The 71,884-nt window shown below is 44.1% G+C and overlaps 1 protein-coding gene, 2 long non-coding RNA genes, 1 other non-coding gene and 1 pseudogene across 5 annotated transcripts in view; 3 read left to right on the top strand and 2 right to left on the bottom strand.

Moving 5' to 3' along the window:
- Positions 1 to 4,751, bottom strand: part of TOMM7 (translocase of outer mitochondrial membrane 7) — a 9,958-nt gene extending 5,207 nt beyond the window's left edge. The window contains exon 1 of one of the 2 annotated variants that reach the window (XM_055272469.2): positions 4,542 to 4,751. In XM_055272469.2, the coding sequence (XP_055128444.1) occupies positions 4,542 to 4,644 (103 nt within the window). In that variant the 5' untranslated portion in view covers positions 4,645 to 4,751. The remainder of the gene's footprint in view (positions 1 to 4,541) is intronic. The other variant, XM_055272466.2, reaches the window with a different exon arrangement.
- Positions 4,752 to 37,532: 32,781 nt separating this feature from the next.
- LOC129479409 (uncharacterized) lies at positions 37,533 to 46,354 on the top strand. Its single transcript, XR_008656673.2, has 4 exons — positions 37,533 to 37,614; positions 39,855 to 39,889; positions 40,308 to 40,351; positions 44,218 to 46,354. It is a non-coding gene; the product is annotated as an uncharacterized lncRNA (long non-coding RNA).
- On the top strand, positions 39,946 to 40,019 carry LOC129479975 (small nucleolar RNA SNORD93). The gene has a single exon (XR_008656892.1). It is a non-coding gene; the product is annotated as a small nucleolar RNA SNORD93 (small nucleolar RNA).
- Positions 44,233 to 53,985, bottom strand: LOC134736206 (uncharacterized). Its single transcript, XR_010120063.1, has 3 exons — positions 53,969 to 53,985; positions 50,302 to 50,392; positions 44,233 to 44,335 (listed from the first exon to the last, which is right to left on the bottom strand). It is a non-coding gene; the product is annotated as an uncharacterized lncRNA (long non-coding RNA).
- A 2,500-nt stretch (positions 53,986 to 56,485) lies between these two features.
- On the top strand, positions 56,486 to 66,805 carry LOC134736245 (large ribosomal subunit protein uL11-like; annotated as a pseudogene).
- The last annotated feature ends 5,079 nt before the right edge of the window (positions 66,806 to 71,884 follow it).

Genomic DNA, 71,884 nt, shown 5'->3' with positions numbered 1-71,884 from the left:
AATGATATCTAGACCAACCAGCACTATCTAAATTTACCTACGCTACAGAAGTCTCTAATCTTCATTAGAGTATGAAATTATGTCCAGGACTAATCAGTAGGAAGAACAAGCTATCTTATTCCTTTCTTTTGGAGACAGAGTCTCACTCTGTCACCCAGGCTGGAGTGCTGTGGCATGATCTCGGCTCACTGCAACCCCTGTCACCTCTGCCTCCCAGGCTCAAGCTATTCGCCTGTCTCAGCCTCCTGAGTAGCTAGGATTACACGCACGTGCTGCCACGCCCAGCTAAATTTTTTTGTATTTTTAGTAGAGACAGGGTCTCACCATGTTGGCCAGGCTGGTCTCAAACTCCTGACCTCAAATGATCCACCTGCCTCGACTTTCCAAAGTGTTGAGATTACAGGTGTGAACCACCATGCCCAGACGAAAACAAACAACTTTTTCAGTGAGCCACTGCACACGGCCATTATTCCTATTTATATACACAATTGGCACAGTTGCCCTTAGCATGTTCTATCTTTCATTATTAGTCATTTACCCAGAAATTAGATACCACAACTCCCAAATTATACTGGATGAAAGACTATGAAGAGCAAAATGATTTTTGGAAAAACTCACAACTATACTTTTTAATTTTTTTAGAGACAAGATTTCACTATACAGTTCAAGGTTGGTCTTGAACTCCTGGGCTCAAGTGATCAGCCTCCTCAGCCTCCCAAAGTGCTGGGATTACAGGCGTGAACCACCATGCCTGGAGGAAAAACTACTGAACTTTTTAAAAAACACAACTGAGGATATTTTATCCCCCATAAACTTCTTTTTATAAAACAAAGACCAATGATAGAAAAAGGATGGGTGGAGGGCGGGGGGGCAGGGGATGGATCATCCAATACTTATTATTTAACAACTTAATTAAATCAACTCGTTACAAGTATGGTTAAGTATCTTTTACCATTTAAAATATATTTATAAATTAACCTGATGACATGTATGTTCACTTGCTGAAGCAACTGACTAAGTTAGAGAGGTTTCAAGAACTATGAAGGGTCTGCAATTTTATCTTATTTAAAAGATAACAAAAAATAGTATGTGTAATAGGGAATAAAAGTTAATATGTAAAAAAAATCTTGTGACTTAGACCACTAAAATAAATAAAAGATAACGAACTGGCCTGCCAATTTCACAGATGTTGGTATAAATACTATTCTTTTTTTTTTTTTTTGAGATGGAGTCTCGCTCTGTCACCAGGCTGGAGTGTAGTGGTATGATCTCAGCTCACTGCAACCTTCGCCTGCTCCTGGGTTCAAGCGATTCTCCTGCCTCAGCCTCCTGAGTAGCTGGGATTACAGGCTTGCGCCACTACACCCAGCTAATTTTTGTATTTTTAGTAGAGACAGAGTTTCTCCATGTTGGTCAGCCTGGTCTCGAACTCCTGACCTCCAGTGATCCGCCTGCCCCAGCCTCCTGCACATGTGGTGGATTGCACTGCAGATTAACTGGAGTTTAGGGAACAAGAGTCTTTTATAACGGCCTGTAAGCACGTCTCCCTTTGCTCTGGCTGGAGGTACTATTTTCCGAGGCTGTTTGTTCTACAAACACCCTCAAAAGATAATATGGAACAAAGGGTCATCAGAGCCTCTGCTTATAAGATGTGCAGAAATGCAAGAGACCATGGAGAATTATCTTCCAACAAGTGGCTCATTAAAACTCTTTTGTTAGTAAATGTCCAGACAGATTCTCTATTATCGTGTCACTGCTTGTCATATTTTATAGTACTATACTCCCTGAAGCACTGAAAGTTATGATTGAACCTAAATTACATACAAAGTTAAATCTGCAGTTGCTGGTTTTAGTGAGAGTTGAGGTAGAGGAAGTAAAAGAACAACCTGGAGCCAGGTGTGGTGGCCCATTCCTATAATCCCAGCACTTTGGGAGGGCAAGATCGGAAGATCACTTGAAGCCAGAAGTTCAAGACCACCAGCCTGCGTAACACAGCAAGACCCTGTCTCTATTTCAACGTGGGAACTGGTTTAGACATAAAATTAAATGTACAGCATAAAGGAAAAGACAATGATAGACAAGTACTGGAAAGACAACCTTAACACCAATCTCATATAACTTGAATTGAATGTTGGGGTGAAAATCATCATAACGGTAGTCCTAGGAAGAGAATATAGCCAGTGTGCATAAAAAGAAAAATAAACTCTAGTATGGAAAAGGAATGCATTATCCACTCTTAGACGAAGGCCCCTGGCATGCAGATTGCAGCAATCAGCTACAGCTTTCTAGCAATAGAAACCGAATCTCAAAACAGGGAGGAGGAGGGAACAGTAGATGAAAAGACTTACAGAGAAGCAAAAAACCACAGGGACACAAAAAGCAAGAGCACGCTAAAATAGGACCTCGCATAGGCAGTGAAAGAAGAAGGTGGCTCAAAGAAGGGGAAGAATCAAGCTTCCACACCTCTCGTAGCTAAAAGGGGAGCTAGTCCTAGTGTTTGACCAGCCAGAGTAGGCCCTTCTAACAGTTAAGTGAAAGAAGTGAGTGGGGGGGCGAGGTGCTGCAAGAATAGTGGGGACAACACCAACTGTCATATTTACTCTAATCCTTGGTACCCACACAAAGTCACTAAAATCTAGAAAAGTAATGTTTTTTTAAAAAATTGCGCCGAGAATAAGGGAGAAAAACGTCTTTTTAAGTTCTATAATCCCAGGTTATCAGTTGGCTTGCAACTCATGGAGAAATAGAAACCACAGCTGCTTAGTACAGAGTGTACTTTATCTTATACAATGCATGACACCTAAATTAAACAGGAAGCAGCACCTTGTTAAAACCATAGCATTTTAAAATGTGAAACTGAGTTTTAGAATTGTCAAACTATATGCTCAAACTGACACAGCTAGGATGAAAAATCTGCTCTTTCCCTTTCACCGAACTGCCTAAGTGGGGCAGTAAAATTAAAAAGAAAAAACTTGGCCGGGCGCGGTGGCTCACGCCTGTAATCCCAGCACTTTGGGAGGCCGAGGCGGGCGGATCAAGAGGTTAGGAGATCGTGACCATCCTGGCTAACACAGTGAAACCCCGTCTCTAGTAAAAATACAAAAAATTAGCCGGACATGGTGGCGGGCACTGTAGTCCCAGCTACTTGGGAGGCTGAGGCAGGAGAATGGCGTGAACCCGGGAGGCGGAGCTTGCAGTGAGCTAAGATCACACCATTGCACTCCAGCCTGGGCGACAGAGCCAGACTCCGTCTCAAAAAAAAAAAAAAAAAAAAAGAAAAAGAAGAAGAAAAAACTACAGCCTGGCCGCAGTGATTCACACTTGTAATCCCAGCACTTTGTGAGGCCGCGCGCGGGGCGGGGGCCGGCGGGAGGGGAGGTAGCTAACTTGAGGCCAGGAGTTTGAGGCCAGCCTGGCCAACATAGCAAAACCCCGTCTCTACTAAAAATATAAACATTAGCCGCGAGCGGTGGCTGCAAGTCTGTAATCACAGCTACTCGGGAGGCTAAGGGGGAAAGATCGCTTGATCCCGAGGCAGATTGCGGTGGGCAGAGATCGCGCCACTACACTCCAGCCTGGGCACATAGCGAGACTATGTCTCAAAAGAGAAAAAAGGAAAAAAAAAAAAGAAGAGAAGACAGAAAAGAAAAAACTACAGAATAGGTCCCAGTCTGCAACCCTAACTGAAAAATATTAATAAATCCTTGTAGTAAGTGACCGAGCCTGTTGGCACGAGCCTGTAGTCCCAGCTACTTGGGAGACTGAGATGGAAGGATCGCTATAGCACAGGAGTCGGAGGTTGCAATGAGCCGGGATAGGGCCACTGCACTCCAGTCTGGGTGACAGAGCGAGACTCTGTCTCAAAAACAAAAACCAAAAAAAACCCCAAATCCTTTAAGCACCCTATAGTGGTTAAGACTATGGGCTCTGATGCCCCACTGCCTGAGCCCATAACTCCCTCAGTCAGCATAGCTGGTGCGACCTTGGCAAAAAAGTTTCTCTACGGCTGTTTCCTCACCTGTAAAATGGGGGCAGTAATAAAAATCATCCAAACCCTTCACTGTACAGGTAAGAAAGCAGAGGCATCCAACGACTATTATTATAATCATGCTTTCAATGGCAGTGGTACTTTCACGAGATGTCTCGATTCCCTGAACAGGACTCTTTCCACTTAGGACCACATGGAGCGGTGACGAAAACACCCCGAGAACCACCTAGTGCTAAAGAGTGGATTAGTCACTTTCACATCCACTGGGGTCATACAACCCTCCCAACAACCCCGAGAAGTATGACCTCCACTTTAAGGATGCAAAAATAGAAAAGGAGGGATTGTAAGACTGCTTAAAGACCATGCAACTATAAAGCGATAGAACGAGATCTCGAACTCAGGTTAGATCTGCCCCCCTTGACCAGACAGCCTCAGGGGCCGTGCATGGCGGTGTTCCCTGTTTTTCTCTCCCTCCCCCGATGGCCAAAAATGGGGCTGCTGTCTCCGCCACCCGCTTCCCTCCAGTCACTTTCCCGGTTCTTCTCCCACTGACCCAGATAAATCACAAGAGGGATAAAGCCCCAGCGAATGGCAAACTGGCCCCCCTTGAAGAGCTGCTGTAGTCTCTGCTTGGCCTCTTTGCTCAGCTTCACCATGGCGACGGCCGTGTGGCGCAGAGAGGACCCCTTACAGCAACCACCGCGTCGGGAATCCGAAAGGGAAAGGAGGTGCGCAGGCGCCACACACGGCCTTTACGGCAGGAGTCGTGAGCGTCGCCAGCAGAGGTCGTAATTCATCGCCTTTAACCTTCCCTGCTCTTCCGCCTCGCCGCCAGTAGTAGGCGCGTGCGTGGTTGCGATCATGGCTGGCTGTAACTTCGCGTTTCTGTTACCCACTTTTAAAGCGCATCTTCAGGTGTTCCTTCCTTCTCATAGAAGGAACATTAATTAAATTCAGAGGGACTGGGTTTTAGTCCCAACTCTTATTCTTACTGGCTGTGTAACCGTGGACAAGTATTTAACTTCTCAGAATCAGGTTGTTTGTTCAAACCTGAGGTTGAAATGCAAAAAGGTTACGAAGTGACACTCAGTGGGGCCCGAATCCATGTTTTCTTTGATCCCAATCTTTTAAAAAAAATTTTTTTAATTACTTGCCAACATTTTAGAATTGGGGAAATCTCACATGAAATTCTGGACTTTTGAAGCTGAGAAATTCCATTGCAACAATCAAGGAGACTAAATAGGAAATGACACTTCTGTTTGGCCATCTTGCCCTCATTGGTTTAGAATGGCAGTGGTTCTCAACCCTGGCTGCACGTTAGAATCACTTTAGGAGAGGTAAAACCATACTCATGCTGGAGACCTACTCCTAGAAATTCTGATGAGTTTGGGGCTGGGAACTGGCCATTGATCTGCCTTTGAAGTTCCCCAAGTGATTCCCAACCTCTGATGTAATAAATTTCTGGCTGCTGTCGTATTTGAGGTTTGACCCCCCAGGTCTAAGACTTAATTGATTTTTAAGGCTGTAAGACATTTCTAAGGCTTTGACTTTTTCATGCCTCATTCTGAAGGTATGTAGTCGTTTTCTGTGCCCAGTGGCTGTGCCCCTGAAAATTTCCCCTTGCTGACCTCTGTGGCTTGCGCCTGTAATTCTGGCTATTTGGGAGGCTGAGGCGGGAGGACTGCTTGAGTTTGATGCTGCAGTGAGCTGTGATTGGGCCACTTGCTGTAAGCTCCCAAAGGGTTCACTTTGCCGCTGCCTGGACAGAGCCGATTGATCAATACAGGGGAATTACAATAAAGTGTAATTCACGCAGAGCTGGCTGTGCAGGAGACCAGAGTTTTATTATTACTCAAATCAGTATCCCATAGCGTTCAGGGATCAGAGTTTTTAAGGACGATTTGGTGCGTGGGGAGACAGCCAGTAAGTCGGAAGTGCTGATTGGTTGGGTCAGAGATGAAATCACAGGGAGTGGAAGCTGTCTTGCACTGCGTCAGTTCCTGGGTTGGGGCCACAAGATCAGATGAGCCAGTTTGCCTATCGGGGTGGTGCCAGCTGATCCATTTTGCAGGCTCTGCAAAGTATCTCAAGCACTGATGTTAGGCTTTACAATAGTGTTATTCCCAGGAGCAATTTGGGAAGGGTCAGAATCTTAGTTCCTGGGTTGGGACCACAAGATCAGATGAGCCAGTTTACCGATCTGGGTGGTGCCAGCTGATCCATTTTGCAGGGTCTGCAAAATATCTCAAACACTGATGTTAGGCTTTACAATAGTGTTGTTATCCCCAGGAGCAATTTGGGGAGGGTCGGAATCTTGTAGCCTACAGCTGCATGCCTCCTAAACCGTAATGTCTAGTCTTTTGGCTAATCTGTTGGCTTGTATACCAAACCTGCACATGCACTCCCTGAAACTAAAGTGAAAGTTGGAAAGAGAAAAAAAAAAAGAAATAGTTTCTGTTTTGGTGGAGCTCAGATAACAACAGCAATGGACAATATAATGACTGAAAGCACAAACCAACTGTGTGATCTTTGATCAATTATTTAATATCTCTGAATCTCAGTTTCCTTATCTGTAAAATGAAGCCAATTATATATATTTAAATCCTTACAAAAATTAGTAAAATAAGCTATAATGCAATGCAATCTTACAAATTTCTGTAAGGATTAAAAGAATATTTTTTAGGCAAGAAGGGGATTTGTTTTGGGAAATGGCTGTTGTCATCTTCGTTTTAAGCTATAAACTAAAAGTTCCTTCCAAAGTTAGTTCAGCCTATGCCCGGGAGTGAACAAGGACAGCTTGGAGGTTAGAAGCAAGATGGAGCTGGTGATGTCAGATGTCTTTCGCCATCTCAGTTATAATTTTACAGTGGCTGTTTCATCACTACAATCCAGCCTGGGCAACAGAGTGAGACCACATCTTTAAATACAAGAAAAAAAATTCACCTCATATTATGGTATTCTTCTGCTAGGCTCATCATCATGAATAATAACAACCTGTGTCTACTATGCTGTCACTGTGTTAAGTGCTGAAAAATAGTTCTTTTTTTTTTGAGATGGAGTCGCCCAGGCTGGAGTGCAGTGGCGTGCTCTCAGTTCACTGCAAGCTCTGCCTGCCGGGTTCACGCCATTCTCCTGCCTCAGCCTCCCAAATAGCTGGGACTACAGGCGCCCACCACCACGCCCAGCTAATTTTTTGTACTTTTTTTTTTTTTAAGTAGAGATGGGGGTTTCACCATGTTAGCCAGGATGGTCTCGATTTCCTGACCTCGTGATCTGCCTGCCTTGGCCTCCCAAAGTTCTGGGATTACAGGTGTTAGCTACCGCGCCCAGCTGAAAAATAGTTCTTTTAATCCTTACAGGAATTTGTAAGATTGCACTACATTATAGCTTATTTTACTAATTCTTGTAAGGATATATATGGCTTCATTTTACAGATAAGGAAACTGAGATTCAGAGATATTAAATAATTGATAAAAGATCACACAGTTGATTGCTCTTAGTCATTATATTATCCCTTGCTGTTATCCGAGCTCCTCCAAAACAGAAGCTATTTCTTTTTTTTTTTTTCTTTCCAACTTTTACTTTAGTTTCAGGGAGTGCATGTGCAGGTTTGGTATATGGGTAAATTGCATGTTGCGGGGGTTTGGTTGCACAGTTTATTTTCTCACCCAGGCAATAAGCATAGTACCTGATAGGTAGTTTTTGGATCCTCACCCTCTTCCCTCCCTCAAGTAGGCCCCCATGTATATTGCTGCCTTCTTAGTGTCCATGTATTCAATGCAGAAACTGTTTCTTTCTCATCTTTTTATTTAAATACCTGATACATAGTAAGAATGCAGTGAATGTGGCACTTATCCTGCCAGTTGGGCTAAAAATACCAGTCATTTGCCTTCCTCAAACATTCATTGAGCCTTATTATATGCTAGGCACTAGAGATAATAAGATTTTTTTTTAAGCTGCCTTAAGAATATCATGGTTGAATGGAGAAACACGAGGAAACAGATGATTCCAATGCAATGTGAATATATATACTAAGTCCCACAATAAAGTTATGCTCAAAATTTGACTGAAAGGCAGAAGAAAGACAACTAACACTGCCTAGGGGAGTCAGGGAACTTTTGAAGAACCCCATGCAGTTAAACTAGAAAGAGGAGTAAATTTGAAAACCATTAAGAAGGTGAAATCAGCAGGACTTTTTGGCCAAATGAATATGAAGCACAACATTGAAAGAAGTAGTCAAGGATGACTGTCAAGTTTTGAGCTTGTGTAACATGCTGGATTAATCTTACTCCTTGACCTCCACAAAGTCTAAATTATATAGATTTGATCCAGGACAGGTGAACCCTAAGGTAAGTCTTAGCCTGTGGGTTCTTGGCTTTACCCAGAGAAGAATTCAAGGCCAAGCTGGTGGTAAAATAAAACAGCTTTATTAAAGAGGTGTTACAGCTCCATGACTGCTCCTGCAGAAATAGCAGCTCAGGGCAGTTTTTCAGTCATATTTATACTTACATTTAATTACATGTAGATTAAGGGAGAGTTTATTCAGTAATTTCTAGGGAAGGGGTAGTAACGTTTGGGTTGTCAGGTCACTGCCATAGAAAGGGGTGATAGCTCCCCAGTGTTACCATGGCAATAGTAAACTGACATGGCACATGGCACACATGGCACATGACACACTGGGAGATGTGACTTATGGAAAACTGCTTCCACCCTGTCCCTGTTTTAGCTAGCCCTCAATTTTGTCCAGTGTCCAAGCCCTGCCTCTGGAGCTCAGTCCTGCCTCCCACCTCACAATAGAGATTCACCTCTACAGTAATTCCCACACATAGAGTTGGACATGGAGACAACATTACAATGGCCAAAGGTATGTTATATTCCTCGGGTACATTTCTTGTTGAAGGAAAACAGATTGAGAACCTCTCTTCTATTCTTGATGTGCCCTCCTAGTTCAGGTCCTCATAGCCTAAACTATAATAGCTGGAAGCTATCTGGTCTGCCAGTCTCTAGTCTCCACTTTTGCTATATACTCTATACACTATAGTTAAGATCAGGCTTCTAAATTGTTGCTTTGCTCATGTCACTCCCCTTTTCAAACACCTCCAGTGAGTTACCAAGGGCTACCTCCCTAAATCTGTTCATCTTCTGAAAATAAGCGTACTTCTCAGAATATTATTGTGAGAAATAAAAAAGTTAATATATAAAAGATCTTTGCAAATGTTAGAGTATTAGATACATAGTAAGTAACATCATAGTCAATGATAAAAGATAGTACCCAGAAAATGCTAAATGAGTGGCATCAACAAAAAAAAATTAAAGTTATAAGAGGGGAGAGCTAGACTTATGAGCTGAAATACTCAGGAAAAACTTTACAGAGAGCATAGTTGGTCTTGACGAGTGTTTACAGGTCCGGAAACTCAACTTTATCTGGTTGAGACAAGATTGAGGTAGGAGGCAGGACTTGACTCCAGACCAGATTGAAGACTAACTTGAAATAGGGAAGAGGCAAAAGCGCCTCTCCATAAGACATGCCCACAAGTACCATGTCAGTTTACCATTGCTATAGCAACACCTGGAAGTCACCCCCCTTTCTGTGGCAATGACCCAGAAGTACCACCTTCTTTTCTAGAAAATTCTGAATACCCACCCCTTAATTTGCACATAATTAAAACTGGGTATAAATATTACTGTGAAACTGCCCCTGAGCTGCTACTCTGGGCACACTGCCTGTGGATTAGCCCTGCTGTGGAAGGAGCAATACCTCTGCTGCTCCTGTTCACTGCTGCTTCAGTAAAAGTTGCTGTCTAAAACCACCAGCTCACCTTTGGCTTCTTTACTGTGTGAAGCCAAAAACCGTCTTGGGCTTGGGGCTTGTGTGCCCTACATCAAGATGGTCTCCTTTCCTTCAGCCTTGACCCTCCAGTCTCCAATTTTCCCTCTAAACTTCATATCCCCGAAAAAGAAAAAGAAAGAAAGGGAAAGAGAAAAGGAGGGAGGGAGGGAGGAAGGAAGGAAGGAAGGAAGGAAGGAAGGAAGGAAGGAAGGAAGGAAGGAAAGAAAGAAAGAAGGAAAGAAAAGAAAAGAAAACCTGCAATACTAAGTCATGGCCTAGAGCAGTGTCTCATGCCTGTAATCTCAGCGCTTTGGGAGGCTGAGGCAGGTGGATCACCTGAGGTCAGGAGTTCGACACTGGCCTGGCCAGCATGGCGAAACCCCATCTCTACTAAAAATACAAAAATTAGCCAGGTGTGATGGTGCATGCCTGTAATCCCAGGCTACTCGGGAGGCTGAGGCATGAGAATTGCGTTGCAGTGAGCCGAGATCGCGCCATTGCACTCCAGCCTGGACAGCAGCGTGAGACTCCATCACAATAAAAAAAAAAGAAAAGAAAAAAAGAAAGAAAAAGAAAACCTCCAGTGCTAAATCATTAAAAGATATTTTTAAAAAACACATGCATGGCCAGGTGCAGTGGCTCACGCCTGTAATCCCAGCATTTTGGAAGGCCGAGTTGAGTGGATAACCTGAGGTCAGGAGTTTGAGACCAGCCTGTCCAACATGGCAAAACCCCGTCTCTACTAAAAATACAAAAATTAGCTGGGTGTGGTGGCATGCGCCTGTAATCCCAGCTACTCGGGAGGCTGAGGCAGGAGAATCACTGGAACCCATGAGGCAGAGGCTGCAGTGAGCCGAGATTGCATCACTGCACTCCAGCCTGGGCGACAGAGCAAGACTCTGTCTCAAAAAACAAACAAAAAATACATATAAGCAATTCCTATATTAGAAATAATAATAATGAAATTATGATATATTTGTTGTTAGTATGTGCATAGAAAGAAATCTAGAAAAAATGTACTCTAAACTGTCAGTAGGAGTAATTATCTCAGGAGATGAGGAAGGGAATTACTGGAAATCTTTACTTTATATAGGTATATATACTTTATATATATACACTTATATATATATATATACATACACATACCCACACACATATGTATCTAGATAAATATATATATTTGTAATGTGTTCATTGGTTTTTATAACGAGCATATATGATTTGTCATCAGAAAAAAAAAACAATAAAGGTAGATAGATCTTTAAACCAAATAAAACCTTCCAGGGGCTCTTTATTGTATTTAGGACAAAAGATTAAAATCCATTTACAACCTACATGGCCCCTGAAGGCACCATGCTGTCTCATCTCTGCTGTTACCTCTGCCAGAAATGCCTTCCCATACCTCTTGCTTTTTACGATTCACTCAAGTATCTCCTCCAAGATGTCATCTCTGACCTGCCCTACCCCTGCACCAGCCTAGAGCAAATTGAGCACTTCCTCCATGGTGACTCCTACTCTGTTTTATTCTCGCTACCATCTCAAGCTAACTTAGATACTTGACTATCTCCCCCAAGTAAACTACAGATAAAGACTCTGTCTCATTCATTTCATATTCCCATTGACTGTGTATATAACACTTGTGGAACTGGTGAATTAATTTCATCAGAAACTAACAGCCTTAGTTTACCGTGCTACTTAATCTTCCATAAAGTGGGTATCTAAAACGCTTACTTGTAACTTTACCCTTAGAGATATCCTGAGAATAAAAGCTGGCATTCTCCATTCTGGTGGGCAAGAACACTCAAGCAACCAATTATAATGTTAACTAATACTTCCTGGGTGTTTACTAGTAGTATGTGATACACTGTGCTAAGGCCTCACGTGCATTAACTTATGGAATCTTCACAACCCTGTGAGGCAGGGACTGTATTATCATTCTCATTTTATAGATGAGGAACTGAGGCATGGGAAGGTGAAGTAAATTTGTTTTGTCCAAGGTCATGTAGCCAGCTAGTAAGTGGTAAAGACAGAATGGAAACTCCAGCGGTCTTACTGCAAAACCTCAATGTTAACCATAACACTATTTTGCCCTATAGGTGAGAAATAAGCATAGAAATAGAAGACAAACCTTTGTATGTTCTCAAAGAATATTTTCCTTTAGCTATGATAGATAAGAGACCTGTTTTCATGGTACTATAGTGGCACATATGATTAGACCAAAAGCTGGCTGGGGACTTAAGGGGTGGGTGCTGACTACCTGAACCAATCAGATCCACTGTAAGTGAGATTTGTACTCAAGATAGAAAGAAATACATTTGACTGAAGCTAGTTAGACAGAGAGACTACAAGACATGAAGCAATAGAATCCACCAGTGGGCAGAGAATACCGAGTTATAGTGATATCAAAGCACAAGGATGGAGAATAATGTGCTTTCTGGGCAGCAAGATAATCCCACCCTAGAGTTTGCTATGTGCTGAGCAACCTTTCATTCCCCAGCTATGTTCCAAAGTTGGTGAGTCTGGCTGTGACGTGATTCCTGGGAGTTTTTTTGTTTGTTTTTGTATTCTTTTTTTTGGGGGGGGTAGGGGGACAGAGTCTCACTCTGTCACTCAGGCTGGAGTTCAGTGGTGCGATCTTGGCTCACTGCAACCTCAATCTCCCAGGTTCAAGCGATTCTCCTGCCTCAGCCTCCCGAGTATCTGGGATTAAGGCACGCACCACCATGCCTGGCTAATTTTTGTATTTTCAGTAGAGATGGGGTTTCACCATGTTGGCTAGGCTGGTCTTGAACTCCTGATCACAGGTGATCTGCCCACCTCAGCCTCCCAAAGTGCTGGGATTACAGGTGTGAGCCACCATGCCCAGCCAATTCCTGGTTTGTTTTTTTTTTTGATGTAGAGAAAAGTAGAATTTTTCTCTACTAGTACATCAAGTACTGAATGTATAATTAAGTACATTATAACCCCATGGTCTCTGCTAATTACAAAATAACAGAAGAGAGGTTGAAGGCATCAAGGTGAGAAACCCAGGTGGGGAATCAACTGTCAGGATTTCACTAGCACCATCCAAGGAAAAGATGCTACCATCTCTATTGTATTATTTTTTAAAATATGGCTGGGTGCGGAGGCTCACACCTGTAATTCCAGCACTTTGGGAGGCTGAGGCAGCTGGATCACCTGAGGTCAGGAGTTCGAGACCAACCTGGCCAACACAGCAAAACCCCATCTCTACTAAAAAAAAATAATAATAATAAGACAAAAATTAGCCAGGTGTGGTGGCAGGTGCCTGTAATCCCAGCTACTCAGGAGGCTGAGGCAGGAAGAATTGCTTGAACCCAGGAGGCGGAGGTTGCAGTGAGCTGAGATTGCACCATTGCACTCCACTCTGGGCGACAGAGCGAGACTCTGTCTCAAAAAAAAAAAAAAAAAAAAAAAAAAAAAACTTCTAGAGAGGATAAAATAGTTGAACTCTTTAGGTGGTAAGGAAAAAAGAAACCTGGGGAAACATGGCTGGTGGATATTTCTGACTGCACAGACAGGCTTCACAGAAGAAAAGAAACTACTCCTTTGAATATCTATTTCCACATCTGCAAAATGGGAAGAGTAACTACCTGTTCTAGACTGAATTGTATCCCTCCAAAATTTACATATCGAAGCTCTAACCCCGCAATGTGACAGTATTTGGAGCTAAGGGCTTTAAGTAGGTAATATCAGTTAAATTAGGTCATGAGAATAGGGCCCTAATCCAATAGGAAAATCTTTCTCTCTCCACTCCTGCACAGAGAAAAGGCCACGTGAGCACACCATGAGAAGGCAGCTGTCTACAAGCCAGGAAGAGAGTCCTCACCAGAAACCAGCTCTGCTGGCACCTTGAACTTGGACTTCACGCCTCCAGAACAGTGAGAAAATAAATTTCTGCTGTTTCAGCCACCTGGTCTGTGGTATTCTGTTATGGCAGCCCAAGCTGACTAATACACTACCTAACAGGATTGTGAATGAGAAGAATTAAATCAGAAAATATAAATGCATTAATAAACATACCATGTATTGGGCACCTCCCTGTGCCAGGCACTTCACCATCATCTCTAGTCCTCCAAAACACATGCTGTTTGCACCACATCATGCTGCCGGGCACATAGTTGGCTTGTTGATTTGTGTGTGTGTGTGTGACAAGATCTCACTCTGTCAACCAGGCTGAAGTGCATTGGCATGATCATACTCATTGCAACCTCCAACTCCTGGGCTCAATGGATCCTCATTCCTCAGCCTCTTGAGCAGCTATGACAATGGGCGTGCACCACCACATCTGGCTAATTTTTTTAAATGTTTTTGTAGAGACAGGGTCTCACTGTGTTACCCAGGCTAGTCTCAAACTCCTGACCTTAAGCAATCCCCCCACCTCAGCCTCCCAAAGTGCTGGGATTATAGGACTGAGCCACCACACCCAGACAGCTTGTTGAATTTGGGATATGAATATCATAGTCTTATTAACACCATGTTTATAAGCCATAATTGTCTTTATGAATTTATTCATTTTGGAAAAGTAAGTACTAAGGATGTTCAGCTTTCTGTGCTATGGATTATTATGTGTGGAGAAACAAGAAAATGAGTCACAGTCCTCACTTAAATATTTTACCATCTAGTTAGAGATGAAGACAAGTATATTAATAAGTTACTGGCCCATATGACTAATCTTTGGAAAAACAATCACATAAAGTCAAGATCCAGCACAGGGACCCAGGGTCCAAAAGATTTGCATTTGACTCCCAGCTCTATAACTTAGCTGTGTGATCACAGTCAAATTGCTTAACCTCTCCCTTTTCTCATCTGCAAAACAGGGAAATAATAGCACCCACCTCCATCATTTATTATGCACAAAGAGATAATATGCCTGAAATATATCTAGCTAAGTAAAGACCTAATCAAATGTAAGCTGTGACTATTACTGTTTGTTGTTTGCTTCCTGCTTTTTACTATTGCAATTTCTAAGAGCAGCCTTTTTCAAAAGATTTTTCTCTCATCTTAAGGCTACCTGGGAACTGACTGCACCTACTACATACACCATAACATGTATGTACTACATACAGCCATAACATGGGGCAAGGAAAGAAAATGAAATATGTAATATAAGAATAATGGCATACAGTCCTCAAAGACTGTGTTTTATATTTTGTCTCCATTAGATATTAACACAGTGCTATGGAATGGAGGAAACCCAAGAAATATTTTTTGCCTTGAAGAAAAGAACACAAACTCAGAAGTCACATGGATCTAAGATAAGACCTGCAAAGATTTGAATTCAATTCTGCCATTTACTTCATATGAGGACCTTGAGAACCAGTTGATAACATATCAGAAAAGCTAATTAATTTGCCATGGTTACCAGGAAAACAGGGCCTAGTCTCCAAAATGCAGCCAACTAGAGGAGCCAAATAAAAAAGAGGGAAATTTTTGTCATGCATCTTGTTTTTCTGAAATGTTATGTTTTAAAATGTATCAATATTCAAAACACCATGTGCTTTATTGAGTTTTAACTCTTAATTTTGTCCTCTTTTTTCTGCTAGGGTGTTTTCGAGCAGACAAACAATTTCTTATTGCCAGGATACAGCCTGGAACTCTTAAGCACACCAGGCAAGCATATGTATGAAATAAAATTTCTACAAAGAAGAGATTCATCAAAAAGCATCACTGGGACATCAACCAAGTGTAAGGCTCTGTGAGGAAAAGGGAATTTCAGAAAACTGTCATACCCAGCCACTGCCAGTGAAGATATGGTAATCTTCTTTGGGGACAGAGTGCACATTCGCCTGATAAGTCTAGAAAGCATAGGATTAGGGCCCAGTGTCGGGCAGACAATACATATTATAGGAATTTAGGAGACAGGCAAGTCACAAAAGGCTGAAGAGTTCAGGGAAAACTTCACAGAGGTGAGCCAGGGATGATTTCTGATGGCTGGAGAAGAGGAAGAGAAGAAATGTCACAATTTCTTTTTTCTCACCATTATGAGAAAAAAGACAGAGAGTCAAACACTTTAGGTGGAACAGAAAGCTCCAGTCAGGAAATAATGAGATCGAATTATAAAAAGAACCAAAATGTCAAGTTAAGAAATTTGGAACTGAGCCAGAGAGTAGCTGGAAAGCTGCTGAATATTTTAAAGGGAAAAGAATTACAAAGTGAAAGCAGTTTTGGATTTGATGTTTTCAGTTTTCTTTATTTTGCTGAAAAGGAAATAAGTTCACATAGTCTAAATTGAAAAAGTACAATAAATAGTGAAAGGTCTGCCTCCCACTTCGGTCCCCTGCTGCCTATTTTTCTCCCTGGAGGCAAACCAATGTTAGCAGCTTCTTATATATTCTTCCAGAGATAACTATGCCTATGGAAATAAAGACGCAAATAAATTTTTCCCTCTTCCTTTGTAAATGAGATGCATAGACACTTATATACCTTGCATTTTTCACTCCAAAATATAACTTACAGATTATTTTGCATGAATACATAAAAAGGGTCCTCATTCACTTTTTAAAATTATGCTATGAAAATTCAACATTCACTCTTTTTTAAATAGATGCATTGGTACAAAAGAATATACAGGTGAAATTCTCTCTACCTCTTCTGCAACTCGCTGCGCTGTTCTCCCTGGAGGCAAAGCGTCTAGTTTCTTATATATCTCTCCAGAGATATTCTAGGCATATGGAAATAAATACACACACATCCTTCCCCTCTCTTTTAAAATAAACAAATAGGATGCAAACTATACACTCAATGTTAACACCTGTCCTTTTTATTTAAAAATATTTTTAGAAACCCAAATAAAGTCTTTATTTGAATTAATAGTATTGCACCATGTTAACTTCCTGGCTTTGACAATGTATCATGATTATGTATAATGTTATCAATTGGGGAAACAGAAAAGGACACACAAGGACTCTCTGTACTATTTTTGGAACTTCCTGTGAGTCTTGAAGTATACGTCAAAATAAAAAGTATTATAAATATTTCTTGGTGATTATTCCATATCAACACATAGCTTCCTTTTTTATAGATGCACAGTACTGTCGCACCTTTAATAAATGATTTTTAAAATTTATCCTCTAAGAAGGCAAACTATTTCAGATTTTCTTAGCACTGAAAATTAATGACAGTGTCCATCACTGTGTGTCCCATCTCTGACTCCATAGTTAAGAGTTGTCTGTGGACCCAATTATGAAACCACAATAAAAATTCTAACAAGAGAGCAGTGGCCAGGGAATCAGGGGCACCCAGTTCTCCTCCTAGTCCAGCTTCTTGCTACTTGTTTGACATTGAGCATATCACTTAGCCTTCTAGTCTTGGTTCCCTCACCTGGGACACTGGGATTAACCACCTGGTTACTTCCCAATTAGGTTGAGTGTTCAATGAGATGATACCTGTAACAGTTGTTTATTTGAGTTGAATCCACCGTGGAAATAAAAAATTTGGCAAGTATGATTTTCACCTAGAGGCTGTATCATAATCCTGTGTGTACAATCATAGAAGGCATAGGATTTATCTCATGACAGATTCTATCTCAGTTTAAGGAGCATCAAAAAGAGCTGCACCCTAGTCCATATTATTTTTGTTTTACAAATAATATGGCTTTCTGGGCCCTTCTGTTTTCTAATCCAGTCACTAATGACTATCAGAAGGTATGCCACACAGTAATAATGGTAAATAAAATACTTGCATTTTGTAGCCATTCTGCCTTAAAAGGATAATAACAATAGTAATAATAACAAACCCATCCAACAAGTTGACCCCTTTGTGTAGTACATTTAGTAGGAAAATCATTTTGCTGGACACATCAAGAAGCAATTTTAGGCCTGTAATCCCAACACTGTGGGAGCTGAGGCGGGCAGATTACCTGAGGTCAGGAGTTCGAGACCAGGCTAACTAACATGATGAAACCCAGTCTCTACTAAAAATATGAAAATGACCCGGGCATGGTAATGCATGCCTGTAATCCCAGCTCTCGGGAGGCTGGGGCAGGAGAATCACTTGAACCCAGGAGGCGGAGGTTGCAGTGAGCAGAGATCATGCCACTGTACTCCAGCCTGGGTGACAAACTGAGATTTCATCTCGAAAAAAAAACACACACATAAAAGGCTGGGCACTAAGGGTGGGCAGATCACCTGAGGTCAGGAGTTCGAGACCAGCCTGACCAACATGGAGAAACCCGTCTCTATTAAAAATACAGCCAGGTGCAGTGTCTCACGCCTGTAATCCCAGCACTTTGGGAGGCTGAGGCAGGTGGATCACAAGGTCAGGAGATCGAGACCACGGTGAAACCCCGTCTCTACTAAAAATACAAAAAAATTAGCTGGGTGTGGTGGCGGGCGCCTGTAGTCCCAGGTACTCAGGAGGCTGAGGCAGGAGAATGGCGTGAACCCGGGAGGCAGATCTTGCAGTGAGCCGAGATGGCGCCACTGCACTCCAGCCTGGGCGACAGAGTGAGACTCTGTTGCAAAAAAAAAAAAAAAAAAAAAAAAAAAACAAAGTTAGCTGGATGTGGTGGCGCATGCCTGTAATCCCAGCTACTCTGGAGGCTGAGGCAGGAGAATTGCTTGAATCCAGGAGACAGAGGTTGTGATGAGCTGAGATTGTGCCATTGTACTCCAGCCTGGGCAACAAGAGAGAAACTCCATCTCAAAAAAAAAAAAAAAGTAACTTTGTAATTTCACTTCAGCCTCTGATTGGTTGCTTTCCACAATCAGAGGCTTGCATAGGGTATAACCTTTATAACTTCACTTCAGTCTCTGATTGGTGGCTCTGATTGCGGGCCATTACTTCATTTACATAGGGTGTACACCAAGTAACCAATGAGAAACCTCTAGAGGGTATTTAAACCCCAGAAAATTCTGTAAAGGGGCTCTTGAGCCCCTATGCTCAGTCCCACTCTCACCGTGTGGAGTGTACTTCGGTTTTTCAATAAATCTCTGCTTTTGTTGCTTCATTCTTTCCTTGCTTTGTTTGTGCATTTTGCCCAATTCTTTGTTCAAAACACCAAGAACCTGGGTACCCTCCACTGGTAACAGTAGTTAGTTCCTGGAAGCACTATGTGGCCACAGTGCCAGGTTCTGCAGACAAATTATTTAAGAGGAGTACTGAGAACAAAGCCACTGCTTTTGGAAATTAGGAAGTCACAAGTCACAATACTGGAAGACAATTTTGTGGGATTGAAGATATAAAACCAGATCTCCAGGGACTAAGTAGGTGGAGGGTGAAAAACCAACGCAGTAAGCTCTTTTCTTTATTTCTTCCCCTACCCAGCTGCCTTGTATGTGACTACAGTCAGGTGGAGACATCTGCTTTGCTTCCAACAGAAGCAGAATTATTATCACTGAAATGAAAAGAAGTGGAAACAGTCCATTTCAGCTTTTAAAAAAATTTTCATAAGTGGTTTATGAATGAAAATATGAGGCCTGGGGAGGAAGTCGGGAGCAGGGCACAGAGCTAACACCAAAGGACTGGAGCCTGGGATAGGAAAGAAGAGGAAGAGGTGACCGCATCCCTGCTCCTAGGAGACTTGGGGAAGGGATGAGGGAGGGGCAGAAGGAGGTCAGAGATGGTGCCAGGAATGCAGGCCATGCACATCAAAGGGCCTGTTGAGAAGCATCAGCCTGTGGGGTTCACGCCAAGAAGTCATGTTCCCACCTTCCTGATGACCCCAAAACTCGCCACCCAGGCTCCCACCTCGGGGTTTTGCATTTTCTTTCTTTTTCTTTTGTTTTTTTGAGACGGAGTCTCATTCTGTTGCCCAGGCTGGAGTGCAGTGGCATGATCTCGGCTCACTGCAACCTGCAACCTCCGCCTCCCAGGTTCAAGAGATTCTCCTGCCTCAGCCTCCCAAGTAGCTGGGATGATAGGCGCATGCCACCACACCCGACTAATTTTTTATTTTTAGTAGAGAGGCGGTTTCACCATGTTGGCCAGGCTGGTGTTGAACTCCTGACCTCAGGTGATCCACCGGCCTTGGCCTCCCAAAGTGCTGGGACTACAGGCATGAGCTACCACACCCAGCCAGGGCTTTTGCATTTTCATTCCCTCTGCCTGGAATGCTCTTCCCATGGCTCGGCCCCTCATCTCCTTCAGGTCTCTTCATAAATATCAGCCTCTCAGAGGGGCCTCCCCAACCACCCTGTGTAAAATAAGACCTCTTTCCCCCATTGCTCTCAGTTTTATTTTCCCGGTTTTATTGACCTTTCCAACATCTACAATACACATCAAGGGGTACGTTGCTGCCTGACTTCCTATCTCTAACAAAACATAACAAAATATAAACATTAACAAAAATATAAAATGTTTTGCAATATCACTTACACATTTCTCTCTGTTCTAAGGAATTTTGCACGCTTGCTACAGGGTAACAGTTCTACTGGAAGGTAAAAGTTCCCCTCTCAGGGCCTCAAATGAAGAAAGAAAAGTTGAAATTGGGTATTATCACAGACACGAACTTTCATTTTAAAAGAGAAGGTCGAGTCACCTTGTCCTTTGGGATGCAGTGGCCAGATCACATACACAGAGCTTCCCCACAGAAGCCCCTGCTAAAACTAGATTAGATTGGATCAGGGATTCTCCACCATTCAGACTTTTAAAACAAAAGCAACATCCCAAGGAGAGGGCTTAGAAGCCACTGTAGTTAACATCTTATTAAATAATCACCATTTTATTTTTAATAGAAATATCACATAGTAGCAAGCATGCATAATTCCTCAGAAGAGAAAAATATATTTTAAAAATTGTAGCCAGGCACAGTGGTGCACACCTGTAGCCCCAGCTACTCAGGAGGCTGAGATGGGAGGATCACTTAAGCCTAGGACTTTGAGGCTGCAGTGAGCTATCGATTGTACCATGACACTCCAGCCTGCATAACAGTGAGATCCGTTTCTAAAAAAAATTAAAATTTAAAATTGCAGAAATATTTATATATCTTTCTCCCAGAGAGGATTTCTCTCTAGCTACCTTATGAAAAGAAACAAGTATATTAGCCAGGCATAGTGGCAGGCACCTGTGATCCCAGCTACTTGGGAGGCTGAAGCAGGAGAATCACTTGAATCCGAGAGGCAGAGGTTGCAGTGAGCCAAGATGGTGCCACTGCACTCCAGCCTGGACAACAGAGAGAGACTCTGCCTCAAAAAAAAAAAAAAAAAAAAAAAAAAAAAAAAAAAAAAAAAAAAAAGAACCAGGTAATTAATAATAAAAGGTCTGGCAAGGAGAAGAGGGACTTTCCTCTCTGGCCAGATAGACCTAAATACCAAGTCAACATCCGCAGAGCAGCGTACGCCACTGGGAGCACTTGGGTGGAAGATTGATTTAATCATTTCTTTGCTGTGGGTGAAGGGTTTTCTGTAAATAGGGGCTTGCATGGTGCCTGTGAATTGTCCGGCAAAAGGAAACGCAGCCACGCCCCAAGACTGCTGAGCCCTTTCAAATTGTCATGTATGAACTCATCTTTGGGTACCCCAGCATCCCTGAACACTAAGGGCTTTAATGCCCAAAGGGATGGAGCCCTAACACTTTACTTGGCTGGGGTTAAACAATAGTCAATCCCTCTCCTGCTACATGCCCGACTCACTTCTTTGCCCTGGGGGCTGATTATAACCCTCTATATTCAAACTAAGTAGCCAAATTTTGAATACAAGTTTTTTGCTTTGTTTTGTTTTTTGCTTTCTTTTTTTTTTTTTTTGAGACAGAGTCTGGCTCTGTCGCTCAGGCGGGAATACAGTGGCACAATCTCGGCTCACTGCAACCTCCACCTCCTGGATTCAAGTGATTCTCCTGCCTCAGCCTCCCAAGTAACTGGGATTCCAGGTGTGTGCCACCACACCCGGCTAATTTTGTATTTTTAGTAGAGACAGGTTTTCACCATGTTGGCCAGGCTGGTCTGGAACTCCTGACCTCAAGTGATGCACCCGCCTCAGCCTTCCAAAGTGCTGGGATTACAGTCATGAGCCACTGCACCTGGCCAGGTCTTGAATCTAATCCTGCAAGGGGGGTGCTGTGCTGAGACAGAGAGAGGAAAGTCAGTAGAAGAAAGATGGAGGAGAGGCCATACCAAAATTCATCATGCTTCGAGTCTGATTCAAACTCAAAATGATTGCTTTGAATTCAGAGCCTCTTATCAAAGGGGAAACTCATTTCCATGAACAGTGACTCCTGCCACTAGTGGGATGACCTGGGACATATTTGGGGAGATAAATTAGAATGAAAGCCTCCAGCTAGTAGCAGCTGCTAGCGTGGCAGGAGGGGACAGTGATGAGCACCACAGTTCGGTGGGGAGAGCTAGCACAGGACAGCTCTCTCTCAAACCATACAGAATGTGGGAAACTGGCTGCTTTTAAGCAGCGAGAGCTGCTCATTATCATCTGCCTTCCCTCACTAACACACACACATGCACGCACATGCACACGCACACGCACAGCAAGACTTCTTTAAGTCCTTCCCTCCGGCAATAGAAGATGTACCCCTCGGGCCAGGCATGGTAGCTTACAACTGTAATCCCAGCACTTTGGGAGGCCAAAGCAGGTGGATCACCTGAGGTCGGGAGTTTGAGACCAGCCTGACCAACATGGAGAAACCCCGTCTCTACTAAAAATACAAAATCAGCCAGGTGTGGTAGTGCATGCCTGTAATCCCAACTACTTGGGAGGCTGAGGCAGGAGAATCGCTAGAACCCGGGAGGTGGAGGTTGCGGTGAACCAAGATTGCGCCATTGCACTCCAGCCTGGGCAACAAGAGCGAAATTCCATCTCAAAAAAAAAAAAAAAATTACCCCTCGACCGTCCACATGCTGGGTTCTCATAGCAGGAGAAGGAATTCTTGAGAGGTAACAGAAGGAAAAGGAAGGAACTTCTGAGAGTTAGGAGGTAAGGCTTTCCCCAGGACCAGGTCACCCAAAGGGCTTGGTGGTCCTACAGTGGTGTAGTTTGGGGGTAGAAAAAAAATCCGTTAAAGCCTAAGACCTAGTTCTCACTAGTTTAGGGATAGGAGAGCCCTAAGTGGTAGTAAAGAACCTTGAGAGGAACATAAACTTTTACTAGAGGGAGTGTCTAGTGTCATCATCTTTTTTGAAACAGACTGTGTTTTTCTTTTTTTGTTGTTGTTTCTCAATACACTCATTTATTTATTCACCCAACCAATACAGTAGTTATTAAGTGCCTGCTATGTGGTAGGCATTGCTTAAAGACTAGAAAATACAACAATAAAAAAGATAAAGTTTCTGCTTCTGCAGACTTTGTATTCTAATGGCGGATAATTGTAACAGTAAGCAGTCAATCATAATACCAGCAGCAAATACTTACATGGTGCTTCCCATGAGCCAGCCCCTTTCCTAAACTCTTTCTACACATTACCTCATTTTATCTTTATCACAACCTATACAGTAGGTACTGCTATTATCCTTATTTTACAAATAAGGACATTAAGTCATAGGCAAGCTAAGCAACTTGTTTAAGTATACAGAGCTAAAAAGTAACAGAATGGGGATTTGAATCCAGGAAGTTAAATTTTAGAGTTCACGTATTTGATCAATATAGAAACATATAGATATAGATACATATAGGTGTAGATAGGGGGGTAGGGGGAGAAAGACAGGGGGAGAGAGAGAGATAAGGAAATAACTCCCCCACCATTCTAGAGGATAGAAGACCTCTAAACAGAAATGATAATCTTCAAAGGCACTTAAGTTTCATTAGCAGAAGCTAATTGAGAGACAAATAGGTGGAGAGAGATAATTGCAATAAAGAAAGCAGGGTAGAGAGATAGAAAGTAATGGAGGGGGCCAGTGCGGTGGCTCATGCCTGTAATCCCAGCACTTTGGGAGGCTGAGGTGGGCAGATCACTTGAGGTCAGGAGTTCAAGACCAGCCTGGCCAACATGGTGAAACCCCATCTCTACTAAAAATACAAAAATCAGCCGGGCGTGGTAGCACGCACCTGTAGTCCCAGCTACTTAGGAGGCTGAGGCAAAAGAATTGCTTGAACCCAGGAGGCAGAGGTTGCAGTGAGCCAAGATCACTCCGCTGCACTCCAGCCTGGGTGACTCCATCTAAAAGAAAGGGAGGGGGGAGAGATGGAGGGAGGAAGGAAGAAGAAGGGAAGGGAAAGGAAGGAGAGAGAAGGAAGGAAAGGAAAAGGAAAGAAAGAGAGAAAGAGAGAGAGAAAGAAAGAAAGAAAGAAAGAAAGAAAAGAGAGAGAGAAAGAAAGAAAGAAAAAGAAAGAAAGAAGAAGAAAAGAAAAGAAAGAAAAATGGAGGGAGTTTTTGTTTGTTTTTGGGGCAGAGTCTCGGCTCACTGCAACCTCTGCCTCCTGGGTACAAGCGATTCTTGTGCCTTGCCAGTAGCTGGGATTACAAGTGCCTGCTACCAGGCCTGGCTAATTTTTGTATCTTTAGTAGAGACTGGGTTTCACCACGTTGGCCAGGCTAATTTTGAACTCCCGACCTCAAGTAATCTGCCCGCCTCGGCCTCCCAAAGTGCTGCGATTACAGGCCTTGGCCACTGCGCCCGGCCAGAGGGAGCTTTTTTAAAGATAGAGTGAGCTGGGCGCGGTGGCTTATGCCTGTAATCCCAGCACTTTGGGAGGCCAAGATGGGTGGATCATGAGGTCAGGAGATCGAGATCATCCTGGCTAACACAGTGAAACCCCGTCTCTACTAAAAATACAAAAAATTAGCCGGGTGTGGTGGCGGGCGCCTGTAGTCCCAGCTACTCGGGAGGCTGAGGCAGGAGAATGGCGTGAACCCAGGAGGCGGAGCTTGCAGTGAGCCGATATCACGCCACTGCACTCCAGCCTGGGCGACAGAGCGAGACTCCGTCTCAAAAAAAAAAGAGAGTGGCCACAGCAGGCAACATTGATTGGAGTTGTCCAGGGCAGATTCCCAAGGCCTGCCCAACCCAAGAGCGTGTGATCACATCTCAGGTTTCAGCAGCAAACTCCAGAGAAGACCTAAGACTGGGAACAGTCGCATCTCAGCGGTCACTGTCCTGAGGGCAGTTCAGACCCCAGCAGAGGCCAGTGAGGACGTGCATCAACCCCGTAACCCTGTTTCCCTTCCCCTGCCATAAGCACCTCCCTCCCTCCCACACACACATGCACCAGATGCCATCTGGAGAGGCAAAGGGAAGGGGAGCAGAAACCCGAAAGACTAAGCCTCTTACAAAAATAGACTGAACGTTTACCTCAAACGCCTGTTTAAATTATTGAATCTGAATGAATTTCTTGACTGGACTAAAGTGGGAGACCTGCAAGGCACCTCAAGCCCTATCCAGCAGAACATGGGCTCAATAGGAAGCGCAGACCAGCAACAGAAAAATACAGAGTAACTCTGTTCTCAAGCCAGCATTTGTGACGCTGCTGCCCCAACTTGAAGACTACATTTGGCAAGGAGAGGAGAAAGGACACAGGATGGAAGCAAAAAGAACCTAAACAGGCCCTGTTGCTTTTCTGGAAGGCAGGAAGTCATGTTCACACAGATGCTTAGGAATGTCACGGGTTAGGAACTAAATACACATTGTGTACTTCTCTGGAAAGAATAAAAGGATTATTCATTTTTCATTATAATTTCTCTAAAGCAAAAAGCATGATTTAGGAGAAGCCATTTATGGCATTGCCGCATTCAATTACCCAGCACAGATCTGGATGGGCCTGGCAGCTATTTCCAGCCTCCCACATGTGGGTCATAAATATGCGTTAATCAGAAAGGACAAAGGAATCAAGCGGCTTCACATCATTTATTACCATTTCTGTGAGGGTCAATTGTTAGTAACTGCCTGCATGTGGCTCAGGCAGCCTGGGCTTTATATGCAGAAATTAAGCAGTCACAATTCCTACCCTCTTGAAATTTAAACTTGGCAATGTTGATTTGAACAATTATGTAAAAAAAAGGAAACAAACAAAGCTTCACCTGCAATTATTCTCCCACACGCCCACTCCGAGATCCAGCCACAGAGAAGCTCTTTCTCATGTCCACTCAGAAATTCTGTACAAGCTGTTCTCACTACCTGGAACTCCATCCAGATTACAGTAGACACTTGGAACGTGGTGCTGGCTTATACTCTTCCAGGAACTGAAAAGTGGGGAAATTGCTTTTCCTGTAAAACAGGAAGAGGCCCACACTGTTGGACACCTAGCCAATTGTTATTACTCCATGGCATCTTTTCTACAAAAGTACTCTGTTTTTATTTAGAGTGGTAATGTGCCTAGCGTTTTGTTGTTGTTGTTTTAGACTGAGTTTCGCTCTTGTTGCCCAGGCTGGAATGCTCACTGCAACCTCCATCTCCTGGGTTCAAGCGATTCTCCTGCCTCAGCCTCCCAAGTAGCAAGGATTACAGGTATGTGCCACCAGGCCTAGCTAATTTCTGTATTTTTAGTAGAGACGGGGTTTCATCATCATGTTGGCCAGGTTGGTCTCGAACTCCTGACCTCAGGTGATCTGCCCGCCTCAGCCTCCCAAAGTGCTGAAATTACAGTTGTGAGCCACCACACCCGGCATTGTTTTTTTTTTTTTTAATGTGTTTCTCAGTATCACTTTCAGCTAGAGGAGGGCATGGAACACAATGAGATGTAAAGGAAATCACCAAATAGGGCTTCTAGGAAAAAACAGTTTTTAAACGGGCTACCTCAGTTGACATTCACCTTTGCCCTTTGCCCTTTGCCCATCTTGGTCTTCTTGAGAATGCAGATGAGAATGCAGGATGTGTGACCATGAGGAGTTAATTAGAAGGGCTAAAGCTATATTTTAAGGATGGCTGAATAGAAAGAAAGATCCTGGGTCACTTTGCACCAGTTCTGAACTGTTGTGTGAGGAAAATGAGATCTCTATCTGTTTAAGCCTCTGTAGTCAGATTTTTATTATGTGTAGTCAAATGCAATCCTTAATTGGTTCTAGGAATGATAGAAGTGAGACTATATAAATTAGGTGGCCACTGTGGCTGGTGCTCACTTTTGTGCTTTCTTCCTCTTGGGCACCTGTAGTTGTCTGCAGAATTTGGAGCAATGGTAGCACAGTGGAGTTTTCTCCAGTTCAATCATGGGCACTTAACCATTAAGTGAAGGCCTAAGATGCACCAGATGCAGTGCTAGGTGCTATGAGTACAAGCCTCTGCCCTCATGGCACTGATGCTCTATTCAGGAAGAGGAACAAAAACAAACATGCAAACAAAAAAAGGAAGTTAGGGCACTGTGAAAAGAAAAACAGATTAGGGAGGACAGGCATGCTGGGTGAGATGAGGGGAGTTGGCACTTTATACGAGGCAGTTCTAATGTGGTGTCTTAGTTGGCTTGGGCTGTCATAACAGAGGACCACAGACTGGGGGCTTACATAACAGAAACTCACTCTCTCACAGTTCTGACAGCTCAAAGTCCAAGATCAAGGTACCAGCAGGGATGGTTGCTGGTGAGGACTCTCTTCCTGGAGTATGGGCAGCTGCCTTCTTGCAGTGCCTCAAATGGTCTTTCCTCGTTGATGTGTGCCGGGGAGAGAGAAGGGCCTCTGGTATCTCTTCCTCTTCTTATAAGGACACCAGTCCTGTTGGATTAGGGCCCTTCTCTCAAAACCTCATCTAATCTCCCTAAAGGCCGAATCTCTACATACCGTCCAGTCAGTCACATGGAGGGTTAAGGCTTCAACCTATGCATTTTGGGGGAAGACAATTCAGCCATAATAGGTGGCTTATGACCGTAGACCTCAAGGAAGAGACAGTGCAGGCCAAAATGAAACCTGGGGGAAGAGCATTCTGGGCAGAGGAACAGCAAGCGCTAAGGCCTGGAGGCAGGCATGTTTGCTACATTCAAAATACAGCAAGGAGGCCAGTGTAGATGGAGCAAATGTGAAAAGGACAGAGTGTCAAGAAGTAGGACAGACAGCAGATGGAGGCCACATCATGTAGAGCCATGTAAGCCGCTGAAAGGAATTTGACTTTACACTGAAAGAAATGAGAGGCCACTCAAGAATTCTAGGCAGAGAAATAACATGATCACACTTATGTTTTAAGAGTTCACTCTTGCCGGGCGCGGTGGCTCACGCTTGTAATCCCAGCACTTTGGGAGGCCGAGGCGGGCGGATCACGAGGTCAGGAGATCGAGACCACGGTGAAACCCCGTCTCTACTAAAAATACAAAAAAAATTAGCCGGGCGTGGTGGCGGGCGCCTGTAGTCCCAGCTACTCGGAGAGGCTGAGGCAGGAGAATGGCGTGAACCCGGGAGGCGGAGCTTGCAGTGAGCCGAGATTGCGCCACTGCACTCCAGCCTGGGTGACAGAGCCAGACTCCGTCTCAAAAAAAAAAAAAAAAAAAAAAAAAAAAGAGTTCACTCTGTCTGTTGTGTGGAGAATAACCTGCAGGTGCAAAGATGGAAGGAAAGCACCATAGAGAGCTGTTAAAATCATCAGGAAGGGTGACCATGGAAACTTGGACTAGGTTGAGAAGTGGTCAGAGTTGGGGTTTAGAGGTAGAGCTGGGATTGCTGCAATGGACAGATATAAGGTGTAAGAGCAGGAACGGAGTCTGGGATGCTGCCCAGGTTTCTGCCACAGGCATCTGAATAATGAAATAGCTATTTACTTCGGTGGGGTTACTGGTGGCAAGATCAGTTTTTGAGGGCAAAAAATCAAGAATTCAGTTTTGGATAAGTTAATTCTGAGATGCCTTTTAGAAACCTAAGTGCAAATGTTGAGTGGGCAGTTGGAGAGATGAGTCTGCAAGTCAGGAAATAGTCTAGGCCTGTGACAGAAATGTAAGATTCGTCAAATAAAAATGTCATTTCACACCGTATGACTAAACGAAGTCATCACCTAGACAGGAGTGGATCAAGGAGAGCAGAGATCTGAGGACTGAGCCCTGCAGAGCTCAGCAGTAAAAGGCGGGCAAAATGAAAAGGATCCAGTCATACAGGCAGAAAAGAGGCAGGCAGGAGGCTGGATAAAGACAGAGAAGGTGTGGTGACCTGGAAGGCAAATGAAGAGTGGGTGATCACACAACTGAGTTGAAGGTTCACTAAGGCAAAGACCAAAATCACTGCTGCCCTCAAAAAGAGCTGTTCTTATGGAGTGGTGGACTGGTGTATTACTTAGCTACTGCTGTGTAACAAGTTACCCCAAACTAACAGCTGAAAGCAATAAACATTCATTATCTCCCAGCTTCTGTTGGTCAGGAATCTGGGTATGGCTTGGCTCATGGTCTTCCACAAGGATAGGATCCTCACGTTGGCTGGGGTGAGAATGGTCTCAAGCCCGACAGGAAGGATCTGCTTCCAAGTTTGCTCATGTGGCTTTTGGCAGGGCTCAGATCCCTGCTGGCTGCTGGACTGAGACACCTATTCCATGTCAAGTGGGCCTCCCCATAGGGCAACTCACAACAGGGCAGCTTGCTTCCCCTAGAGCAGTGGTACCCAAACTTTTTTTTTTTTTTTTTTTTTTGAGACGGAGTCTCGCTCTATCGCCCAGGCTGGAGTGCAGTGACGCGATCTCGGCTCACTGCAAGCTCCGCCTCCCGGGTTCAGGCCATTCTCCTGCCTCAGCCTCTCTGAGTAGCTGGGACTACAGGCGCCCGCCACCACGCCCGGCTAATTTTTTTGTATTTTTAGTAGAGACGGGGTTTCACCGTGGTCTCGATCTCCTGACCTCATGATCCGCCCGCCTCGGCCCCCCAAAGTGCTGGGATTACAAGCGTGAGCCACCGTGCCCAGCCTGGTACCCAAACTTTTTTTGCACCAGGGACCAGTTTCTTGGAAGACAATTTTTCCACAGACCCGCGGGGGCTCAGGGCTTGGGGTGGGAGGTGGGGAGGTAGTGATGAAACTGTCCCACTTCAGATCATTAGGCATTAGATTATCATAAGGAGTGTGCAACCTAGATCCCTCACATGTGCAGTTCATCATAGGGTTAGCACTTCTATGAAAATCGAATGCCACAGCTGATCTGACAGGAGGCGGAGCTCAGGTGGTAATGCTCACTCACCCATCATTCACCTCCTGCTGTGCTGCCCGGTTCCTAACAGGCCTCGGACTGATATCAGTCTGCAGCCTGGGGGTTGGGGACCCCTGTCCTAGAGCAAATAATCTACAAGAGAAAGAGAGGCAGCTCACAGTGGAAGCTATAGTCTTTTGCAACCTAATCTTGGAAGTGACATCACATCACCATTTTTTTTTTGAGACAGGGTCTTGCTCTATTGTCCAGGCTGGAGTATGGTACTATAATCACAGCTCACTGCAACCTCCAGCTCCTGGCTCAAGTGATCCTCCTGCCGCAGCCTCCTGAGTAGCTAAGACTACAGGTGTGTACCACCACACCTGGCTAATTTTCTAATTTTTTGTAGAGTTAAGGTCTCACTATGTTGCCCAGGCTGGTCTTGAACTCCTGGCCTCAAGCAATCCTCCTGTCTCAGCCTCTCAAAGCACTGGGATTACAGGTGTGAGACATCACATCCAGCCCACATCACTTTTTTTTTTAAAAGACTACAGTTTTTAGAGCAGTTTCAGGCTCACAGCAAAATTGAGCAGAAAATGGGGAGTCCCCACATGCCCTCATCCCTCCTCCACACAGCCTCCCCTACCATGATATCCCACACCAGCGTGGTGCATTTGTTACAGGTGGTGAAACATTGACACATCACTGATAACCCAAATCTATAGTTTACATCAGGGTTCACTCTGTGTTACACATTCTACAGGTTTTCACAACTATATAATGACATGTATCTACCCTTATAGTGTCATACAGAACAGTTTTACTGCTCTAAAAATTCTCTCTTCAGCTGGTGTGGTGGTTTGCACCTGTAATCTCAGCTACTTGAGAGGTTGAGGTAGGAGGATCCTTGAGCCCAGGAGTCTGAGGCTGTGTGAGCTATGATCTCATCACTGAACTACAGCCTCGGTGACAGGACAAGACCTCATCTCTAAAAACAAAATTAAAAAAGAAAATCCCCCGTTCCACTTATTCATACCTCCCTATCCCCAACCCCTGGCAACTACTGATCTTTTCACGGTCTCCATAGTTTTGCCTTTTCCAAGATGTTAGTTGGAATCATACAATATGTAGCCTTTCCAGATTGGCTTGTTTCACTTAGTAGTGGGCTTTTTTGTTTTTCCTTTGGAGACACAGTTTCACTCTGTTGCCCAGGCTGGAGTGCAGTGGTGCAGTCTTGGCTCACTGCAACCTCTGCCTCCCTGGTTCAAGTTATTCTCGTGCCTCAGCCTCCCTAATTAGCTGGGATTACAGGCATGCATCACCACGCCCGGCTAATTTTTGTATTATTAGTAGAGGCAGGGTTTCATCATGTTAGCCAGGCTGGTCTCAAATTCCTGACCTCAAGTGATCCACCCACCTTGGCCACCCAAAGTGCTGGGATTACAGGTGTTAGCCACCGCACCAGACCTTTTTGGGGGTTTTTTTTGGAGACAGGATCTCACTCTGTTGTCCAGGCTGGAATGCAGTGGTGCAATTTTGGTTCACTGCAGCCTCAACCTCCTGGACTAAAGTGATCCTCCTGTCTCAGTCTCCTAAGTAGGTGGGACCACAGGCACCCATCACCATGCTGGGCTAATTTTTAAATTTTTTATAGAAATGGAGCCTTGCCATGTTGCCTAGGCTGGTCTCGGACTCCTGGGCTCGAGTGATCCTCCTGCCTTGGCCTCCCAAAGTGCTAGTATTACAGGTGTGAGCCACCATACCTGGTAAGTAATAGGCCGTTAAGGCTCCTGCATGTCTTTCTGTGATTTGACAGAGCATTTGTTCTTAGCACTGAATAATATTTCATTGTCTGGATGTACCAGAGTTTATTTATCCATTCACCTACTTAAGGACATCTTGGTTGCTTCCAAGTTTTGGCAATTATGAATAAAGCTAATACATTCACATGCAAGCCTTTGTGTGGACATAAGTTTTCAACTCCTTTGAGTAAATACCAAAGACCACAATTGCTGGATCTTATGGTAAGAGTTTGTTTAGTTTTGTAAGAAACCACCATACTGTCTTCCAAAGTGCCTGTAACATTTTGCATTCCCAGCAATGAATGAGTGTTCCTGTTGCTCCACACCCTCACTTACATTTGGAACGGTCAGTGTTTTGAATTTCAGCCATTCTAGAAGGTATGTAGTGGTATCTGAGTGTTGTTTCAGTTTGCAATTCCCTAATGACTTATAATGCTTAGCATCTTTTCTAAGATGCCACCCCATCACTTCTGGTATGCAGCCCAGACTCAAGGAGAAGGGATTCTACAAGGGCCTGAATAGCAGGAGATGGGGATTATTAGGAGCCATCTCAGAGGCTGCCCACCACAAGTGGATTCAGATGAGAATGGAAGAGAGGCATTAGAGACAAATATAGGCAACTCTTTTGAGGAGTTTTGCTGTAAGGAAAAACAAAGAAATAAGCAGCTCGTTGCGGAAGGATATGGAGTTAAAAATGTTTGTATTTTATTTGTTTTACAGCAAATCTGATCATTCTTATCAATAAAGGTTATATGTTTGATATATCTAAATATGTAATTCTGTTTTATACTCTCTTCATGTATTTTCTAGAAGTATCGTGAACAACAATGCTCATGTTTGTAAATAATGAAACTGTCGGGATTTTTTTAACAAGCTATTTTGTACCTATATGAGAATCAGAAACAAAAGGCCATTTTGTACCCACGTGGGGATCAGAGCGCTCACATCCCAGGGCTTCCAGGATACTCACATGTGTACCTCCTAATTGCTGAAATCAGCCACATGGGTTTATTTAAGCAGATGAAACCAATATGCTTCAGCAAGAGCAGACATTTTCTCTTGGCTTGAAAACAAGCCTACAGCTGCTTGGAAAAGGCAAGCTGCTGGGCAGAGACCTGCTTATGGCAAACAGCCCAATGACCCAGTTAAAATGTTACCCAACTGGAGTGATCATTTAAATCATAAATAATGTCTGTAGTTGCTTTATATTGTGACTCTACACTGCAACAACACACTAAAATGTGCACTACACACAGACACAAGAGTAAATGAATGGGCCAATTAATTCATGAAAGCAAATGTCTGAGGTTAGTCTATTGATAACATGTGAGTCTTCGATCCTCCCGGGGATAAGGATCAGGCAATTGTAGGATATGGGGAGGGTGAAAAATAATGCACTTTCCCTTCCTTCTGCATTCAGAACCAACTCAGACATAAGACATAGAATGGAAATTAAGGTGCTAGCTTTATTACTGTTCAGATTGTGTCTTCAGAGCTGAGACACCCTACTCCCCATCCCAGTCTAGACCTTGGGCCATCATTGCCTTATGCTGGTTTTGGGCAGTGAGGGAAGAAAAGGGGAGTGAATCATCATAGCTGCAGCCTTCAAATAGATGTGTTTCCTTTTTGAGAAAGATGAGCCAGTGGATGTCACCTGCCAACATAAGTGACGGCCAAAAATTTAAACTCGGTAAAATGCAGGATTATGTTATTGCAGGGTTAATGAGAGACTTTTTTCTTTTTTTGAGACAGAATCTCACTCTGTCGCCCAGGCTGCGCAGTGGCGTGATCTCGGCTCACTGCACCATCCACCTCCAGGGTTCAAGTAATTCTCCTGCCTCAGCCTCTCGAGTGGCTGGAATTACAGGCACCCGCCACCATGCCTGGCTAATTTTTTTTTTTTTATTTTTAGTAGAGATGGGGTTTCACCAAGTTGGCCAGGCTGGTTTTGAACTCCTCCCCTCATGTGATCCGCCTACCTCGACCTCCCAAAGTGCTAAGATTATAGGCGTGAGCCACTGCGCCCAACCGAGAGACACTATTTTTAATACCGTTTTGGCCATCAAAAAGCACAAAAGTGGCAGGCCATGCTGGTTCACACATGTAATCTCGGTGTTTTGGGGGGCCAAGGCAGGAAGACTGCTTGAACCCAGGAGTCAAGACTAGCCTGGGCAACATAGTGAGACCCCGCCTCTACAAAAAACAAAAAATAAAATTAGCCAGGCACGGTGGCACGCACCTGTAGTCCCAGCTACTTAGAAGGCTTAGGCAGGAGGATTGCTTGAGTCCAGGAGGTCAAGGCTGCAGTGAGCTATGATTCTGCCATTGCACTCCAGCCTGGGCAACAGAGAAAGACCCCATCTCAAGAAAAAAGAAATTAAAAAAAGCACAAAAGTTAAGGCAGTGACACTTACAATGTCCCCAATTGACTGACTATACACTGAGCTGAGAAAACACTCAGTGGCTTCTAGGATTATGTTATTGCAGGGTTAATGAGAGACAATTTTTTTTTTTTTTTTTTTTTGAGACAGAGTTTCACTCTTGTTGCCCAGGCTGGAGTGCAATGGCGCGATCTCGGCTCACGACAACCTCCGCTTCCCGGGTTCAAGTGATTCTTCTGCCTCAGCCTCCCAAGTAGCTGGCACTACAGGCATATATCACCACGCCCAGCTAATTTTGTATTTTTAGTAGAGATTGGGTTTCTTCATGTTGGTCAGGCTGGTCTCAAACTCCCAACCTCAGGTGATCCACCTGCCTCGGCCTCCCAAAGTGCTGGGAGAGACACTATTTTTAATTCCACTTTGACCATTGAAAAAGCACAAAAATCGCTGGGCACAGTTCACCCCACCCATTTCCCCTAGTCCCACAGAGAAAATAATAGTCTGCACCTGTTCACATTGAAAACAGGGGACAGGCAGAGGATGGAAGCCAACAGGACCACCTCAGTTTGCATGATTTCAGCATTCATGTTAGCACAGAATTGTATTGAAATTCCTTCCTTCTCTGGAAAGGAATGAGGAAAAGAATGAGCAAAAGGCCCAGGGCATTGTCTGGGAGAAACTCCTCTACAGAAAAGCATGAGACTAGGGGAAAAGGCTCTCCACTAACAGCAGCACAACAAGCCAGGGAAGTGCACAACGCCTCCCAATGCCCTGGGATTCCTACTCTCCAAGCACAGATGCTCCTCAGCTTATAATGGACTTACGTTCTGATAACCCCACTGTGAGTTCAAAATATGGTAAGTTGAAAGTGCATTTAATACATCTACCTACCGAACATCCTAGTCTACTATTATCCCATTAGCCTAGTCTACTTCACATGTGCTCCGGACACTTACATTACACTACAGTTAGACAAAACAATTGAACACAAGGCCTATTTTAGAATAAAGTGTTGAATATCTCATGTAATTTATTGAACACTGTACTGAAAGTGAAAAACAGAATGGTTGGATGGATACTTGAAGCACACTTTCTATTGAGGTACGTATTGCTTTTGCACCATCACAAAGTAAAAAAAAAAAAAAAAAAAAAAAAAAAACATAAATCAAACCATTGTAAGTCAGGGACTATCTGTAGTTCACCACATATGTGAAAGACAAGTCAAATGGACAGGAAGAAAAGGAAATTCAGTAGGTTTTATCAAGCATTTACAATGTGCAAAGCCCTAGCCCAGGTACTGGGAATGCAGGAATAAATTCACACTCAAGGTGACCCAAGGAAGCTACTGCCTGGGATAAAACCCTACTACTGCCCCATTATCAGCCTTGAAGAGTTTTATGGTATGAATATTGAACTGCTTTGGGGGAATAATCTCTTTCTCTGATAAGGATATTTAGATAAGGAGTATTTTCCCCTTATCTAAATATATTCTATGCGTTTACACTGAATTCAGGGGATTCAGTAGAGAAGGAAACAGAGTTCTCATGGAGCCTACATTGCACCATCATGACAACTCTGCATGACAACACCCTAAGACCAGCTCCACCCACCAGAGAAAAATCCTAGATGATCTATTAAAGTCCCCTGTCATGGAGCCTACATTGCACCATCATGACAACTCTGCATGACAACACCCTAAGACCAGCTCCACCCACCAGAGAAAAATCCTAGATGATCTATTAAAGTCCCCTGCACTCCACTATCCTGATTTTTCTGTAACTCTCTTGGCCTCTTTGCTTCTTTGCTCTCCTAAATTTAATGCAGTATATGAGTTTCCTGCTGGTCATGCTACACTCATTGTACTAATAGGTACCTCTTCCTTCTGGAAGCCTTTCGTGTAGCCTTAGCAGGCTGGGCTTTGTGGCTTTATGCTGTGCCCTTGGCACTCTTCATGGGCTTCTATTGGTGGGTGAATCTCATTTTATATTCCTCACTTTAGTGCAGCGGCAGTTTCTCATTGAACTTCACACCCTTCAACACCCAATCACAGTACCTGGCATAGAATAGGCACTCAGTAAGTATTTGCTGCACTGAGCAATCTGTAGGAGCCAACATGGAAAGTTTTCCCTTTACCCTCTTAAGGTTCACTAAAAAATCAACTTGCAAAAGGCAGATTAATTGGAGAAAAAGCATATAAATGTATTTAATGTGTATACCCGGGAGCCTTCAAATGAAGACCCAAAGATACAGGGGAAATTATCCATTTTTATGCCTAGGTTCAACAAAGTATGGGCAGTGACGCAGAAATGTGATTGGACAAAAAGGGTATGATCTAAGACTAATAGACAAAGGGAGAAAACCCAGCGAGGCCTGTCTGTCTAGATTCTTCTTGGCCTCTCTGAGCATGCAGTCTTTCCTTCTGGGTATGGGACAGGACTCCCTCTGGAATGGGGGTCTTATGACCTACAGTCAAACAAGGGAAGTCAAATAATGTCTTTATGGCCAGATTTTACACAGAATGGCAGAAGGAAAGTCCCCACAGTCATTGTATTAATTCCCTAGGGATGTCTTAACAAAGCACTCGGTGACTTAAAACAATAGAAATGTTTTGTCTCACATTTGTGGTGGCTAGAAGTCCAAAATCAAAGTGTCAGTGGAACCAAACGCCAAGCTCCCTCTGAAATCTGCAGCGGAGGGTCCTTCCTTGTCTCTTCCAAGACTCTCTGGTGGTGGCCGGCAATCCACCGCATTCCTGGGCTTACAGCTGCATCACTCTGATCTGCCCCTGTCCCGCCACATTTTCGTGTGTCTCTGTCTTCAAGTGGCATTTTGACATCGTATGATAAGGACATCAGTCATGTTGAATTAGGAGGGTGCACCCCAGTGACCTCGTCTTGACTCCATCTGTAAAGACGCAGTTCCCAAGTTAGATCGCATTCACAGGTGCTGGAGGTTAGGTCTTCAATATGTCTTTGGGAATGGGGACAAATTCAGTCCGTAACACTTATGTTCTATAAGTAGTGCGGCTTAGGCATCCAGACAATAGACCTGTTTATTTTACTGCAGTCAAAATACCTTCTCCTCTTCCTCCTCACAGTCCAATGACACAGACGTGCTTTGGGGGCAAGACATTTGCAGGCCGTGGCCATCATTGTAAGCATGCAGCACTCCAGGCACCAGGAGTCCTCCCCGTGCTTCAACCGCTCTTCAATAAGTTTGCACCCCCGACCTCCGCTAATGTCCAAATCCTTTAACGGGAGCCAGTCTTCTGCTACGTAATTAGACGAGTCTTGAAATAAGCACCCAAGGGCGTGGCTGAAGACTTTAAGAAACACCAGGCAAGGGAAAGGAGGGGGTACCAGAGACACCTAGCATTATTTGAGTGGCAGGAGCTTCCTCTGACCTTCAACGAGGTAAAGAGACATCACAGCCGGCGAGAGTTTGGGGCAGACTCCCCAGACTCGGAGGCCGGGGCAAAGTGGGACGCGTGGCCGTGTGGGGTTGAGGGACCCAAGGCGGGGACGGCCCGGGCCGCCGGCAGGGGGCGCGCGAGGGCCTCCGGGCGCCACGGGCGGGGCGGGTGCTGGGCCGGGAGGGGCCTTCCGGCAACTTTTTGGTTGGTGCCGCCCAGCCCAGGCCCCTTTTAAACTTGATCTCCGCTGTGCCCTCCCCTTTCGGCTGCGGCGCGTGACTGGGTAAGTGGGCTACGGTCTTCTGGACGCGGGAGCCGGCCACGTGGCTCCGGGGCTACCCCGTGCCCTTCCTATGCGCGCCTCTTGCTGTCCCCGTGCCCGCCGCGGCCTCGGCTCGGCGCCGCGGGGAAGCCTCAGTTAGGGCCCCTCGGGGGTGGGGGCGGCCTCGTGGCGCTTGGGCCCTTCGTCCCGGGTTAGGACGGCCCGTGTCCTTGTGCGCTTGAAGGGGCCGCCCCCTTTCCTCGAGGATCCCACCCCCACTCAGCAGAAGCCACCAGGCGCCCGTCACCTCCCGTGCCTGAGTCCCTGCCGTCCATGGATCCGGCCTACAGGCAGCTTTTAGTCCTTTTTCAATTAAATTATTGCATTTTGAGGATCAAATTCCAATCGCAGACGGAGGCGCCGAGCCCCGGACGGTCTCTGGGTTCTTGGCGCACTCGGGGCTCCCGCCTGCCCAGTGGCTGTGACCGCGCGGACGGAAGCCTATTTAGGAAGCGAGTGAGATCTGATGTCTGAAGCGCTTTAAGTTTCCAAGCGGGGCAGTATAATAGCGGGGTTAGCAAACACACGGAGATCACTTCACTCGCTTAGCCAAACCCCCCTCCCTCCTCCACCGCCAGCAGTGCCGTTCAGTTGCTACTGGCCCGCAGTCGGGTAATTTAAAGGCTTGGAGGGACGAGTCTTGCTGGAGTCGACACCTGCAGTGAGTTGAACAGAGTGCTGTGAGCCCTAATAAGGGAGCCTGCTTTCCTCCCCAAGATCCGCTTTTTCAGGAGTGGCCAGAGCGTTATTATAGCACAGGGCCCGCTTCCAGCGTTTAATCAGGGTGTGAGGAGTCCCTTCTTGGTTTTCTGTCCTGGGAAAAGTCTGAACTACTGCGTTCTGACTCAGACCAGGACAAGGTGTTGAACGTCTAACTTATGTCTGCTAAGGTGTAGAAATCCGCAAGGCTGCCCCTAGAGAACGTTTGTCTGGGGAATAATACAAGTTTTTGGAGCGGCTGTCTTGGGCATCGGCGAGCATACTAGTTGTTCATTACTGGTACAAATTGCCATATAAAGGGATACTTTGCGAATTTAGTAAAATTGATAAAGATCTAAATTTACATTTGAGTCAACAAATGAAAGAATCTTTGTGGCTGGCATAGGTACCACAGTTCTGTTGAAATGTGAAGCTCGTGGTTCACGTGTTTTTCTCAGTTGTGAAAGATTTGCTGCCTTTTTGATGAAACCAAATGGGACCCATTTTACCATGCTTTAATGAGGAAAGCTTGTACGTTTGCAGCCTAGGTGCTAGGCACCTTTTTTTCCAGCGTTATAGATAGGCCCAGAGCATGGACAATTTTCCCTCCCTGGAATACCTCCAGCTCTGGCAAATAGCCCTACATACAGCACATGAAGATAGCGGTGGTAAGGCTTTCTTTTACCATTGCTTTAGGTGTTAGAGATTCTTATTGAGCCCATTTTATTTTTATTTATTTTTTTGAGTCGGAGTCTCGCTCTGTCACCCAGGCTGGAGTGCAATGGTGCAATCTCGGCTCACTGCAACCTCTGCCTCCCGGGTTCAAGAAATTCTCCTGCCTCAGCCTCCTGAGTAGCTGGGATTACAGGTGCCCGCCACCATGCCCAACTTTTGTATTTTTTAGTAGAGACGGGGTTTCACCATGTTGGCCAGGCTGGTCTCGAACTCCTGAGCTGGTGATCTGCCTGCCTCAGCCTCCCAAAATGCTGGGATTACAGGCGTGAGTCAGCGCACCCAGCCTGCCAAATTGTTTTTTAACTATTCAGTTTAAACTGTGAGAGACACCATGTCAAGGAAGCAGTGTGAGCTAGCGTCTGAGGATTGTGAAAACTGAGCAAGTGCCCAGGACTAGAAACTTCCCAGCCCCCTGAACTCAGCCTCAGGGGAGTTTAGTAGTGCTTCCTTTGATTTTCAAATCTGTGGAAGGTTTCAGTTTTTCCCAGACAAATATTGTTGGGATAGTGTTTCTTTTCAAAAATGGATAGGATTCAATGCTAATCAATGGGAAGATAGTGACTCCTGACCATTTTCCTCCTAGCTGGAAACTACAGAAGACTCCCAAGTATCAGGACATTTGGAGAATTTGTACAGGAATTATATTCAAAGATAGCAATTTATTTTACTCATCAAAGAGAGCTATTGGATAGCCACCGTAAAGACCACTCATTAAAAAACAAAATTGCATGATATTCTTAACATTGTCTTTCACTTTTTTTAACTAGGCTTGGTGGAGTTTCAAGATGCTGATGAACTTAAGGTATGGGCCAAGTGGAAAGAATTTGGTTTAAGTTATTAATAGTTGAATTGAAATCCTGGCCAAAGATGAGAACTCTAATCTGATTTCATGTGCTTCTGCTGTGATGGATTAAAGGATTTACCTGAGGCCAAATTGGTATGCATGAATTTATTGAATGGAATCATACCACCACCCCCCTTTTAAAATTATGCTTTTGGTAAAAGGGAAAAGCTCTTGGTAAATGGATAATACTACTAAGCCAAGAGAAAGACAGGATTTTGAGTGAAAACATAAATTTAGATGTCACAACATTACTAAAGCAACAGTGTGTAAGATATTGGGGGATTTTATTTACTTACTTGCACAGTTTTTGTAAACATGTCTAGACAGTACTGTAGTTTGCTGTTTAGTAATACCTACTGTGATACTTCTTTTACAGGTCTGGTGCTTGAAAGAATCAGTGAAGCTTTTCAAGTAGAGGAGGTATATTTGAATATGTAACCTTTAGTATCTACAGAATAGAGGTTGCTTTTTTTTTTTTTTTGTCCCTTTCATAGTGGTAGCAAGGTTGAATTTTGAGATGGCCCCAATCATCTATAGGAATATTATTTGACAGTTTTGGAGACACAAAACTGCCTTATATCTGACTTGATCCTGTAGAACATTTCTGTGGAATTCAATTCTATTATTTGAAGTAGTTTTTCTATGAACCAGCTGTGGTCTGTAACTTGACAGTGTTAATAAAACAAATAGCAATATCTTAATCATGCTTAATCATGGTTCACATGCTCAACAAAGATATGACCTAACTCTAAGATTGTTATTTTACAGTATAGTCTTTTTTTTTTTTTTTTTTTTTTTTTTAAAGACAGTGTCACTCTTGTTGCCCAGGCTGGAGTGCAGTGGTGCAATCTTGGCTCACTGCACCCTCCGCTTCCCGGATTCAAGCGATTCTCCTGCCTCAGCCTCCTGGGTAGCTGGGATTACAGGCGCGTGCCACCACACCCAGCTAATTTTGTATTTTTACACATGTTTGTTTGTTTGAGACGGAGTCTCACTGTCGCCCAGGCTGGAGTGCAGTGGCGCCATCTCAGCTCACTGCAACCTCTGCCTCCCGGGTTCAAGCGATTCTCCACCTCAGCCTCCCGAGTAGCTGGGATTACAGGCTAATTTTTGTATTTTTGTAGAGACAGGGTTTCACCATGTTAGCCAGGCTGGTCTCAAACTCCTGATCTCAAGTGATCTGCCCGCCTTGGCCTTCCAAAGTGCTGGAATTATAGGAGTGAGCCACCGTGCCCGCCCAGTATATATATATATATTTTTTTTTGAGACGGAGTTTTGCTCATGTTGCCCAGGCTGGAGTGCAGTGGCACGATCTCAGCTCACCACAACCTCCACCTCCTGGGTTCAATCAATTCTATCTCAGCCGAGTAGCTGGAATTACAGGCATGTGCCACCACACCCAGCTAATTTTGTATTTTTAGTAGGGACGGGGTTTCTCCATGTTGGTCAGGCTGGTCTAGAACTCCTGACCTCAGGTGATCAGCCTGCCTCAGCCTCCCAAAGTGCTGGGATTACAGGCGTCAGCCACTGTACCCGGCAGTATATTCTTAAATATTACTGTTGAGCCATATATACAACAATGGTGGACTTTGAATGTCCGCGTATCTGTAGTAAAATGCAATGCTACCTTCATTTTTTGTTGGTATGCTAAAGAAATTTTAAGAATCTCACTTTTTAAAAAATTGGTTTGTGTATTTTATGTGCTTACACATTTTTCCATAGTACTGTAGATCATTTTAGTGGTGAAATTTGATACTTTTGACAGAAAAACAGGTCAATGAGTTCCTTGGGATCAAAAAGGGGTTGATTACAAAAGGGCAGGAAGGAATTGTTAGAGTGATTCTACAGTTCTGCATCTTGATTATGGTATGACCATGCATTTGTCAAACCTTAACAGGATGAATTTTACTGAATGTAAAATCATACTTCAATAAACATGACTTTAAAAACTTAACCCTCCTTGGCATTTCAATGGCGTTTCCAGTGAAATCTATGGCAAGTTGGTTTGGGGTCATTATTTACATGAACTGCCAAGTTGGAAAAGCAAACATACATCAAAATCACTCTTGGGACCTAAGTCACAGAAGTGACTCATGCACACAATAAATACCCAAGAAGCAGGACCAGATGGCAATTGTGTATTGGCACGCTCATCAGTGCTGCAAAAATTCCCCTTCTGGATGGCAACGACAATGCTGTATCCACAGCAGCATTTTAAATCTCACCTCTGATGTGTCCATTGTAGTGGGCATGAGATGGCAGAAAGTGGGATATGGAAAATGTTGCCATGTGCCATTCTGAATACTACTCTGGCTTCCCTGCAGCATTGCTTTCCATATTGGCTGTTTTCCATTTCAGGAAAGCTTAGGATGTCCTTGGTAAATACTGGCTAACCAAGAAATTTGAAAAATGAAGGGAGGCTGCGTAACTGGTCTTGGGTTGAAACGGGTTGATGCTGCATAAACTACGTGGTTGACTCTGAAAAGCTGGCTAAAAAGCCAGTCTGCATTCCTTGTCCTCATTTCCTTGGAGTAATCAAGGGTGCTTCTTAGAAGAGGGATAGATTCAAGTATGGTTGTGAGTCATTCTTCTTTTCTGTATGTAATAGGTCTAACCACAGGGCCTGTTGAGCCCTGCCCTGGTGACCAAGAGCATTTTCTGACATGAACAGAGTTATGCCATCTTGCCCGTATGAGCAGAGTTCTTCAGATGTCCCTTAGGATTCTAGGTTTGATACCTTCCGTGCCACTCCCCAACTACCAAATCCCCTTACCCTATACCCTAGCAATGCAGTTGTCCAATATGGAACCTCTGTTAAACATAGCATCACCCAGGAAAATGGGATGAGTGGTTGCAGTCAGTACCACAGTTCTGCAGAATCAACTTGCCTACCTTAGTACATCGCATGTCTACGTGTTTAGCAGAGCTAAAAGCAGGAATGGACTATTAAACTACAATTCTTTTGTGCTCAAGTGCCATGAAGAGAAGCAAACCTAGAGTTGAATGAAAGTTTTCAAAGAGGGCTTCCAAGTGAGGAACTTGGGCATGTGAATCTTTAATTATGACTATAAAAGAAATTGTGATCGGAAATAGAATTTTTATGCTAGTGGTTATGATTTCATTGAAAATAGAAAATCTTGTTTAAGAACTCTGGTCACCAAACCTCCCCAGATAGTGACATAAAACCCAGTGTAACAATTGTGGCATCGACATGTCAGTTCATGTAGATTGAGTCACAATTTGATTTTGAGAATGGCCATATCCCATTTTGTCTTACTCCGCGGTGTTCCTGAGCACTTGGATACAAATAGATTCCATTTCCTAAAAGTAGCCAAATCTCTGTAGTTCAAGTGAATATTCCAGACTAAAATATGTGTCTTTTTGAAGGTCCTTAAGCCTTACATATTTAATTGTGTAATTTGGCAAATATTTGCTGTTTTGTTGTGTCAAGTCCTGTGATACAGACAGTTCCTACCTTTCTGGAGCTTTCACAGTGTGACTCATTTCAGTATGTAAGTCGGAGCCAGTTTTAATAGAATGTGCTTTGGTTGACTTCTGTTGCAAGGAATAATTTCATTTCATGTCTGGGTCAATATCTGAAAGATTAAATTATTAGGGCAAACTGAAAAAAAATACCTAGTTTTACCCTCCCCCCACCACATTCCCAAAATAATTTAGGGTGGTTTATAACAAATATCAAGCAACAATAATTAGAAGCAGATAAAAGTTCAGCACGTAGAGGGCAAGAATAAAAAACTAAACTGTTAGATCTCATGCTGTAGGCTCCAGCCAAGTTGGCTCTGAGCTTCCTAAGAGCAAAGAGCCAAATGGCAAGTTAGTAATCAGGCAATTGCCATAATTTTCTAATGGAGGAGGGGAGTTGTCATATGCATTCTAAGCTCCTTAAAGCCAAGGAGGAGGCTTTCTTTTCCTTCATGATCTCAAGTACTCTACTTTGAAGGAAGGAATGGAACAGAAGGTGTCTGCTTAACGAAATGGGGATCTAGAGAAAGTGGAGACTGCCTCTGGAGCAGGGAGGTGAGTGGGCCAGATCACCGTGTGGGCCTGGGCCTACTCAGCTGATTGTCAAGCTAAAACCAGGGTAAGTTTTCCTCTTGAGATGAAAGCCATGCTCAGATTCTGTGAACAGCCAGAGATGTGTTTGAAAGGCTTACTTTTATTTTGTACTAGAAAAGATTGTCTTTCCAAAATTTACCTTGTATTCATAAACTGGAAAGTTCTGATGGCAATATTTTGTTATAAAATTGTCATTAATCACAATCCAGGATTATGCCACCATGACTAGAAGACCCCCTAATGGAGTTTATCTGCACTGCAAGGGGCCAGTTGTCTCAGAATCATCCTCCGTTGACATCTCCATCTCCAGGACAGCTCCACACCAATCTGTTTCAAAGACAAAGACAAAATCTGGTCTAATCAGTTTGATGTATGTTTCTGGGAACAGAGCCGAATGTTGTAGCTGATGGAATGGAGTCTCATACCATTGATTTTGCAGCTGGACAAGTGCCCTGCATTGTTACAGCTGATGGAATGGAGTCTCATACTATTGATTTTGCAGCTGGACAAGTGCCCTGCCATGTTACTGCCACTCTTTAAGGCAGAATAGAGCATATTGAGTCATTTATAGGCCTCTCACAGTGAGAAATATGTGGAACTTTGGAAATCAGAATCTAAAACTGCAGTCCAATGGGGTAGCCACTATTCACATGTGCTATTGAGTACCTAAAATTTGGCTAGACCAAGTTGACATGTGCTGAAGGGTGAAAAACATCAGGAGTGAAGAATTAACTTGAAAAAAATGTAAACTATCTCAATATTATATTGATTACAAATTAAATGATGTTTTGAATATATTGAGTTAAATGAAATACATTTTTTAATGATACATGATGTGTATTATATTTCTGTTGGACAGTACTGGTCTAAAACAGTTGATTCACCATCCAGTAGAGAGAAAGATATTGCTGTTTTACCATATATGACCTTCAGGGAAAAGAAGAATAAAATCAGCACTTGAAAATGCAAAATTTACAGATAAGCAGCTATTTTTTGAAGGGCAGAAGGTGAAGGGGTAGTCAGCACTACTTAGAAGATTTGACATAAATTCTACACTCAAGCTGCTAGTACTTCTGGAGATTTTAAATGAAAGACTTCAGAGCGTATTTAGTAAACACCCTGTTATGCCCACTCTACAAGCATCTGTGTGTTCATTAATCAAGAGCAGGCCAGGTGCAGTGGTTCACACAGTGGCTCCCACACAGCACTTTGGTAGGCCAAGGCGGGCAGGTTGCTTGAACTCAGGAGTTTCAGACCAGCCTGGGCAACATGGCAAGACCCCATCTATAAATAAATGTAAAAAAAAAAAATTTTTTTTTTTTTTTTTTTTTTTTTTTTTTTTTTTTTTTTTTTTTGAGATAGAGTCTTGCTCTGTCGCCCAGGCTGGAGTGCAGGGGTGGTCTCGGCTCACTGCAACCTCCACCTCCTGGGTCCAAGCAATTTTCCTGCCTCAGCCTCCTGATAGCTGGGATTACAGACGTGTGCCACCATGTCTGGCTAATTTTTGTACTTTTAGTAGAGACAGGGTTTCACCATGTTGGCCAGACTGGTCTCAAACTCCTGACCTCAAGTGATCCACCCACCTCAGCCTCCCAAGGTGCTGGGATTACAGGTATAAGCCACCATGCCTGACCCCAAATTTTTTTAGTTAAGAAAAAAATCAAGAGCAAAAGGACTTGGTATGCTACATCTCATCAAAATGCAACTTCCTTAATGAAGAACCATATGAAGGATAGTTCTAGTTTCTTTTTTTGAGACGGAGTCTCACTCTGTCGCCCAGGCTGGAGTGCAGTGGCGCAATCTCGGCTCACTGCAAGCTGCACCTCCTGGGTTCACGCCATTCTCCTGCCTCAGCCTCCCGAGTAGCTGGGACTACAGGCACCTGCCTCCACGCCCGGCTAACTTTTTGTATTTTTAGTAGAGACAGGGTTTCACCATGTTAGCCAGGATGGTCTCGATCTCCTGACCTCGTGATCTGCCCGCCTCGGCATCCCAAAGTGCTGGGATTACAGGCGTGAGCCACCGCACCTGGCCAGTTCTAGTTTCTTGATCCCTGATCTAGTTTGTGTGTGTGTGTGTGTGTGTGTGTGTGTACTAAAGTGTCTTTCAGAGTTTTGGTTTTTTGATATATTTTTTTTTAATGGAAGGGGAGAGATTGTGGGCAGTGGCACCATAAATATTACCTTGTATAAAGCACTCTTTTTAAAAATTACCTTATGTTAAGCAAAATGTTCCGTAAAATTCTCCTTTTCCTGTCTTCACTGTGTGCTCTAAAAAACAGGTCTGTGTAAATTCTTTTGTAGTTTCCTTGCTACTAATAATGACATTTTGTCTTTTTGTGTTTAACAGTAATTGAATTCTTCCCTTAGTTTTCACATTTCTCTTAAGTAGTTGTTCTTAATAGTGACTGGGGACCGAGGGAAAAATGTGTCCCCCTCAGGGTGGACAAACTGGGAAAAGAACCAAAATCTCACACCCAATGAATTGAGACCAAACATCGTTGACCACACTCCACCTCTCTAATTTTAACATTGACCAGAATATTCTAATTTTATTTATTTATTTAATCTTTTTAGAGATAGGATCTCACTCTATTCCCTAGGCTGGAGTGCAGTGGCACCATCATAGCTCACTGCAGCCTTGAACTTCTGAGCACAGGCAATCCTCTTGCTTCAGCCTCCTGAGTAGCTGGGACTACAGGCATGTGCCAACATGCCCAGCTGATTTTTTAAAAATTTGTAGAAATGGGTTCTTGCTATGTTGTTCAGGCTTGTCTCAAACTCCTGGCCTAAAGCGAATTTCCCACCTGGGTCTACCAAAGTGTTAGGATTACAGGCATGAGCATGGCACCCAGCCAATACTGACTAATTTTAAAACCTGAAGAACAATAAGAACCTGAAAACATTGAGTTATGATATTGGCAAAAGCAAAACAAGCCCCTTTAAGATGTCTGGAATGGAATCTCTGACTTTGGGTAATGAGTATGCCAGGAGTCAGACCCCTTTCAAACTCTGGTTAGCACCACCACTGCCAAGATACATTTAATGCAGTTGATGCTTTTGGCAAAAGGCAAGGACGCAATTGCTCTCAAATGTAACAAAGCACAAGGTAGACACACAGCAGCAACACAGGGAGATCATTGAAAACAGTGTGAGATGGTGCCAGTGTTACCCGAGCTCTGAGAAGCCAGAGGTGCTGCCTACCTCTTAGGTTAAAGTCGCCCAAATGCCCTTCATTGTCTTGTTTGCATGGACATGTTTAATCCTATACTTTCTTGCATAAAAAAAAAAGAGTACAGCACATGCCCTATGGTTACAAACAGTTTGGAGATGAAGACTAGCATGCCAAATTGCTGGGGCTGTGGGGCCAGCATGATGAGGATATAGTGGATGTGGTCTGATATGGTCTGGTTCCGTGTCCCCATACAAATTTCATCTTGAATTATAATCCGAATTGTAATCCCCATGTGTTGGAGGGGGGACCTCGTGGGAAGTGATTAGATCATGGGGACAGTTTCCCCCATGCCGTTCTATGATAGTGAGTTCTCACGAGATCTGATGGTTTTATAAGTTTCTGGCATTTCCTCTGCTGGCACTCATTCTCTTTCCTGCCGCCCTGTGAAGAGGTGCCTTCCACCATGATTGTAAGTTTCCTGAGGCTTCCCCAGCTATGCAGAACTGGGAGTCAAGTAAACCTCTTTTCTTTATAAATTACCCAGTCTTGGATATGTCTTTCTTAGCATGAGAATGGACTAAAACAAGGTCCATAAGTTGTTCAGAGAGCACTGCACACCGTCCACAGTCCCTCACTCCACTTATGAAACATTTTCCTAAAGAAGCTGAGTCACAGTGAGGGCAAAGGACCAGAGGCCAGCAGGGCAGCAGTGTAGGCTAAGAATGAATGTGAATAGAAATCAGAGGACCTTGGTGAGAATTCGGCTCTGGCATTGACTAGCACTGTTGCCTTGGGTGCCTTTTTGTTGCTCAGTCTCCTCATCTGTGAAATACGAATATTTCAAGTGCTATCTCATTGGAAGATTCTATGATAGTACTATAAAATGTGTAGCCCTGTGCCTGGACATCTGTACATGGTAGTAACTGTCATAATTTGTGGCATTATATTTATCTTTTTGAATCACCATCACCACCATCATCATCAGATGCACTCTAACTTCATTTGGAGGTATTTATTTATGCCCCCACTTCATTACAAAAATGTTTAAGACATGTTTAAGACAAAAAGAAAAGATTGAGCTTCCAATCTAGTTCCAGTTCTAGATGTTTCCTCTTCCTTTCGTAGTTTAGCACAGGAAAAACTGGCCTCCTTGTTTCCCCATTCCCCCACCCCCGCCCCCCCTTTCAACCACATGAAGAGGCTCTATTTGATTACACTTCAGAAGCAGCCTCCGAACCTACTGTGCAGGCATCAAATAGGAAAGAAGCGAGCTGTGGCAATGACCATGTCCTCACGTGACAACATCTCCCCTGGGGGCTCTAGTGCCTCCTCCCATGGGACCCACTCCCAGCTTCTGCCTGCCTGATTGGCTTCCCAGCCAGCTGAGCTTCTAGATGCTCCCTGAGATCCACCTCTGGCCCCATAAAGGCCTCCTGGTTGCCTCTGTCCTGATCCCTGCACTTAGCTCTGGACTGAAGAATTATTTGGAGATAATGTGCTGTGTCCTCCAGTGTCTGCCTTTGCAGAGCACCAGCCAGGCCCTTTTTTCCTCCCGGGCTGCTCCAGCCACCCTGCTGTGGCTTCCACGTGGAGGTCCTGGTCAGGTCCCCCATCCTCCATCCTTCTGGGCTGTCCTGACCACTCTGGCTGGCCTCTATGTCTCTCAGGGCTTGGCCTGTCAAGGACCTCGATTCACTCTGGACTCTAACCCAGAGTTCGCCTGTAAAATCCCCACACTTGGCTCTTAGCAAGCAGTGCTTACAAAGTTAGGAAATATTTGTATAATGCTGCCATGGTATAATGTGAAGCGTTCAAACAAGCCAGGGCTAATGATGCACTGAGAATTATTTCTAAATTGAGGGCATAAAGAGTTACAGTTCTTTAACTTTAAAAAGCAAAGTGACTTTTAATGCATCAAATCTTACTGTAGCCAGAGTACTGTAACTTAGCTCCATCAGAATGGAAATAAGTAGTTACTGAGCAAGCAGCTGGATGAGCCCTGTGCTTGGTGATACATATTGAATACCAAGGTAGGCCACAGGCCACCCCTCCCAGGGAGATGATCCATCATCACAGCCACCAGGCCCAATAGTGTGAGCCATGCTAAGAAATGAAATGATGTATCATTTAGGGCACTGGTGCTTTTCTTTTTCTTTTTTTTTTTTTTTTTTTTTGAGGAGTTTTGCTCTTGTCCCCCAGGCTGGAGTGCAATGGTGTGATCTTGGCTCACTGCAACCTCTGCCTCCCAGGTTCAAGCCATTCTCCTGCCTCAGCCTCCCAAGTAGCTACAATTACAGGTGCCACCACCACATGCAGCTAATCTTTTTTTTTTTTTTTCTTTTGAGACGGAGTCTCGCTCTGTCAGAGTGCAGTGGCACGATCTCGGCTCACTGCAACCTCTGCCTCCCAGTTTCAAGCAATTCTCTGCCTCAGCCTCCCAAGTAGCTGGGATTACAGGTGCCTGCCACCACGCCTGGCTAATTTTTGTATTTTTAGTAGAGATGGGGTTTCACCATGTTGGCCAGGCTGGTCTCGAACTCCTGACCTCAGGTGATCTGCCCGCCTCGGCCTCCCAAATTGCTGGGATTACAGGTGTGAGCCACTGCGCCTGGTGGCACTGGTGCTTTTCATGTCTGCAGTTTCAACCCCTCACCACCAACCCCAAGGTCATGTGTAATCCTGGTATGAATAAATGTAAATGGTACTTGCTGGCCTTAGGTGTGTGAGAGTCAGAAGCATCCATTTCACCACTCAGGCCTAAGGTTCTCTATGTCTCACTACCCACCCTGCACCCCAGACCTCACACAGCAACACTCATGAAAGCCACCAAAATTGTAACGAAAATATAATGATGACAATAAGGACAAGTCTTTCCTATAACTGAGAAGGTTCTGTGCTAAACATGTTACCTATGGAAATTATTTCAGTGCATTCTCTGGATTTCGCTGAGAAGTAGCTACCATTATTATTCTTATCCCCATCTTATGGAAAAGGAAATGGTGACATGGATCTTCGGTAATTTGCCAACATCATCAGACAGCATGGCCCCGGGTCCTGAGCTTTATCCCTCATGAGTGTCGAGAGTGTTCTGTGTTTCTGCTGGGCACGGTGGCACATACCTGTAGTACCAGCCACTCGGGAGGCTGAGGTGGGAGGATTGCTTGAGCCCAGGAGTTTGAGAAGAGCCTGAGCAACATAGCAAGAAGCCATCTAAAAAATATATAAAAATAAAAAATAAAAAAAAATTAATCCAAATATCTTGCAGAGTAAAAACATAAAACAAAGAAATTAAAAGATTTCTATGACTCTGGAATCCTCATTCAGGATAGAGCAAAAAAAAAGATTACTTATTGCAATAGAGAAAACACGAAGTGTCTCTCATACTGAATGTTTTTCCAGATTGCAGGCACTGCAGCGAGCTTTCGTGTTTTCCAAATGTGATCATTTCCTTTGTGTCAGTAAGAGCCAAATTGTCCTAGTAAACAGGAGTTGCTAGTGGGCTTTTTTTTCTTTTTGAGCTAAATACTTTAGTGTAATATAATGTGAATTGCATAACTCTTAAATGGCTAATCTATTCTTCAGTTTTGTGCAGTTGAAGACTAGAAGTGCAAGTCAAATACCCCAATAAAAGATAATCTACCCATCAGGTACCCACCTTAAAGTATTTTAGAGGCTAGGTAATCTCTAGATGAAAGAATAGGCTTCTAAATCATTTGGAATTAGGAACACAGTTTTTTTTCTCATATATGCACATTGCATCAAAGGAAGGAGACTCCCAGGCTAGCTCATGGTTTTCTAACCTCATTAATTGAGCCTACAACATTCTTATTTCCTCTCTCCCAGTATTTCAAAGCTTCTGTAGACCAAGGCGTTCTGGGTCACCACAGCACAAGTCAGGAACACATCCCCCAACCCCATGGTCCCACCCCACTGTGGCCTCAGAGATGAGAAGGTGAAGCTCTGAGTCCCAGGAGGGCAGGGACCTTGCTTCAACTCAGTGCCTGGAGTAGAGAATGTGGTGCACTGAAGAGGTGTGTGGGAAGGGCTGGTGAATGAGGGGGTTTTTGATCTACAACTTCCACCACTCACTGCCACAATTTCCACTCTCCCCATCCTGTTTCTAGCCTTGGGGTGAGGAATCCCCTGGCTCTGAGCTGTGGCCTCAGAGAGGGGTTTTGCAGGTGATGACTTTGAATTGAGGAGGAAGGAAAAAGGCTCAAAGAAATGATGTTTTCTTGGTAGAAACCTGATTGTGAGGATTCCATCTCAAAGAACATGCCACAGTCTCTTCACAGGTTGGGAATCTGCAGGTCTAATTACTAGGGCCAGTGTGCTATTAAGTGGTTTCTGTCACCATCACCACTGATCCGCAACATGTCACTTTTGGAGTTGTCAGGCATCAAACGACCAACATTTTAAAGACATGTTTTTAATAAACACACTTGCAAAACCAGATATGTCCTTGCTGCCAAGTATGAATGACACATGGTTGATGGCAGAGTTCAGACAACAATTATTTGGAGCAGACCAGGAGCAAAGACAGGTACTTGGGGTAGGAGGTACAAGCTTTAAAATCCAGACAAGCTTTAAGTCAGTGCCTGTCCATCTCCCCTCACCCCATCCCCAGTCTCATCTGCTTCTTTGTTGGACAATTCCTGTATACATTAATGGCCTCCTAACCCAAGTACCTTGTAGACTCTCAAGGCTAGGCATACTGTTTCTGGGGAAGAATTGCACTGCTCTCCCCAGGCAGCTGAGGAAAGACTTGCCATTCTCCCCCACCCCCAAGCTGCTCTCTTTCCTCTCTCCTTATCCCAGTTCTGCAGAAAAGGGAATCAGGTCAATATAGTTCTTTAATGTAGACATCATCTGCAGCATTTACATGCTTGACACCCAGGAAATAACTATTTTCACCTCCCCACATCTCCCAGTGTTTACCTTTGCACCACTGTCTCTGCCTTGCCTGGAACAGTCTGCCCTCTCCGGAACAGTCTGCCCTCTCCGTCACCTGCCTAACTTGCTCTGCAGGGATTTCTTAATTGTGCCTCTTTTTAGGAAGGCTTCCCTAACCCACAAGACCACATTGGTATCCCTCCCATGTGTCCCCATTTCTCTGCTCTTCCCTATCAAAGCTCCTGTCACTCTGTATTGTTGAATATTGTTAACTACTTACTTATTGGCCAGACTGTAAGCTCCATAGAGCTAACACCTTGTGTGATCAAATAACTCTTGTATCCCCACTGTCTAAGACAGTTCTGGTCACATAACAGGTTCTAGATGAATGAATGATGAAGACACAATAGCACAGTGGTGAGGCCACTGAATGCTTCTAAGACTGCACTTAGCAACATCACAAGCTGCAGAATCCCGTGCCACATATGACCTGCTGTTTACCGATTCTTGCCAGGATCACACCTGAGATGAGGAAGATAATGGAGATGGAAGACTTGGGATGCTCAGGGTCCTGCTGGCCTTCAAACTGCAGGACTCTGAGCATCCCAAGTCTTACCATGAGTTGCTGAAAGAGAACCAGACCCATGTTTATCCCAGACCCATGTTTAAACAAGCCATTCCTCTGGACTGTTCTTCCATCCATTGGACCAACAACTCATAGTTTGAAGCATTTTTGCTTAATGGAAGAGAGAAAACAGCCAGATCAAAAGAATTTCCAGGAGCAAAGACAGAAAACATGCAGAGCATTAGACAGCCTAAATGGAGCTGGCTAGATATGACTCCAGTTGTGATCAAGCCATAGTGCCCCCAAGCTGGGTGAAGAGAATGGCGCCCATCAGGCCAGAGAGAGCTGAAAGGGCCGTGAGGATGCTAAGCAGGGAGTCTCCAACCCCTTGGGTGTAGGCATAGCCAGTGATGATGCAGCCAGACCCCAGAACTGTCATGTAGAGGAAGACCAAGCTCAAGCCAGCTAAGAAGACCATCTGCCTGCAGTAGGCTTCCCATCACTTATGGCACATGCAGAGCAGCCTTTGCATGTTTTAAAGGTGAAAAGGAGGCCGGGTGCAGTGGCTCACGCCTATAATCCCAGCACTTTGGGAGGCCGAGGCAGATGGATCACGAGGTCAGGAGATCGAGACCATCCTGGCTAACACGGTGAAACTCTGTCTCTACTAAAAATACAAAAAAAAAAAAATTAGCCAGGCATGGTGGTGGGTGCCTGTAGTCCCAGCTACTCGGGAGGCTGAGGCAGGAGAATGGCGTAAACCCAGGAGGTGGAGTTTGCAGTGAGCCGAGATCGCGCCACTGCACTCCAGCCTGGGTGACAGAGCGAGACTCCGTCTCAAAAAAAAAAAAGTGAAAAGGAAAACCTGTGTTTGTGGTCTGTTCTTCAAGGTTAAACTGGTGGTCCTTTGCCTTTTCCAAAGGCTTAGGCTTGTAGATGAATCCATCATTAATTTACCAACAGTCCATTTCACCCAAAATAAAATCCAAACAAGCTTTAAGTCAGTGCCTGTTCATCTCCCCTCAACCCATCCCCAGTCTCATCTGCTTCTTTGTTGGACAATTCATGTGTACACTGATGGCCTCCTACCCCAAGCACCTGTGTCTCTTTGCCTGAAGCTCCCTCTCCAGCCATAGGAATGTGAGGGGTGGGCTGTAAGTTGCCCTGGGAACAGCTGTCAACCAAAGACAGACAAGAGTTGGTGGATAAACATCCTAGTTTCCTTGGGCCTTGGTGAGACAGTTCTGAGGTATGTCCTACACAGTCTCTCAAAAGCTCCCCAGAAGGATTGAGCCCAGTGGCCAGCGGTAACCTATATATTAACATACCTTTTATTGGCTTTTCTCCTTCTCTGTCTCACTTCCCATTCTCTCATCATGCTTCCTGGAATCATCTTCCAAATATTAATAGATTACTTTTCACCCCCAAATCTTTGTCTCCAGGATTACTCTTGAGAGAACCCAAACTAAAACATAGTCAAGCCAGGAAGATGACACTGAAAGGAGGAAGAGGAGGACACATTTTGTAGAAGACAAAATGCCACATGCTTGGAACTCAGTCATGAGCCCCAGGAAACAGTGATAGATACTTCCTTTGGTTATTCTGAAGAAACAGACACTTATGCGAAAAAAAGCTAAACACCTTTCAGTCTTCCAGGATAGAATAGACAATGATCATAAGCAGATTAAAAACATATAACCGCCGGGTGCAGTGGCTCACGCCAGTAATCCCAACACTTTGGGAGGCCGAGGTGGGTGGATCAACAGGGTCAGGAGTTCGAGACCAGCCTGACCAACATGGTGAAACCCTCTCTCTACTAAAAATACAAAAATTAGCCGGGCGTGGTGGCACATGCCTGTAATCCCAGCTACTTGGGAGGCTGAGGCAGGAGAATCGCATGAACCCAGGAGGCGGAGGTTGCAGTGAGCCGAGATCACGCCACTGCACTCCAGCCTGCGTGACAGAGACTCTGTCTCAAAATAAATAAATAAATAAATAAATAAATAAATAAATAAATAAATATAATAAAAAATATATATACACACACCATTGTGAGGGGTATTTAGCGCAAATTAAGACAAATCCTGCAAAGGACTAGAGGAACCAAACAGGACTGTGGAGGGAGGACAAAGGGGCAGGTGGGCCAGATCCATTCTAGACCAAGAAGTGTAGGAAGGATTAAGCTCTTAATTGCAGAAATGAATGTATTGCCAGAACAGTTTTTAAAAAGGTCACAATGACAACAACAATGAACAAAATAGCTAATTTTTTTTTTTTTTGAGACAGAGTCTCGCTCTGTCACCCAGGCTGGAGTGCAGTGGCGCAATCTCGGCTCACTGCAAGCTCCACCTCCTGGGTTCACGCCATTCTCCTGCCTCAGCCTCTCCAAGTAGCTGGGACTACAGGCACCCGCCACCACGCCCGGCTAATTTTTTGTATTTTTAGTAGAGAAGGGGTTTCACCGTGGTCTCGATCTCCTGACCTTGTGATCCACCCGCCTCGGCCTCCCAAAGTGCTGGGATTACAAGCGTGAGCCACTGCGCCCGGCCCAAAATAGCTAATGTTGACTTAAGTTTTACTATATGCCAGGGAGTAAAATTGGGCTTTACATAAACTATCTTATTTAATTGTCACAACATCCCTATGATATAATTTCTTTTGTTGTCTTTAATTTATGGATAGTGAGACAGAATGTGAATAAACTAACCTTGCATGGTCACACAGGTAATAGCCACAGAGGGGAAGGATATAGCTTACTCTATCTATCCATCTATCTGCTTGCATATATATCTATTCATCCCTCATCTAAATATGTATCTCTACTTATCCATCTCTCCAAATACATATATTTTATTTATGCAATGAGATCTGGTGGACTTTAATTGCAAAATAACTTGAGAGAAAAGAGAATTAATTATAAGAAGTACAGAAAAAGAAACTGAGAGCAGAAGCAATTCCTGGACTGTGCTGTACCAGGCAGATGGGCAATATAGTCAGTATGCAGTGTTGGCTCTTTCTTTGGGAGAATGAGGTCATATCTACTGGCAAGTCCCCCTTCCCTTTATTCCCACTATACTGCTTGGGAATTTCTGATTTAAAAAAAATACTGTTGATAACCAAAATGACCAATTCATCATATTGTCTTGACCAAAGAGTGGCTCATATTATGACACAATTGCCTCTCTAGTATCTCTGGGGAAGATGTTCATGAGATTGGAGGAGTAATTGCCCCCAGAACTGTGGGATAGGTTATGCACGTTGTATACTGCACAGTCCCATGGGGGTGTTAGTCTCTCTGAATGGAGTCCTCAGAGTTATGCAGTGCACAACCTGTGTATAAGGCAGCCCTGCCTGCCCCCACCAATAAGATCAGCCATATGAACTGCATGACCAATGGCACAGCTGGAGCCCTCTCATTTGTTACTGTTTCTAGGCACATTTGCAGACAAAATGTTGAGATTATGATCAGATTATGATCAGAACTTTCAAGAGTTCTGGAAAGAAGAGTTCTGGAAAGAAACACTGACATAAAGGAGAAGAAAAGAACAGGTAACTCCCTCTGAGTTTACATTACCTTGAATGTTCACAGCCTCCTGTTGCCTTTCTAGGAAGTGCCCCACTGTGTATTGCTGGAGTTGTATAGCCAATTGGCGAACTAGCTGATAAACCCTGGACAGAAATAGAAACTACAAGAAGTGAAACAAAGTTCCATCCAAGAATGAAACAACAACTGGTCACGTGAGATGCCCATGCCATCACTTGACCCACAGACAGGGGAGCAAATATATTGGTGATCTGGTCCTTCTGCAGGACTGTTGGCATTCATCCCTACAAGTGAGAGGAAGGAAACATTGCAACTTAGTGGGTGAGTCCTTCCTTCTGGTGAATTTAACATCATGCATTTGCTAGATTTGCTAGCCATGCAATTATGGTGAAAACAGGAAAGATCCCTTTGGGTTTAACTATAGATTAGCCATAGGATTTGCAACCAGGAAAAGACCTTCAAGATCAATTCTATTGGAACTTGGACAATTAACAGATAAATAAACTGAGAAACAGAGAGACTGTGTTACTTGTAGCTAATTATTTTAACTCCCATCTCAGCACTCCTTCCCAGCACAACCCATTATCTTAACAACTATAATAGTACTAACAGCCATTATTATAACGAACATGTTTGTCGGGGAGAAAGGTGACAAGAGGGTGGAGGACAGAATTAGTTGAACACTTACTCTGTTCCAGGCGACAGTTTTCAGCTTTCTACATCTATTCATCTCAATCCTCACAACAACTCTTACAGGTCAATAGTGTTTCCTTTTCACAAGTTGGGAAACTGAGGCACAGAGAGGTGATTTTATTTGTTCAAAGTCACAGAGAGGGCACATGGCTGAGCTGAGATTCAAACCTAAGCAGTGTGACTATGAAGCTTATTATCTTAACTATTCCACCATCATCAAAGGATATATTTACAAGATTTTTTAAATTGTAATAAATTCTGTGCTTTATCTTTTTTTTAAAAAAAAACTTAATTAACAAAGAATAGGAAGACTTTCTTCACCCAGCGACAGAGGACACCATGTTCCTTGGCTTTTATCCACATAGCTGTCTTATTTTAGGTGCTGTTATTTAAACCAGAGTACATCCAAATACGTGTAGTTTAAAAGAAAACATGAGATTACAGGCATGATTTCTATAGACTCCTCCTTAATAGCTTCCTTTATCTTGGCCATCCATGCTCACAAACATTTTCTAGCAAAATACCAACCGCGCAAATAGAGAGTAGGATGAGATCTTCAGCTTTAAGTTGGCAATGTGTATATATCTCAATGTGAATGATCCAAGTTTTGCAAATGGGAGAAAAAGCAAAAATGCTAGATTCTTTCGTTTAACTCCATTATTAAAAAATTTTTTTTTACTTTCATTATCAATGATAATTGACAGTCACACTTGAAGATGAATTTTTTTTTTGAAAGTGGAAGCTTATCACTGGCCAGAATTAAGAAATATAAATCTTTTTTTTTTTTTTTTTTTTTGAGATAGAGTTTTGCTCTTGTTGCCCAGGCTGGAGTGCAACAGTGCGATCTTGTCTCACCACAACCTCCACCTCACGGGTTCAAGTGATTCTCCTGCCTCAGCCTCCCAAGTAGCTGGGATAACAGGCATGTGCCACCACACCCAGCTAATTTTGTATTTTTAGTAGAAACGGGGTTTCTGCATGTGGTCAGGCCATTCTCAAACTCCTGACCTCAGGTGATCCGCCTGCCTCAGCCTCCCAAAGTGCTTGGATTACACGAGGAACATGGTGTCCTCTGTCGCTGGGTGAAGAAAGTCTTCCTATTCTTTGTTAATTAAGTTTTTTTTTAAAAAAAAGATAAAGCACAGAATTTATTACAATTTAAAAAATCTTGTAAATATATCCTTTGATGATGGTGGAATAGTTAAGATAATAAGCTTCATAGTCACACTGCTTAGGTTTGAATCTCAGCTCAGCCATGTGCCCTCTCTGTGACTTTGAACAAATAAAATCACCTCTCTGTGCCTCAGTTTCCCAACTTGTGAAAAGGAAACACTATTGACCTGTAAGAGTTGTTGTGAGGATTGAGATGAATAGATGTAGAAAGCTGAAAACTGTCGCCTGGAACAGAGTAAGTGTTCAACTAATTCTGTCCTCCACCCTCTTGTCACCTTTCTCCCCGACAAACACGGGGAGCCACCCCACACGGCCTTCTTTTTTCTTTTATAGAGACAGTGTATCCCTATGTTGCCCAGGCTGGCCTTGAACTCCTGGCCTCAAGGCATCCTCCCACCTTGGCCTCCCAAAGTTCCAGGATTACAGCCATGAGCCATCAAGACTGGCCAATAAATATTTTAATTTACTTATTTTCTTTTCTTTTTTTTTTTTTTTGAGACGGAGTCTCACTCTGTCGCCCAGGCTGGAGTGCAGTGGCGCGATCTCGGCTCACTGCAAGCTCCGCCTCCCGGGTTCACGCCATTCTCCTGCCTCAGCCTCTCCGAGTAGCTGGGACTACAGGCGCCTGCCACCAAGCCCGGCTAATTTTTTTGTATTTTTAGTAGAGACGGGGTTTCACGGTGGTCTCGATCTCCTGACCTCGTGATCCACCCGCCTCGGCCTCCCAAAGTGCTGGGATTACAAGAGTGAGCCACCACGCCTGGCAATTTACTTATTTTCTAGGCCTAAAATTGCCAAGGTACCTCTGTGATACATTTTGAGAAGCTTCTCTCCTACAAGTACAGTCTACATATTCTTTTTTTTTTTTTTTTGAGACAGAGTCTTGCTCTGTTGCCCGGGCTGGAGTGCAGTGGCGCGATCTCGGCTCACTGCAACCTCCACCTCCCGGGTTCAAGCACTTCTCTTGCCTCAGCCTCCCGAGTAGCTGGGACTACTACAGGCGTGAGCCACCTCGCCCGGCCTATATATTCTTTAGATAATACAGTACCAATCATTTCTTAGGCGCTTCCTACATGCAGATATAGTGTTAAGTGCTTTCCAAATCCTATATCTTATAGAATCTTTCCCAAAGCTGAGGTGTGTGTGTGTGTGTGTGTGTGTGTGTGTGTGTGTGTGTGTGTGACTTTATTTCCCTCATTCTACAGATGAGGAAAGTCACGTAACTTGCCCTGGAGTATGCATCTAGTGAGAGGCACAGCTGGTTTTAGCTGAATTCAGACTCAAACCCAGGTCTCATTGACTCCAAATAACATATTCTTAAAGGGTGTTGTCAGCCTCTCTCAGAGCCCTGATTGCCTTGTCAGCTCTCTACTTCTCAGCTGATCAGAGGATCAGTACCCAGGGCGGTACCACTCACCAACCAGCTGGCCTCTGTTGTCACCCGTCAGCTCACAATCCAGTCCCTCTGAATGGTGATGGTCAGCACCGTGCCGGCCAGGTTCGCCAAGGCCACTAGGGTGGTCACCAGTGCACAGCAGGCCACCTACCAAAGGAGGGGAAAGGGAGTTTGGAACCCAAGAATAGATTTTCCCGCCCCACTGCAGTGCATACGGTTATTTATCTGACAGCTCAAGGAACATCTAAATGAACACAAAGACCTTAGAGAGAAAAAGATTCAAAGTAGGTTTGGAGCCCAATTCTATTGCGTTAATGCTAAGCATTTTCTTCCTCCCACCCTATCAGAGCCAGAGCCGATGCTAATTTGTACCTTGCAGACACAGACTCTGCTGTTCTTTTGCCTTCATGTCAGTGGGATTTCAGCTCAGACTCACAAATTAGGGGAGAGGAGGACACTGAGGAAAGATTAGCCTGATCCAAAACCAGTGAGCATGGCCACGAAGAAAACACTAACTGGGTGTCTGTGATGCAGGGACATGGGAGACACTCACAGTGAGCCAGCCATCCCAGATTTGTTCCATCTGCCTCTTGTAGGGGAGCACAAGCATCAGGACAGTGCAACAGGAGGTGACGGAGGCGTTCTGCGTGAAGAGCGAGGCATAAGCCACTGTGAATGGAAACACCCAGCCCAATCTCTACTCTCAGTTTTAACGGCAGTTCACAGCTATATCGTCATTTAATGCAGAGGAGGCCGGGCGCGGTGGCTCACAACTGTAATCTCAACACTTTGGGAGGCCAAGGCAGGCAGATCACTTGAGGTCAGGAGCTCCAGACAAGCCTGGCCAACATGGCAAAACCCTGTCTCTCCTAAAAATACAAAAATCAGCCAGGCGTGATGGCACGCACCTGTAATTCCAGCTACTCGTGAGGTTGAGGCGCGAGAATCACTTGAACCTGGGAGGTGGAGGTTGCAGTGAGCCGAGATTGTGCCACTGCACTCCAGCCTGGGTGACAAGTCGAGACCCTCTCTCAAAAAAATTAAACAGAATAAAAAATAATGCAGAGTAGTTGCATTAGACCAAATCCCTGTGCAACCAGGGTTAGCATTTCCATCGGTGATCACAGGGAGGCAAAGAGCAGACTCTTGAGCTCGCTAAAGACAAAGCCTTTGCAACCAAAAGAGAAAAAAGCTGGACTTTGCAAGTGAATGAAAACATATTTGAGACACAGATCATATGAAAAGCTGGATTCTAGGTAAGTCAAGAAACTTAAAACGTTCTAGTGCTACATCACAGTCTTCTGGATTTAATTTGTAACTGAATTTACCAATTTAGCCTAAAGACCAGCACACCAGGTTTTCAATCAGCTAGTCTTTTCAATGGTGTGGCTTCAGAGAATGCCTTTCCATGGTAGAAGGAGAAAAGTCCTACCTTCCATGGTAGAAGGAAGGCAATCACGTTGACTAGAAATCAAGGAATAGGAAAAACTTACGATAGCCTACATTCTTTTTTTTTTTTTTTTATTATACTTTAGGTTTTAGGGTACATGTGCACAATGTGCAGGTTTGTTACATATGTATCCATGTGCCATGTTGACTTCCTGCACCCATTAACTCGTCATTTAGCATTAGGTATATCTCCTAATGATAGCCTACATTCTTACTGGACAAATATGCTAAAGAGATAGTATAGCCCAAAGCTAAAAGTAGATCTACATTTGAACAAATAAGTCTTCAGATATTAATGACTAGTTTAGACAGATTATCCAGTACAAAAACTCATTTACACAAACAAATTGCCTCTGATGAAAACAACACAAGTATATTATGCATAGATAATGCCAAAATATTAAAAAGAAAGCACTTTTCAGGAATTTGATATTAAAAACCTATACTTAGCAAAAATCTAAAAACTACATTAAAATATTTTACATGTAGAATCAGAGTATGATGACAGAAAGCTGTATAACTTTGTCTAGAGTTTTTAACTTATGCTCTTTTGCTATTAAGTTCATAGCAATTTATGAATTTTATTTCACTAAATAAACCAAAAAAACCAGTGAAGTCATAATGTACCACATAAATATGTTTGTCACAGTTAAGAGTGTTACCTTTATTTCTTGGTTTCTTTTCAATCCAATCACCAATTAAGACCCCAAATATTAATACATATCCAGCCACCACTAAGCCAAACACTGCTGATAAAAGCAGATTATGTCCATATAATTCTATCAGGAAGACAGACATGGCAAAGTGCCACATTTGATCTCCCTGCAAGGCAGTACAGGCAAAGCATGTTTTCATCATTGACCTAAAAGATGGATCAAATTAAAATCCAGAAAGATGCATTTCTCCCCAGGGACATGTAATATGCAGGATTACAAGACAGAATGTCAAAATTATACTTTTATGCAGTACATCTATAACTTTATTTTTATGCAACATAGTTATAAATTTTAAAAGCTGGAAAGAATGTATTTTAAAATCTTAAAAGCTACAAAAAGTCAACAAGCTAATGAGAAAATATCAGACAAACACTTGGAAGAACATGAGACCTCCAAGAACAAAGCCCACAGTGCCCTGAGGACATCTGCTGATTCTGAAGCAACAGCTGTGAAATACAACAGGTTTGTTGTCCTCAGAAAGACAGACTATGGAAGTCCATGCTACCAAAGATGGGGACTAAGATAAACCAGTTCCCATTTTAAGCTGAGATCCCATGTAATTACATCCTAAATGTAAGCAAGGGTAAACCTGAAGTAAACTGATGCTCACATGGACTTGTAGTCCAGTTCTGCCGCATCCCAATGGGCCAGGAAATCTCAAACCTTGAACATGGATTAAAGTGTTACCAAATGACTAGTGTCCACTATGCATCTGGTAGAAGCTAGTTAAAATTATCTCTAAAGGAAGATGCCACCATCTTAGGCTTCAAAGTATTCCTACAATAATAATAATAAAATAAAAAATTTATAAAATAATATACAAATTATTATCATTATTATGTTGAGACTGGATCTCACGCTGTCTCCCAGGCTGAGTGCAATGGTGCAATCATAGCTCACTGCAGCCTCAACTTCCCAGGCTCAAGAGATCCTCCCACCTCAGCCTCCCAAGTAGCCGGGACTACAGGCATGCACCATGATGCCCAGTTATTTTTTTTTATGTATAAAAAAGATGGGGTCTCACTATGTTGCCCAGGCTGGTCTCCTGGGCTCAAGCAATACTCCCACCTCAGCCTCCCAAAGTGTTGAGATTACAAGTGTGAGCAACCACACCCAGCCTTTATAATTATTTATTATATTTATTCCAACACATATGTTTTTATGCACCTGCTTCTTTTTTTTTTAGATGGAGTACTCTGTCGCCCAGGCTGGAGGGCAGTGGCATGATCTCAGCTTGCTGCAACCTCCACCTCCTGGGTTCAAGTGATTCTCCTGCCTCAGCTTCCTGAGTAGCTGGGATTACGGTCATGCGCCACCACACCCAGCTAATTTTTGTATTTTTAATACAGATGGGGTTGGCCGGGCGTGATGGCTCAGGCCTGTAGTCCCAGCACTTTGGGAGGCTGAGGCAGGTGGATCATGAGGTCAGGAGATCGAGGCCATCCTGGCTAATATGGTGAAACCCCATCTCTACTAAAAATATAAAAAATTTTCCAGGCATGGTGGCGGGCACCTGTAGTTCCAGCTACTCTGGAGGCTGAGGCAGGAGAATCACTTGAACTCGGGAGGTAGAGGTTCCAGTGACCCGAGATAGCACCACTGCACTCCAGCCTGGGTGACAGAGTGAGACTCCATCTCAAAAAAAAAAAAAAAGAAAAGAAATTAGAGACGGGGGTTTCACCGTGTTGTCCAGGCTGGTCTTGAACTCCTGACCTCAAGTGATCCACCCACCTTGGACTCCCAAAGTGCTGGGATTACAGGAATGAGCCACCACACCCAGCCACCTTCCTCTATTTGTTCTATATTTGATAATTCAAACATATTTAAACAAAAATACACATTTTTGCATCTAATATTTTGAGACATCCTAATGTCCTTAATATTGCAGTTCTGTTAACCATCCAAAGATAAAACATTAATTTCATTTTGATTCCTCTCTTATCCATATTCATAAGGCACAACTTATAAAAATAAAAAATCTTGGACTCATGAGGTAGATCAAAGTTGCTCCTAAAACACATGTATTTAAACCACAAGCATTATTAAACAATAAATATATATACATATTTATTTGGAGCAAATCTTGCCAGCTAATCAGAAAGAGTAAAATGCTGTTTAGCATGAATTTGCTTTTAGAGAGTACACCAGTGCTAGATAAAAATACAGGCACCAAGTTAGGGGATTCTCAGGGATTTCATTTTCTTTTGGCAAAGTTGTCTTCATTCATTTGTCAGTGAGGGACCGCTGGGGAAATATCCACATGTATCCCTTTTCTTAAGTCTAGAAATAGAGAAATAAGCAAGGCATTTCCATTGACATATGTGCCATAAAGGAAGTAGCCCAGAATGCAATGGAAGAATGTAAAAATGGTAGGAAGTTGCCCCACGGCAAAATCTGAGGGCCAAGAAGGAACTGAACTAGCAAGTGAGGATTAGGGGTAAAGACAGCTCTCCAGGTTGGGAGAACAGTGGGTACAGAGGCCTATTGAAAAGAGAAAGGATAACTGCAGACAAAATCCAGAGGTTGGGTTGTAAGGTGCAAAAGTCGGAGAGGAATAAGAAAGGGAAGGGATGAAGAAAGTCTGAAGAGCGACTCCCGTTTACCTGGGAGGAGCAGGAAGGAGCAGTGGATCACCAAAGCTGCTGTGCCCTGATATGGCTTGGCTGTGTCCCCACCCAAATCTCGAATTGTATCTCCCAGAATTTCCACGTGTTGTGGGAAGGACCCAGGGGGAGATAATTGAATCATGGGGGCCAGTCTTTCCTGTGCTATGCTTGTGGTAGTGAATAAGTCTCACAAGATCTCATGGGTTTATTAGGGGTTTCTGCTTTTGCTTCTTCTTCATTTTTCTCTTGCTGTCACCATGTAAGACATGCCTTTCACCTCCCACCATGATTCTGAGGCCTCCCCAGCCATGTGGAACTGTAAGTCCAATTAAACCTCTTTTTCTTCCCAGTCTCAGGTATGTCTTTATCAGTGGTGTGAAAATGGACTAATACAGCCCTCTGTGGATTCCCAGCTGCAGGCGGCCTCCTCTCCAGCCTTTCAACACACTCACCCTGCACCTTCCCCACAGAGCTGGGGGCCAGGGCCTGTCTGGGGTTCTGATTTAGATCTTTAGTGCCACAGGAAACACAGTCATCAGTGCAGAATGAGTGTGGGAAAGTTTTCAGGAGAGAAGAGGGGTCATTTAGGAGAGTGGATCAGACCCCCATTTGGCCAGGCAGTGGCATCCCAGTCTTCCTGGTTATGCCCTGCAATCTCATGTGTGTCTTCCTGGTTTTAGAGAGCCCTGCTGAAAGCCCTCTTTATGGCACCCACTACCTTTTACCCTACCTCATCGCTACATCCCCTATGGAGGCTACCACTGATTCAGATCCATCATTGCAACCCTCAGCGGAATAGCCCTGCTATAGTGGCAGGGATTCCATATCTGCCCTTTCCTTCCTTCCTCCCCTCCTCCCTTCCTTTCTTTCTTTTCTTTCCCTTCTTTTTTCCTTCCTTCCCTCTTCCTTCCTCCTGTCCTTCCTTCTCACCTGCCCTCTTGTATGTATTCATGTATTCAGGTATTTTGCCAGGCATTGGGGATAAAGTGGTAAGAAAGCTGGAGAGGGTTCTTACACTTACAGCCAGGGATAACAGACAATAGACCATGAATTACAATCCAGTGTGATGAGTTTCAGCTTAGACAGGGTGAGGTGCCACCCCATCACCCCAGAAGCTAGTCATGGAGGAACCATGGCAGGTCACTCAAAAGGCCCTCTGGAACCTAAAGGTTGGCACATGGCACTGAGGAAGGACATTGACGCTGGACATGTCAACCCCTGACACAGGAGCACTACCCAGCCACCCACCCCAACACTGAAACAGTGCCTGGGGTCATTCATACCCGCAGAGGTCACCAACCCTGTGGCCTCTCCCCAGGTGCACCCTCTGTGCTTCAGCACTTCAGCCATGCCTGAGGCATCAGGGTTTTGCTGTCACTCCACACCCCAGCACTGGACAAATCCTCCAGTGACAGAAACTGCATTAAAGTGCTGGAAACACAGTCTGCTCAAGCCAACCCCACTGGCCCATCGGCTGGTGGAAAGAGCTGCTTGGGAGCTAGCCTGCCAGAGCAGGAATTCTCTGGAATGTGTCAGGATCTTCCATCTGGCCCAGTCTGGGGAGAGGGTCTGGCCAGGAGAAGATCACCCCTCACTGACTAGTCTCCCTTCAAAGTCTCAGCACCAGGTTGGTCCTTGGGCTGGGCTGCCATTGGACTGCATTTCTCATGTCCATTGACATTCCCACTTCCCTAAATGACCTCTCTTCTCTCCTGAAAATTTTCCCACACTCACTTTTCACTGATGACTGTGTTTCCTGTGTCACTAAAGATCTAAAAAGCATGGGAGAGGACTTCCTTGAGTTCTCATCCCGACACCCGCGCCCCTGCCTGCACCCAGGCCCTGGGCTCTGCCACCCCTCCTGTCTCCAGGCTCCTGGCACAGGCAAATTCCTCCCCACATCTCTCTCCCCTCCAGTCTTTCTTCCCTTCTGCTCATGTGTCCTCAAATGTTCTCTTTACTAGATCTTACAAGCAAGCTGTTGTTCCAAGCATCTCTTCAAAAAAACAGCAACAAGGCTTTCAGCTTTCATCTGGGAGGAGGCCAAGGTGCAACTTTCTTCGGTCATCCTGAATCTAGCCACCTCTGCCATGCTGCCGAAGTTTTACCCCAACGAGATCAAAATCATATACCTAAGGTGTACTGGGGATGAAGTGGGTGCCACGTCTGTGTTGGCCCCCAAGATCGGCCCCCTGGGTCTGTCTTCAAAAAATGTTGGTGATGACATTGCTAAAGCAACCAGTGACTGAAAGGATCTGAGGATTACCGTGAAACTGATCATTCAGAACAGAGAGGCCCAGACTGAGGTGGTGCCTTCTGTCTCTGCCCTGATCATCAAAGCCCTCAAGGAATTGCCAAGAGACAGAAAGAAACATAAAAACATTAAACACAGTGGAAATATCACTTTTGATGAAATTGTCAACATTGCTCGACACATGTGGCACTGATCTTTAGCCAGAGAACTCTCTGGAATCATTAAAGAGATCCTGGGGACTCCCCAGTCTGTGGGCTGCAATGTTGATGGCTGCCACCCTCATGATATCATAGATGACATCAACGGTGGTGCTGTGGAATGCCCAGCTAGTTAAGAAGTACAAAGGAAAATATTTCAGTAAAGGATCATTTGAAAAACAAACAAACAAAAAAAACCCCAAGAAACAAAAACAGCAACAATAACTTTCTCTTGGCCTCCCTGTTCTTCTCTTGGCTACTACCCCAGCTCTCTACTCACCTTTATATCTTGAAAGGATCATTTGTTCTTGCTTCAATTCTCCCTCAACCCACTGTGAACAACTTTCATCCCCATGTCTCAACATATCTACTCCTCACAAGGTCATCAATTACCCCCCACAGGGTGCAATCCAGCTGTCAGTTCTGAGTACTCATCTCTGCATGTGACACCTTGCCCCCTTCCTCCTTTGTGAACCCTGCCTCACTAAGCCTCATGCACCTGCTTCTCCTGGCTTTTCTCTTCCAATACTGGCTGCTCCTTCTATTGCCTCCTTTACTAACCTCCTATCTTTAGCGTCCTCAGGCATCTGGTCTTGGACCCCCTCACCTCCACTCTTCTCCCCTGCCCTCCCCTCCTCTATCCTTCCCTTCCCTTCCCCTTTTTTTTTTTTTTTTTTTTTTGTTTTGTTTTGTTTTGTTTTTTTGAGACGGAGTCTCGCTCTGTCGCCCAGGCTGGAGTGCAGTGGCGTAATCTCGGCTCACTGCAAGCTCCGCCTCCCGGGTTCACGCCATTCTCCTGCCTCAGCCTCTCCGAGTAGCTGGGACTACAGGCGCCCGCCACCACGCCCGGCTTATTTTTTTGTATTTTTAGTAGAGACAGGGTTTCACTCTGGTCTCGATCTCCTGACCTCGTGATCCACCCGCCTCGGCCTCCCAAAGTGCTGGGATTACAAGCGTGAGCCACCGCTCCTGGCCCCTTTCCTTTCTTGACAGGGTCTCACGCTGGTTGCCGAGATTGAAGTACAGTGGTGCAATCTCGGCTCACTGCAGCCTTGAGCTCCCGGGCTCAGGTGATTCTCCCACCTCAACCTCTTGAGTAGCTGGTATTACAGGCATGCACTATCATGCTTGGCTATTTCTTAATTTTTATTTTTGGTAGAGACAGAGTTTCACCATGTTGCCCAGGTTGGTCTGAAGCTCCTGGACTCAAGCAATCCACCTGCCTTGGCCTCCCGAAGTGCTGGGATTACAGGCATGAGCCCGGCCACCTCTTCTATTTTCTATTTAAACCCACTCCTTTAAGGATGTCACCAGCCTCGTGATTTAAAATACCACAAGGCCGACAAGTCCCAAATTTCTAAGTCCAGCAAGCACCACTTGCTCAACATCCACGGGATGCTGAGTAGGCGTATCACATTTAACATGTCCAAAATGGAATTCCTGATCTGATTCCCTTCAAACTCGTTCCACCCCCGGCTTCCCCATCTTAGTGAGTGAAAACTCCATTCTTCCTGTTGCTCAGACCAGAAAACCTTCGTCTGTTCTCTCTTTTAAACCCTACACCCCAGTCAGGCATCATGTTGCCTGAGCCTTCAAAAGAATATCCTGAATCTGATTACTTTTCACCACCACCACTGCTACCAGCCTAGACACCCCCACCTCTTTCCAGGGTTATTGCAATATCCCCTCACTTATCCCCTACCTGTGCCTTGGCCCACTGTCAATCTATCCTCATCACAGCAGCGAGAGGGGTTCTATTAAAAATCTAAATCAGATCATGAAACTCCTCTGCTCAAAACCTCTAATGGTTCTCATCTCACTTAGGGTAAAATACAAAGTCCTTACAAAGGTCCACAAAGGCCTCAGGATCTGTTCCCTCCATTCACTTCTCTGACCTCCTCTTTTACTACTCCACCCCATCGACTATGCTCCAGCCACATGGGCTTCACTCCCATCTCCCGAACCTTTGCACTTGCCATTCCCTCTGTCTGGAATACTCTTCCTCTAGGCAGGCTCATGAGTCAGCCCATCAGCCCATCAACCCCATCAACTCCATTGGGTCTTTATTTAAAAGTTATCTTTGCAGTAGGACCTTCCCTACCCACCCCACCTAAATATTGCACCTTTTATAAAAGCACTGACCAACAGAACTTTCTGCTTGATGAAACTTTATCTTCACTGTCCAATAGGATGGCCACTATGAGGCTTTTGAGCACTGGAAACGCGGCTTGTATGACATGGAAATGGAATTTTTAACTTTAACTAATTTAAATATCATCAGCCACACAAGGCTAGTGGCCACTGTGTTGTAAGCACAGCATCTTTACCCTCCTTTATCTTTTTTTGCTGCTTGCTTTTTTTGCTTACTATTTGCCACTAACATACTACATAATTTACTTATAATTTATTCATAGATCTTGTTTATAATTTGTTTTCCTCACTAGAATGTAAGTGGAAAAAACAAATTATGACTACACGGAGAGTGAGGGGCAGGAATCTTTGTCGGTTTTGTTCACTCCTATATTCCTGGTACCTAGAACAGTTTCTGGCACATAGTGCATAGTAACAAAATCTTTGTTAAGTGAAGGAACACGCAGTAGGAGACTCTACAAGCTCCACTCAGGCATTGCTCTGCTCTCTGTCTATGTCTACTCTCTGCTCATTTGCCAGACGTTGATCTAACTTTCATCTCCTGACCTGGATGTTCATATGTTCCTCTGGCCCTTCTCCCTCCAAATGGTTTCTTCCTTCAGAAACCAGTATCTAGTTTCCCAATGGTGTACCCACTACCTTCACTTCAACCCACCAGCCTATAGCCTCTTGGTCCTCTCTGCCAGCCTTGGCTCTGTTGAGCTTCTCTTCAACTAGGCTTACCTGAGATGACAAATGGCCAAGAGCCATGGGGTAGCCCAAGAGTGCTGTCAGCCTATGCTTCTCTTCTTTGCTAAGACTCCAGAAAACAACACAGCACTTCACAGCATCTCTCGGCAGTCAACCAGAGTTAGAAGGTGGACCTCAGTCATCCATACCACATGCTAAATCATCACCAAACGGCCTGATGATGAAGGACTTCTGCACACTCAGAGACCTTCTGGGCATAGGTCATGCCTTCTGTGCCATTCCAGGACACGTGACTGTGGCCCCCAGTGATGATTAGGTGGCTATTACTGAGCTAAGACTCTACAATGAGTGTCTTGCTTCCTTTCTAAAAGAAACCCTACCCTTGGGCCAAGGGATAGGGAAGGGAACAGAAGGGAATTCTAGCTATGGCTGTTCTTTGTTTTAACCAATAAATGAGTTTCCATTTTAAGAGCCCAGATGTCAAGAGTGTCTTATTATAGTGGCCTCACATAGGCTGGGAATGAAGTAGAAATTAGAATGGTTGTTGAAAACTTTCTGTTTTCTTCTTCTTTATTAAGTCTGATGACTCAGACTTGATCTAGGGCTTTTTGTAACAGCCGGGCACATCCTCTTACATAAATGAGAGAAGATGTAACCACATATTATAATGCCTTGCATATAAGGGACACTCAACAAATGGTGGCTAATAATATGATGAGTAGAAATATATATTCTATTCTGCCTCACAATGTCTATCACAATGAAAACAATTGTTGAAAGTAAACTGTATATGGAAATGTTATTACCAAAATCGAAAGTTAAGCAAAAAATAGTTTCCATGGATAGCCAACAACTTTCTGTTTTTACTGAGCTAAAGAAAAACGAGAAACTAAAAGCTCCTTTCGGGCACCATTTATCTTTCTGTTAAACATCAATCTGATGTCATGTGGCAGGAGTTTTAGTTTCATTTAAAAATCATTTCTGATATCTTGTGAAACAGAACAATTTCCTTTCCAGAGAAAAAGGGTATCTATTTAGCCAATGACAAAGAACTGCCATTTTCTCCTTTTTTTTTTAACTTTTTTGTTGTTGATCTTAACACCACTTTTGTTCAGGGTGACAGTACACCTGTAGCCCAAGGGGATGAATCACAATAGATATAAATTCCACGTGGTGATTTCCTTCCCTAGACTCCCCTGTAGCTAGGATTGGTGTAGGACCATTCGGGCCACTGAGGTATAAGTAGAAGTCTCCTGGGGGCTTCAGGGAAAGACTCTGCTTTCTGATAAACGATGCAAGTGCAAGAGGAGAGTTTGCTTTTGCTCTTCCCCACCCACATCCTGTCTGTGAGTGTGACAGTGCCTACAGCTGCAGCAGCTGTCTTGCAATCATGAATTGACAGTGTCAGAAGCCAATCTGCTGAAAATGACAAGGCAGATGGATAGATCAATATGGGGTCTCAATGGCATCACTGAGTGGCTGCACCAACACTAAATGGACAACTGCTGCGATTCTCGTTTAGCAAGGCTGAAGGTTCTTAAAATTGAAACTCTTGTCAGTTGAGTTTTATTTGCAGCCAGAAGCAATTCCAACTGATTCACCGACATTTAATTACTAGTTCAATGACTGCCCGTACACCCAGTATCTAAATTTAACTACTTCTAATATTTACCACATTTGCTTTTTTCTCTGTGTAAGTTTTCAATATATGTGGAAGATAAATTGTAGACATAACGCTTAGCCCTTCAGCACATATCTCCTAAAAAGAAGAACATTTTCCTTCATAACCACAAGGCTATTATCCCTCCTAAAAATATTAATGATTCTCTGATATCATCTGACCACTAGTCCATATTCGGTCTCCTTTATAACAAAACACATTTAACACAAAAATGTGTTTTTGTAGTTGGATAAAATTTTCATATAAATATTCATACAAACGGGACGTGGGATTTTGTTTTCCTTTTTCTTTTCCTTTTTAAAAAAATTTAATTAATTTATTATTATTATTATTATTATTGAGACAGAGTATCGCTCTGTCACCAGGCTGGAGTGCAGTGGTGCGATCTTGGCTCACTCCAACCTCTGCCTCCTGGGTTCAAGCGATTCCCCTGCCTCAGCCTCCCAAGTAGCTGGAACCACAGGTGCCTGCCACCACTCCCAGCTAATTTTTGTTTTTTTAGTAAAGATGGGGTTTCACTATATTGGCCAGGATGGTCTCAATCTCTTGATGTTGTGATCCACCTGCCTCGGCCTCCCAAAGTGCTGGAATTACTGGCGTGAGCCACCGCGCCCGGCCTTAATTTATTTTTATTTATTTATTTTTTGAGACGGAGTCTCGCTGTGTCACCCAAGCTAGAGTACGATAGCATGAT

The sequence above is a fragment of the Symphalangus syndactylus genome, chromosome 3, assembly GCF_028878055.3.
Source record: "Symphalangus syndactylus isolate Jambi chromosome 3, NHGRI_mSymSyn1-v2.1_pri, whole genome shotgun sequence".
Lineage (NCBI taxonomy): Eukaryota > Metazoa > Chordata > Mammalia > Primates > Hylobatidae > Symphalangus > Symphalangus syndactylus.
Note: the sequence above shows the minus strand (reverse complement) of the source record. Positions and strands in the feature narration are given on the sequence as shown.